Source organism: Maylandia zebra, linkage group LG13, assembly GCF_041146795.1.
Source record: "Maylandia zebra isolate NMK-2024a linkage group LG13, Mzebra_GT3a, whole genome shotgun sequence".
NCBI lineage: Eukaryota > Metazoa > Chordata > Actinopteri > Cichliformes > Cichlidae > Maylandia > Maylandia zebra.
In genome coordinates, this window is record NC_135179.1 from 16,145,667 (window position 1) to 16,216,375 (window position 70,709).

Genomic DNA, 70,709 nt, shown 5'->3' on the forward strand with positions numbered 1-70,709 from the left:
AGTTCACCCTGATAGCTGGGTCTACTCTGTTGTGTATTTTAAGAAATTGTTGGTTTCCAAAAGTAAACTTACAACAATGTATGTCCTGTGACCCTGAATTAGATGTACAGACGGACAATAAAAACAAAGAGGAAACAAAACTGTAATGAATTTCATTTAGTTTGTTGTATTGTTTTATATTCCACTGTGTTTTCCTAGAGGCTATCATCATCCCTGTTATGACATGCTAATTCATTTTGCATTAAGCTTATTATTTTTTATCTATTTATTAGTGCTGTCAGCGTTAATCTCGTTATAATGACGTTAACGCCATAACCGCATTAATGTGGCAAATCTCCGTTAGTGAGTTAGCGCGGATCACCGTGTGCATGTGGCTGCAGATTAATGCTGACAGAACTACTATTTATTGATAGGAACCAGAATGTCAAGTTAAAAAATTTCAGAGAATATGTTGTACTTGTACTTTCATAAAATATAACGTCTGTGATTTAGATGATTTATCTTACTACATATGCTTAGAATTCAATACAAAAGAAGTTTAAACTCTGTTTTGATTTCCATTTCACCTCTCTCATGTTTTTTCTTTGCTTCCCAGAGGTCATTTGCAAACTGTGATGAGAATGTGACATACAGCTCTGTGGTTTTGTAATTCAAACACACACACACACAAGCTATGTTTAAAGAACTCCACATGGTTTCTCACACAGCGAAGTGTTGCTCCTTTTACACATTTTCACCACATGAACAGTACAACTCAATGGACAGCAATGTTGGTGTGTTTGCTGTTGGGAAAACTGGTGGGGGCACTGGGAAGCTACGGGCACTGATTTCTGGTGAGTCATTCATCCCCAGTAAGATTTCTGAGTCTACATGAATCAAACTATTGAAATAAAGTGTGTAGAGAAAGGATGGATTAAGGCGCCATTTTGTGTTGGGTTCTGTAATTGCCTGTTTAATGTAAGAGAAATAAGAACGATAATCACTAATTATGACTGAGTGGATTGATGTATCTGTTTCATGTTGTTTGTGGAAGTGGAAAAATGTGTTTATTCTCTATATGAAGGGATGTTATTTCTCCAACTGTTGCTAACTCAGTATTGTAAATATTGCTTTATTATTTGAGTGCCAGATTATTCAACTTCCAGAAGACTTTGAACGCTAAACTATATGGGACTGATGCAGTTCTGAAGCCAGTACTAAAGGCAATAATATTATTTGTTAAGTTACATAATAATGAAGAGAAATCATGGAGAAATGAAAATCACTGCTGAAGCTGCAGATCTTGACCAGCATGAATGTTATATAGTTTTAGAATAATTGAATAATTCAACAATTAAAAATACAATATATGAAATATATATTGTACATGACAGAAAGTTCACACTACAAGGTCAAAACTGTTCAAGGGCTCTCTTGGCTCTTCCTATGCATCTGGAAGTGGCAATCTCCTCCAGAGAGGGCAGAGAGCATCTGATGATCTTCTGTGATGTGTGTATGACCCTCTGCAGTAAGTAATGACACTCTCGATTGTGGCACGGTAGAAGGACACAAGCAGCTTCTGGTTCAGTCTGTTTTTACTGAAGATTTGCAGGAAGTAAAGACACTGTATCATCTTCACTGCCATCACTCGTGTATTCTCCGACTGTGACGGATCATTTGAGATCATTATCAGAAGGAGGCCATCGTCTCTACCCAGTCTCCGTTTATGTAGAGAGGGGTATAATCCTCTGCAGTCTTACAGAAGTCTAAGATGACCTCCTTGGTTTTTGTGGTGTTTAGAAGCAGATTGTTAGCAGCACACCACTCTGTCAGCAGCCACAGCCCCTCTCTGTAACCAGCCTCTTCCCCCTTTGTGATGATGTGTAAGTTCAATAAGGAAGATCTTCAGTTACACATCTGTGTGCTTCCCAAGTACTGGCAGCTAATCTAAGCTTTAGATCATTTCCACTTTCCCATGTCATCAAGCTGGCTGTGACATCACTGGTCTAGTCCAATCATCTTTCTGCTGGCTTTCTTGAGGCCAGTCAGCCTTCACATATACTTCAAATGTCACTGCATATCTGTCATTCTTCCTTGCAGACACCATCATGCAACTAGTACTAGTATAAATACAGCATGAGGAACTAGCAGTAAACCACATAACTGGTTTGTGTGGTTTAAGTCTATTCACTCACAGGCATGGCTGCTCATCTCATCATGTTTCTCCTCTTCATTGTACTTAAAGGTCAGTCATAGAAATAATTTAATTGCCTCGTGTTTCAACAGCAAATGATAAAATTAATGAATAGTTTTTTTATTGGCACTTTCATACTTGCCAATGTTCAAATGTTAGTAGATGTATAATAGAGAAATCACATGAAGGAATAATATTTTAATTAAAGATAACCAGTTTAAGTAAATATAATCATTAAAGTACTTTATTTGTTCTTGTTGCAGGAGATCACAGCTTAACTACAGTCAGTCAAGTATCAGTGAAAGCTGGAGAATCTATCTCCATCCCATGTCTTTATGACTCCCAGTACGAAAATTATCTTAAATATCTGTGTAAAGGATACTATTATCGAGAATGCACATATGCAGTAAAAACAAACCAGCCAGGCCAGTCAGGAAAATATTCAATCTCTGATGACAAAAAACAAAGAATCTTCACTGTGACTATTAAAAAATTAAACGCAGATCAGGACAGTCATTACTGGTGTGCTGTGGAGATTCCTGGGATATGGAAAGATGTGAAAGTCTATTTTCATCTGTCTGTCACCAGGGGTAAGAATCCATAAGTACATTCAAGTACATTTCAAATAAGCCAAAATATTAGGAAAGACTTGGTTGTAATATTAGAATCATTATGTGAGTCATGATAAACATGTTTTTAAAAAATGCTCAAGAAGCTATAAATGTAAAGTAGAAGACTAGTAACAACTTACTACTTGTTCTCCATCAAGGTCCACCCAGTTTCTATGTGGATCATCAGGATATTACAGGTTTTAATGGAGGAAACATCACCATCAAGTTTTACAGTACACAAACTGGGAAAATAAAGTGGTGCAAGTTGGGCAGCGAGTGTGTAACACAGCCAACTGGATCAATAGATGGAACAAGAGTGAGCATTAATGAAAGTGCCCACAATGTTTTCACTGTCACCATGAGTCGAGTGACCACAAAGAGCAGCGGATGGTACTTATGTTATAAAGGAGACCTCCAGGTGCCAGTGCATTTAACTGTGAATGAAACTTTCACACCCAGTAAGTACAACAACTCTGAACCTGAAATATGTTTGTATGAATATTCCACATGCATCATGATATTAGATGTGATATTAGAAAATATTATTCAGTTTGTTCTTGCTCGTAGCCTCAGTCATTCCTCACTGAATCTCACAGGTTTTTTTGTTTATTGATTCATTGTCTTTCCCAGATAAAACAAGTACTAAAGATCAGGATGAGCAATCAAGGTCAAAAGGACTGCACTGACATGCACTAGCTATACAACTGTGGTTACACGCTATGTATTTATTGCCATTATGTGAAAACTTTGACCTATGGAAATGATAATTGTTTGTTTTTATTCCACAGTGGTTCCCTAACAGTTCTCATCATCTCTTTGACTTTGTTGATCTTCTTTGTAACAGTGAGCTTGGTCATTTGGTTTTTGCTCAAAGGATCCAGTAAGTTTGCGCTCACCGTTGATGAAACCAGTTCGTTCTTCTTACATAATTTAACGTTAAATGTTGACGACACTGCAGTCGCGCTTTGAGAGTAAGTTCTTGTTTCTCTTTCAGAATGGACCAAAAGAGAATCATCAGGGACGGCACTGGTATGTGATGCTAATTCATTATGAATTCATTTTTTTCTAATTAATTTTTCATTATTTAAGAACAAGAATAATCTGGTAAGAAAAACCAAGTACTCTTTGTAGATGCAGTAGTGCAATACAGCTGCAGCACATGAATAAATGGTAATCATATCATGTAAATAACTTCCTTAATAATGGATATCTGTTGCATTACGGTTTCTCTTTTGGACACAGGCTCACGGGGAAGTGTATACGTCTGTTACACATAGAAAACAAATTTGGTTCCCTAGTTACAAAAAATGAACACTTACAGAGTGAGGAGAATCCCATTTACAGCAGCAGATGCAGAAGTGAAACATAAATGTGACAAACATAGAGGAAAGGACTATATCCAATCCTGCTGCAATAAAGATCTGTGGTTAACGGTTGTTACTGGCACTGTAAAGCGAAGTGGGAAATCATATTTTTCATGTGTTTCACACCAGCTAGAGTATGGAGTGTAAATTTAAAAATAACATTACACTTTACTGTTGCTCTGCTTCCATGTGTGATATACTTACTAATAACATTAAAGAAACTTGTATGTTCTGTTTGGAGATTTTGTCCAATAATTATTAAAGATCATAGGACTGATAAATATTCACAGATGTTGCCCCTTGAAAAAGGATATACAAAGAAAACACATCTAATAGCTGTATTGGGTAAAACACATTTTATATTCCATTTTTTAAAAGAATACATATCTTCCATCAAATTTATGTATATTTAATATTTGAATGTGATAGGAAGTCTTAAAGTGCTAATAAACTTTAAGGAGAAAACATCTTATCTCATACTCTAACTTCTTAGTCCACATATTCCCCTTGAATGGGAACTATTCATGTGAAGTGTCTCAACCTTAGTAAATTGCCACATTTGGTCTAGTGCACACTGTTAAAAAAAGTTCCTCTTTAAAATGTTATATTGATATCAGTTATCAGAGGGACTAAGATACAGTGAACAGTGTATGTAAGAAAAGTTCAGAAGTGACAGCCATAAACATTCACAAACATAATGTTACACGCAAGTAATTTATTTTACTACACGTGCTTGTAATTGGATAAAAAAAGGTTTAAAGTCTGTTTTGATCTGTTTCATATCTGTCTCTTCTTTCTTTCTCAGAGTTTCACTGCTAAATGCGATGTGGATGTGACATACAGCTCTGTGTTTACTATGACTCAACAAACCACACAAAGGGTGCGTTATAAGAGCTCCGTATCACAATGTTTCTCAGACATTAAAACTTATGTTCTTTTTTTACATCGTCACCACACAAACAGCATGGCTCAGTCTTAGTGTGTCTGGTGGCTAGACCACTGCTTTAATTCAGACCAAATACTGTAAATATTAGCAACACGTTCAACTCTAAATCTTCAGTGCTATATCAGTAGCACTACTGTGAAAAGGATCAAAGCTTAAAGAATGCAGACACTCGCTTGTTTATCAGTTGCACTAAAAGTCATTCATAAGCAAGTGTTATTGTTGTTTGTTTAGACTGAAATATTAAATAGTTAGATGACTGAATACTTTTCTCTGTAGCCTAAAAGGTAATAATTCCTCTTTTCATCTAGATCAGATTAAACCTTTTTAGTAATTTGTGATCAGGGCTGGCAAAAGCATTTGCATTGCCATCAGCTGTTTAGTGTTAACAAATGCTGGCATGTATGAATGCTGAATTTAGATGGTAAATAAAGTGACCATAACATATAAACACTGTATAGTTCTCTCTTTAGCTTAAGCATCACATGCTTACTTAAGCATGCATTCCAAGAGCTGATGTTGCAGTATCCTCTGGTCTAGCTCATCTTTACTCATTCTGCCTAACTCTCATCTTTGCTTCTGTTCTCCCACAGACTGAAAGAGGCGCAGAAGATGTTACATACAGCACTTTGGCTGACTACCAAGCTCAAGGCATCTAATTATTGGATGGTTTAAAATGAGTTATAATAATTTGTCAGTTTGTGCTTTGTTTGCTAACTACAGCCCAGTTGACGTGTTTCAGGCATCAGATTTTTTTTTTTTTTTACCATATTTCTCAGTTCAGGTCACATTCCCTGATCAGAGACTAATAACTAGGTAACTACAGAACAAACGTCTGTGCAAACATGCAGGAAACCAGTTATTTATTCTACTCGGGATGATCTGTGCTTCCCTCACACTGAGGCATGCAGCAGCGCTTGTATGAAAATAATAATAATAAATTTGCCCAGAGGCAAGTCAAATATCTGGGTTATCTCAAAATTTCAAGTCACTGGCTCAAACTTCTGAGCAAGCCAAATTTTTGAGACAGCCTGGAAATGTAACTTATGGATAACATTTTTTTTTACTGGTGGAAACAAGCTTCTATAGGAATTGGACACAAAAACTGAGATTTTAAAAGCTCAATAGTAACTCAGTGGTTAGTAGCCATACTCAGGAAATTATTTTTTTTTAAAAATCTATGTATTTCTCTTTTGTATCTGACACAGCACTTACCAACCATTTACTAGTGCTATTGTAATCATAGATAGGCTGAATTAGTGATATATATGTCATATATATTTTTATATATTATATACAAGTGCTTTTCAGAAGCTTTTTATTTTTTGTACAGTATAGGTCAATTGATTTTTTTCTTTACTTTTAAGTGATACTGTTACAATCTAAAAATAAAATATATTTCATTTCCCATAATTTGTTTGTTTTAGATGTAGTCCATAATATTAGGACGATACAATTGCATGTTAATTATTGTCATCATTACAGTATGTCATCAGCATTCATTAACTTCTGTGTTCATTGTAGCTTCATCTTTATTGTATTACAAAATGTGCCAATTTTTAAGTAAAACAACCTTCATGCCACATAGTGATTCTGGCTTTTGTTTGATTTCCATCCACCCTTCTTCTACTGCCCCTATGGGTTTTTTTTTTTTTTCCAGTAAAAAGACCAGAACAGCTCTCCTGGGACACATCCAGGAAGCATCTTTTCACAGAGGAGCTGAGCCTTTTACAAATTGCACAACTCCTCACCCCATCTCAAAGTGTGAGCCCCACTACATGCAACAAGACAAGAGAAAACTACAGGACTCAGAAACTATTTACAGCTTTGGAAGGTGGAACAAGGAGGATAAACACAACATTAGGCAACTGGTTTATTTTGGTGGCTAAACAGTCAATACTATTCACAAAAATCTGCATACGCCCTTTCAATGTGGCAGAACAGAAAAATTACACTATTATGGTGGGCAGACATGAACTGCTTCACCCATGAGTATCCAATTCAGTTCCTGAGTTATGGAGTTGAAAAGTAGCAAGAAAAAGGGCGTGATGTCAGAACTTCCTCAGAAAATTCTCCTGTGTGAAAACAGTCACTGAAAATGTGAGCAAGCATTAAAACTAACACATTTTAACTAATGCTTCAAAGCACAATCTCCATTCCTTCAAAATTCTCACTATGAAAATCTGTTTTGTTTTTTTTTACTTTAGACATCTACAGGATAAAATAATACGGGGGGGGGGGATACCTGAAACCAAGTTACACAATGTTTATCCCGTCTCAGCACAGGACACGTTTCAATCATAAATCAGTGTAGAAGTGTTTTAAAAAAAAAAAAAAAAAAAAAAAAGGACAGAAAATGAGTGACTATAACGATTATTGGGTAATTTGTTTATGTTGGACAAACATTTGGAAATGCATTAATCCACCAGCTACACACATATATATATATTTCTTCAAGTCTGTACATTAAAAGTAAATACAAAAAAAAAAAAAAAAAAAGGAGAAATAAAACCTGTTTCAAGCTGGAACAGCTTAAAATGAGTGTGAGTATGCTTGTACCATCACACTCATTTGTTACTGGCTGCTGGTTCTCCACAAAAAAAAAAAAAAAAAAAAAAAAAAAAAAAAAAAAAAAAAATTTAAAAAAAATGGCATCTCATCCGATTGTAAAATAGTTTCAATTTTTGCAGCTACTGCATCAGGGGACGTTCAGTCAGAGTCGCACTCAAGCTGTTCTCTGTGTTTCATCTCCAAAAACTTTGCCATGTGCTCCAGTCGTGACGAACCTCGGTATATCCACTCCTTATGTTCACTCTCCTATGAGAAAAAGACTTAATTAATAAAGCAACTAAGTAAGTAATTAAAGGAAAAGAACCAGCAGCTGCTCATGCTACACATCAGATCCTAGTAGATGCAACTATGCTATCAATTTCAAAATCCTACTTCGCCTTATTTTCAAGTCATCTAATTCATGTGATTTTCTGAAAACTTCACCTCCGCCCTTTAGCTAGTGGTCACTAAGATTCTTATTTGTCACTTATTTTTAGCAGATGCACCTATGGCATCAATTTTAAGTTTCTATGTATATAAGAAATTGAAATAGCAATACAAGTATAGCCTACAGCAGTGATGAATTCTTTTATTTCTGCCTTAAAAAAAGCATATTGATGCAGATGTTTGTAAGAATGTGCCAACCATCTACAAGCAGATGCCACAAATATCAAATATTTTTCCACTAAGACACTAACTATTTTCAACAAATTCTCTTAAACTTGAACTTTTGCTTTGAAAGAGAACACAGACCCAGTTTTTCCCATGTTTGAATAGTTGGACAGTGTTTGCATCTTCCATGCAAACTACTGGCGACTACAGCATCTTTGCAAATCCAAGGATAGGGTGACCAATTTCATCTAGCAACCTCCAGAAACCATTCACCAACCAGCTGCAGAATACACATCTCTCTTTAGCGAATCAAAGAACAGTTTCTAAGCCTGCAAGATCAGAGTTAAAGCAATCGATTTCACAGCCTGCCAGCAACCATCTGCCAACTGGTTGGGGAATACATGCTTTTTCCTAGCGATCAGCGGTTGCTAAATCATCGACCGATCTCTAGGCCTGTGTGACTGGAGCCACTCAGTCTCCATAAAGCAGTGTCAGTGTCTCAACTTTATCTATTATATCTCGTATAAAACTTAAAATTTACCTTAAAAAAAATTACCTGTGAATGCTTTGTGTTAGTATTGTTCTAGATTCATAAATGTTATAAAATTCAGCTGAAAATCAAATATAAAATTTTTTAAACTAAAAGATAAATGAAATACTGACCTGAAAGATAACCTGCATTAAGCTGCAGTCAATAATCTGCACTTCACACTTTTGCAGGACTCCGTTCAATTCAGCATTAAGGGTCTGTCCAAGCCTGTACTGGGTTAACTGAGGGTACGGCCACTTATTCAGGTAATGTTCTATGAAGTCTTTGTGAGGGCCCTCTGGAATGTCATCTGCAACGTTTTCCACTTTGAAACAAAATTAAAAAGAAGAAAGAAAAAGTTGGTTACTCGTTTTATGTGTCTAAGAGCTGTACAGTCAGTAAATAAAAACACTTGACAGGATTTCTGAGTATATGAATATGAACCCCCCCAAAGTATAAAAACAATTCAACTTACAAGGTTTCCAAACCAAATGAATTAAAGGTAACCCAACATAGACCGGCGTGTGATCATCCAAAAAGATCAAGAACCTGGAATTGTAAAATGTGTTAGCATCAAGTCAAACTTCCAGCGTTAGCAGTTCCTAACAGAAAATCTTGGCTAAACAGTCAAATCTGATTGCACAGCACGCTATAAATTCATTGGGTTAACCATGGCCAAAAGGGTACACAAGTTTTCTAGCAATTTTAATCATAAAATTAAAATAAACACCTTAGGCGGTTCTTTCTGCTGGGGAGCTCGCCTACGACACCAGGCTGGAACCGGTACTTGTTATCTTGACACTGAATCACCACACGGGCACCAACATACAGCTGCTCCACCTTTGCTGTGGTGTCAAAAGCAACATGGTGTCCAGATACTAGACTCTTCCCTTTTTCTTCAAAACTGACTTTGTATTTTAACCGTCCGTCTTCTGCAAAAAGAGGGGAAAAAAAGAGACCAATTTTCACTTCAGTTTTATCAATTTATTTTCTCTCTCTTAAAAAAATATTTTCAGAAAAGCAAAACTTTGAAATTTCTTTCTGCACTCAGCTCACTGTGCCTACCTTGCTTCACCTGGCATCTAATCTCATCATGTCACATGTTTTTAAAATCAGTCAAATGACAGCAAATGCACTTTACTTTTCCTATTTAAGGACAGGCAAACAAATTTCAGGTGCACTGCTTCTGGGCGATAGAACGATAACGATATGTATCGCGATATAACTTTTACTCGATAGAGAAATTAAGCTATCGCGATAGACCTCGCCGCTCTTGTCCTCTTAAAAAAATAAAAAATAAAATAAAATAAAGGTCAGCCAATCCAAATTCAGTAGCGCAGAGCCGAACCAATCACAGCCGCAGCGTCACGTCGCGTGACTTGTTACGTACAGCACAAGTGCCAAGCCGCACGTGTGTTTGTTTGGGAAGCAGCCAGCGGGTAATGGAGCCAGCGCGTAATGGAGGAAATGAGTGTGCCGACTAGAAAAATCAACCGAGCGTGACCGAAGAGAAAACAGATGATGGTTCCAATGCCGGAGAGATTGTCGAACGGAAGAGCCATAGAAGTTCCGTAGTGTGAAGGTATTTCGGCTATTTCAAGTCTGACAAAAAACAGTGCGTAAATTGTGCCGAAAGCAAGTCTGGAAATACAATAAACTGGTGCATGCGTCACACTGTGCGCCACGTTATTGTTTCAGTGAAATGAATTTCTACAATACTGTTAATTCTACTCTCTGCAGTGTTTAAATGCTTACATATACACACAGTTACTGTCCCTCCACACATATGACTCGGTTCTGCTTCTATGCCCCAGCTTTGTTTACTTTTTCCCACCGAGGCTTCTAGACTTCTGATTGGCCAACATTTCTGCACGGTTAGGAATCTAGCGCCACCTGCTGCTTTGGCATGTTCATAGCAGCGTTTTCCTTCATTTCTCCCTTTATGTGTGGACGGGATTATTTTTTAAAACGAAAACGGAAAATCTCCGTTTTCAAAAATACCCGTGTACGTGTGGACGTAGCCTCAGTCTCTGACTGGAAGCGCTAATTCATCATTCGGCTTTTGTCAGACTAAAGTAAATGTTAAAACTGTTTTAAAAGCTAAGCTATACAACAAGGAGAGATTGAGAATTTCCTTTTAGTTCTCAGTTTATTTGATATTGACAAAAGTTAGTCAGTTTTGTCTGTTCTTCTGTAAAACAAACTAAGATTTATTTTTAGAATTAATATTTTGTTTCTAAGTGGAATTGACAATTTAGTCTGTTTTGTTTGTTCTATTTTGAAACTTAAACGCTTTAGCGGCTGCCTTTTGTGTAGTTTGCAATATTTGCCTTTATTTATCTGAAAAAGTCTCATGTTCCTTAAGTACATCTACCCTGTTGAACTTATTATGGGAAATAAATATTTAAAAACAAGCTGCTGATTATTTCACATTTTACTTGTGAGCAACGGCACATTTAAATCTTACAAATAGTTATTTGGCTTATATCGTGATAGATATCGTTATCGCCTGAAATGAAAAAAACATATCGTGATATGAAAAAATCTCATATCGCCCAGCTCTACTTACATATACCCAGCCACCAGAAAAACAAAATATACAAAAGTTGTCTTTTCCAAACTCATTCACTGCCATTAATGTGCAGTGTTGTTCTTATGTCTAAGGAAAATGACGCTGTGACAAGGAAAAAAAAAAAAGCTTTCAATTTCTACTGAGCATAAGATGAATCGCATTTTTGCTGGTCCTAGAGTAAAAACCTCAAAAGCATTCACAAAAACAGAGGAGAGAGAAAAGAACAAAACACATCAGAAGATATTTCAAATCTCTAGATCATCTGAAACTAAATACAATTAACAGTTATCAATTACTTTCAGCCTTTTCTAATGCAGGATTTTGAATCAACTTTTTTCAATGCATGAATTCTTTCAAACATTACTGTAATATCTGGCAGAATTTTCTCTTACCCCTTGTAACTATCTCGACTATTTTCCCCCGTTGCCACCTCATAGGTCTTCTCCTAGCCAGAACTACCATGTTCAATTTGAGTTCATCCTTCTGTGCCTCAGGTCGGACAGTTATTATTTCCTTGGAGGAATGGCCAAACACTGATGATATTATAACAGGAGCCACATCTGCCGCTTTGGGGGGGGGGGGGACACACACAAATGTTTAAAATTCTTTAAACCACTGCTGTTCATCTGTAAAGAGAAGTTACGCTAATTTTATGGCGTCTGTGACCTTACCATTGGTGCTGGTGCTCGGAGGTGAAGCAGGTGGTGGTGTTCTGTCGCTCTCACTGCATTTGTTCATTCTTGCAGGTTTCCGTGTATTGTTGGAGGGTGAAAAATCTGAATCACTGGAATCAACTTCTGGCTCCCACTGCATATCAGAATCAGAGCTGCTGAGAGACTCATCTTCACTGTAGAACTGCTGAGGCGTTGGTGGTCGCAGAGACCTCACCTTATATTCAGGAAGTCTAGTCAACACTACCACTGGCTTTTTAAATGGTCTGGGACAGTCCAAGCCGTTTTGGCATAGTTTCCTCTTTCTGGCAGTTTCATTTACACAGCAAACTGAGTCATTTGGAGACTCAAACATATGTTCTGCAAAGAAAAACACAAGTGTAAAATGTGATGTGCAATTAAGACAAAAATAAAAATACAAAAGCAAAACTAAACTAAAACAAACATTATGTTTATGTTGCAGTCTAATTAGATGTTAAATTAATAAGAAACTTTTGATAACTTATTTTTTAAATACTCATTTTATTGTTCAATAAAAAGCTTAAGATACCATGTGGACATGGATGAGATTTTTGGTCACTAGTACAATACATGGGCCATTTCATCTCCAATCCAGTTACTAAGAATTTCATGTCACAATACATTTTGTGTGTTTTATTTTGCATTACCATTAAATACAACTACATACAATATACACTTTTGATGCCTCTGTCCCAATTTACAGATCCTGATTCGTTTTATGATAAGAGACATTAAAGACAATTTCAGGTGTTTATCTTTAACAGGTTTTTTTTTTTTAGATATTCATATTTAAACATTGTCTCAGACTTTGAAGGGCAAGCAAACATGCTGGATGGAAGTCGAAAGAACATTTTTCAGATCTACAGCTTGAAAATTACTTGATATATGAAACTAAAATTTTAAAGCAATGATTTTGTACAGTGATGTGAAAAAGCGTTTGCATCTTTCCTGATTTCCTTTTTTTTTGGGCATGTTCATCATACTACATGCACTACACCTCGCCTCGGTGTAGTTCTTTCCAAATATATTTTAGTATTTTAGCTTGTGACTACATTTGCAAATCGAGAGTTTTGATTTACTCTCATGGGACTGGTGAGGGACCAGACAAAGAGAGAGTCAAAAGACCCTTATGAGTGAATAATCTAGGGAATAGTTCAGGGGAGGTGTGTGCCTGGTGGTCGGGCCTTGACCCATTAGGTCTGGCCGGGAGCAGTCCGAAGCAGGGATAAGTCCAAACTCTGGACTATGAATTTTTTTTGGCAAATGGTCAAGTGGAAGGCTCAAAGTGATATAACAACAACATACTTACTTTCATCCTCACATTCATAATCCAACAGGTTTTCTTCTGTCTTCAAGGACTCCTCACATTCATAATCCAACAGGTTTTCTTCTGTCTTCAAGGACTCCTGAAGTAACAATGTTTTCGTCTCCAACTGATCCACAGTCATAATCATAGCCATGGCCACTATAACAAAAATCAAACATTGGAGCTTTCAGTCATTTATTAAAGCTTCTGTACAAAGATAAGTGTAAGCAGACGAGTTGCTGCCCCAAGGGGAGAAGTTTAAATATTTTGGGGTCTTATTGACAAGTAGGGTAACTTCTGCAGTGTTGCGGATTCTGTATTGGCGTGGTGAAGAGAGAGCACAGCATAGACGCAAAGCTGTCAATTCACTATCTATGACCATACCTTCACCTATGGTCACGAGATGCGAGTAGTGAACTTTGATATCCCCAAAGGTCAGCTGGACTTTCCCTTTGCAAACGACTGAACTCCTCATCCTTTCAACAGGGACAGTAGGGCCACTACTCCTTCGCACCAAAAGGCACCAGTTAAAGTGGTTCAGGCATCTAACCAGTTCCCCTCTGGGCACATCCAACCAGGAAGTGCCCTCGAAGGTAGACCCACAAGCTCCTAATTACATCTCTAGCCTGACCCGGTATTGCCCCAAGTGACCTGAAGGAGGTGGTGTAGTAAATGTGGTCGGTCTGGGCCCAGGACCCAGGACTGAATAAACGACAAAATAAATAGACTATCTGACACAAGAGTTTATTATGAGCACCTTGGGGTTCTCTTGTATGGTTTTCTAGTAACACGAAAAAAAATAACTACGCCACTTTATAAAAGAAAAAAAAAAAACACACACACACAGCTTAACCGGGGAAAAATACTACACGTACTGTAGAAAATAAAGACATGAATGCAGGAAAAAATGAGTCAGTTAACACGGCCGTTTAATAAAGGCGTTCACGTGTGTTTTGACTTCTTTCTGTTAGCTTTTCTTTAGTACAACAAATGCCGTTAGCTTAACTGTTCCTTTTTACGGCTGAAAGTTAACCTAACGATCACGATTGTTCTTATAACCAAGAACACAGACATACCTGTTGTTGTATCCCGAATATCCACCTCAAAAATCACAAAGGTCTGGTCCTTTTTGTGAGCAGAAGCAATTAAAAGCTAAAAATCGGTCGCTCGAGCTAGCTAACTTCCTTTAGCACTGACAGGCTACGTACAAAAGGAAACAAAGAAACATACCGTTAAACTTCCTTTCAGATTTTGCATCGCAAAAGTATTTAAATTACACAAAACAACTCGCACTACGATTCTTTTTTGCTACTTAGACGTGTACGAAAATAGGAACCATTCCAAAATTTGCTTTCATACTTTGTGGCAACTAGGCCCCAAAACAAGTAGGTTGCCCGCGAGAATGACGCAAGTTTGATTTTACCCAGGCATCCTTGTGGCTGCCTGGGGTCCTGAGCTACGACGTGATAGGTCAGGATTTGGTTGCCGTAAGTCTCCTTCAGCTCGCCCTCCAACCGGTGACGCCTTCCTCGGTTTTGCGTTGTGAGGAATATTTGTAATAAAAGCCACTTTCCTACGCCGCTAGCATCATCTTCCACTGGTAAGAGACTCCTTAATTTAGGCTTACGATGTTATTCTTCTTCACAGCACGGATTAATCAGTTGTGAAGCGCTTGACACACCGGCACTCTCCAGGCTAGCAAAGTTAGCTGCTAGCTTTAGCTGCGCCTGACACATGTCGCGTGGAATACTGGCCAGTTTTGCTGTTATGCGCTTAATGCTGCTAAAATGTAAGATGTGTGGCTTAAAAGCACTTTAGGAAAACATTCACAACTTTAACATTAGCTATGCTTTGGTTATCCACTACGTAGAATGGTTGGTTATCCATGCTACTAGAGGACTCCTTGAGCGAACGATCATTTTAAGTAACACCTCTCCCTAATAGGAGCAGGCATGTACCTCGCCACGCCTAGCTGTGACTGTCAGTTAATGCGGAGGCGTAGTTTAATTAGAGCCAGGCCCGCTGCCTCTTATCAGCCAGATAGGCTGCTTTCACCATAGAGTTGTAGACTGTATTCTGACGAGTACAGTAGTACAAGTTTGACTTTGCTGCAGTGTACATTGCTCATCAGGTCATCAGCGGGATGGTGAAATGGTTATAACTCCTCAATGCAAGGCTTAGTTTTCATTACAGATGTCAAAACTTTAGAAAGAGTAGATTATTATGCTGAAGATGTCCTCCAGACTCTGACAGTATTTCACACTTCGATGGGATAAAATGTGAAAGCAACGTCTACCTATTATATTCATGTGCAGTTTCCATTCACATCATGAACAGACACAAGTACAGCTACCCACTGTGACCACTTGTGAAAAAGCAAGCAGAAAGGAGCTTCTTTTATTAAAAATTAAGATAATTGTACCACAGTATGTTAATTCTGTTCACAGATACAATGGCTGTGCCTCCTTCATATGCTGACCTGGGCAAGTCTGCCAAGGACATCTTCAACAAAGGCTATGGTATGATTTGATTTTTGAAGGTTTGGCCAATGTGTTAAAATTGTAGGAAAGCTTTAAAATAATTTGAAAAAAAAAATCAATGTGTCTTTCCTTAAGGATTTGGCCAGGTGAAGCTTGATGTCAAGACAAAGTCAGCCAGCGGAGTGGTAAGATTTCTTTCGTCATTTTATTTGTGAGGCAAAAACTGCAATAAGAGCGCAGCCTTATGGTAATTTGATGCCAAAGCAATTTGTCCTTATGCTTGTTGTTGGCATTTTTTCTAAAATTGCCTCTTACAGGAATTCAAAACATCTGGTTCCTCCAACACTGATACCAGCAAAGTCGTGGGAAGTCTGGAAACTAAATACAAGCGGTCAGAATATGGCCTGACCTTCACTGAGAAGTGGAATACCGACAACACCTTGGGAACAGAAATCACCGTTGAAGATCAGGTTAGGAATGTATTCGTTTGCTGTTATTTAACAACATGTCACAGAAAAGCGCATATATATATATATATATATATATATATATATATATACACACACACACACTCTAAAGATGACCACACAGCATTCATTAGTGATTTATTATTGTTTCTTACAGATTGCCAAAGGACTAAAGTTGACTTTTGACACAACCTTCTCACCAAACACTGGGTAAGATGAATCAAATGAAAATTTCTGTGATTTCTTATTGAAATCTTAATGAATGAATCTTGTTATGACCATCGTTTCTTTAGACTAGTAATTATAGGAGCCAGATCTTTGCTCCATGTCCTTCTGAGAGTTGTTGTTGCTGGCCATGTGACCTTAATCAGAGTATGGAGGTAGTCTTTTTAAAAAGCCATTACAGAGACTGGCTCTCAGTCATTCCTATTTAGTTATTTTTACTTTACTTTTTACTTAAATGTGCTTTAGCAGTTAGTTGAACTTCATTAGAAGAAATATGTTGGACTTTACTATGCTGCTCATATGGTGAGGCAACAACAAGTAAGCTTTCTTTCTGGAGTATATAAATCACATGAGGAAAGGGAACATGGCCCAGAGGAAGCGTGTCATCTTTCATAGTGAGGGTGGAGTTACGTGGCTACATGGAGATGGCATGTTTACAGCTACAGTGTCATGCTAAAACTAAACACCACTGCTGAGACAAATGGGTTTTTATTATTATACTATGAGAAATGTAACCTCTCAGCTGGACTTGATTTAAAAGTTTTTATTTGAGTTTTAGAAAACTGACTTTTTTTCTCATCAACAGCAAGAAGAGCGGCAAAGTTAAGGCTGCCTACAAGCGTGAGTACGTCAACTTGGGCTGCGATGTTGACTTTGACTTTGCTGGCCCCACCATCCACGGAGCTGCTGTCATTGGATACGAGGGATGGCTCGCTGGTTACCAGATGAGCTTTGACACCGCCAAATCAAAAATGGCGCGCAACAACTTTGCCATTGGCTACAAGACTGGAGACTTCCAACTGCATACCAATGTGTAAGTAGAGATCATGTTTTACTCATTTGGATTTTAATTTTAAAATGTTTTCCCCAAATTTATAATAAATAATTTCAAAATAGTTCCAAAACCGCTGCCTAACTCTGAGAAATTGGAAGCATATGAGTTATAGTCAATTGACACTTTCTTAAGAAATCCCATATTTGGATTCTTGTTGCCTAAAATCTGTGTTATGATCTTTAAAGCAATGACGGTGCTGAGTTTGGTGGCTCCATCTACCAGAAGGTGAGCGACAATCTGGAGACTGCAGTCAACCTGGCATGGACTGCTGGCAGCAACAGCACACGCTTTGGTATTGCAGCCAAATACCAGCTGGACAACGATGCCTCCATCAGTGTAAGTAGTTGAGCACAGGGTTTCAGAATAACGTGGAAAAGGAAAAGTGATTGTCTTACACTGACTCTTAAATACTTTTTTTCCCTCCCCCACCCTTTAGGCTAAAGTGAACAACAATAGTCTTGTTGGTGTTGGGTACACCCAAACCCTTAGACCAGGTGAGTTGCTTTTCTACAGGTTCATCAACTGCTGAAAAGTTAATTAACATCTATTCTTACGACACGTATTAATCTTGTATCCTTTAATCTAACGCTGTTCCACACAGAAGTTTAGACTTGTTGATCTATATATAAATAAATGAACTGACCTAGGGCTGTTCGATATAACGATATATATATCTGATGAGGATCTAAAGACGTCTATCGTTTCATTTTACGCTATCGTTTGTTTCGTGGTGTCGCAAAATAAACAGTTTACGGTAATATTTTTTCATTGTTTTGATGGTCACTGTAGTGGCTATATTAATTTCTTAAAGTTCTCTCTTTCTCTTATATTTAATATAACCACACTACGGACGGACAAGCGCCTGTTTTTATGCGTCGTCGTTAGCAACAACGACGGTAACGCCATCGCGTGTCCGCTTGTTTATGTTCCACATAAACCTTTCACAATAAAGCTCAAGATCCTGTTAAAAGAGAAGTAAAAAGAGCCGCCAGGTGCTAAAAAATAAACCTTAGACTCAAACGTTAGAACAGGCTTTTCCCCGCAGCACACCGTGTAATAAATACTCACAAAGAAAACAGCGGCTGTTACAACTTATGTCTAAAAATGTATAGTTTCATGCATCTGTTAAAACACTCGACTCCAGCTACATGACGCGCAGCTGGAAACACTTCCCACAAGTCGAGCTGCCCGAGATTCACAGAATTTACAGAAAATGTTACATTTTTGTGAATTATATCGTTATCAGGACGATAGAATTCTTATATCGGGATATGAGATTTTGGTCATATCGCACAGCCCTAAACTGACCTATAACAGAGACATTTATAGAAACACTTAACCGCCTACGTTTTTCTCACAAGTATCAGAATGTGATTTAAGCAAGGAATGTTGTAACGGTTAATGTGAGTTCATCTTGTGTGCAGGTGTGAAACTCACCCTTTCTGGTATGGTCGACGGAAAGAACATCAACGCAGGAGGCCACAAGCTGGGTCTTGGCTTGGAATTGGAAGCCTAAGCTTTCCTCATACTGGAAGGACTAGGGAATATCAGAAGAACCTGGCCTTAAATGTCATGTCCAACTCAAGCCAGCAAGGGGATATCTTGGAGAGAATGGTTCAAAGGCTACTGCAACAAACTCTTGAGTACCACTTCAAGTTGGTGCTTCTGTCAGTGGTACATTTTATCTTTTGTTGCTTTTTACTTTGTAGTCACATCTGTTCAAGAGACAGTTCTTGGCATAATATTTATAAATCATGTCATTGTTCCTGTCCAGCACTGCCATAATAATCCGATAAATACAATCACTTTGTCATCAATTCTGTGTGGCTTTATTGTGATAATCCAAGACACTCCTCTTTATTTTTTTTAATGTGTAAACATCAATACATTGATCTTTGGGGAGCATTGTCATACTTGCTCTGAATTCACACTCATGACCATCTGATATTCCTTTGTCATCCAGTTATTTGCAACCTTGTTAAGTACACTAGTACACTACTTTTTTTTTTTTTTTTTTCTGCTAATATTTAAATGTGGTCGAAACCTACCTGTCGATGCACACAAGGACAAAATAAATCCCTGTGATGTTTTGTTTTGCTTTGTCCATTGCAGTTTTTCATGTTCTGTTAAAGCTGCACATGTTACCTTCCCTAAAACTTGATAGTTTGGGGGGTTGCTTAAAGTTGGAACTGCAAGTTTGAAAGACACCTGTGTACAAGGCCAAACAAACGGGAACAAGCTTTTGTTTCTGTACTAACAGATCTGGGAGACGCATCATTGATGTTCTTAGTAATGCCAAACTGTCAATCTCTAGAACAAGAGTTCTCACTTGAAGTTGCACGTGTACACCCTCAAAAGTGCTTCCCTACTCAGAGCAAAGAGCCCACTGGAAGGTCCTTCTGTGTGTGTATTAATTTTCAATAAAGTCTTTGAACTCCACAAACGTACTCTAGTATTCGATGGTAGATTACCACTAACCATACCATATTTATTAACTGGTTAATATTAAACTTTGAAAGAGGATCAGGGTCTCTTAGCTCAGTCAAATTTGCTTGCTTATCTGACTTGTGAATACCTCTTAAATGAGGCAAAATATTTTAAGAAACTTAAACTGTTAAGCCTCTGTCAAATTAAAGTTGTTCTGACAGAGCAGGAAAAAATAGTTCAAATATATTGCAAGAAAGGTAATTTAGTAATTCTGTAATCAGACTGTCAGCGTTTTTGCAGCACAGACAGCAGTCTCAACTTCCTTGAGTCTTCTGTGTGCTTTGAACACCAAAATTAAAGCACTTTATGCCATTCACCCTTCAGCCATCTAAGGTTGTCAGATTTAATGAGGACCATCAACTGCTTCAAGTCTTGCGAAGGTGATTGAAGTTGGAGCTAGCATGCCACTTGAGGGCTTTTTTTGTGTGTGTATGTGTGTTGCTTAGTTATTCAGAGTCTTTTAAGTGATATTTTGGGAAGGATGATAGATGATTTTACTGTCAAACCCACATTCATCTGATATATTTAGTAGACGGAAACGGGGGGAAAGTTCTGGAAATATCAAGTCCAGTAGAGAATGATATGGTATAAAATATCAAAAACAGATGTTGAGCACAGAGTGGACACCGTTGAACAATCAATAAACTAACGAACAAGCAACAGCACGACATGAGAGAATCAATCCTCATGGAAGCCTACAACTCCTTTCCTTTCCAAAAAAGTTGGGATTTTGTGTAAAATGCAAAAAATAAATACAAACTTATTTTTAATCATTTAAAAAGAAAGGTTTTGAAATGAAAATACAGCTGATTTCATGTGATATGTCTCCTAATTGTACTAGCAGGTTTAATTCTTTAGGTATAGGCTTAAAAGGAATGTCACATTTATGCATTCAAAATCAAAGTGAGTGAAGTAGCTTTATTAGAAGCGTTTAATATGTTTAGAGCATCACAGTATCAGTGTAAACAGTATGTATGTTACGAGCTAGCTGTTTCATAAATATAACAGCTCCATTCACAGTAAGAATCAGGATCTTTTAATCTCACATTTATTTGTCAGCACATACCAAAGCAGATAATGATGGACAAAAAACAATTAAAGGCAGCTTTCATTTTACATTCATACATGTTTTGTCGTGATTCAAAGGGATTTTTTGATACATCACAAGCTGATTTAAGGTTCAGAGGCAAGACTCCAGCAAACATTAGAGAAATTGTGTTCTCTGTGTTGGAAAAGAAGTTGCAGCCTTGAGATTTGTTCTCTTTGCTTGACTCTGCTTCATGCTTGAATTAGATAAGCCATTCTCTTTTTGTTTGCCTGATATTTGCCTGTTTAAACTGCTGTCTCATTAAATGGAAGCATTCTTCACATCTTCCATAACCCTGTTTTGGTTTTATTGCCCTTGTGTTTCTCTGACTTTACACTGTCCACCTTCCGGATCATTTACGATCGGAGTCATCAGACCCCTTTGGTTGCTGTGCTTGGTTTCTGTCTGCTGCCCCCTGATGAAACTCATTGATTTCTGCAGTTAAGGTTGTTTTTTCCTTTGGCACTGCAGATTGAACCGTTTGAATTCTATCCCCAGCATTTGCTTGTAGACTTTCCACTTTAGGAAGACTTTTTACATTAGATGTAAGAGATGATTCTTTCTCTTGGTCTTTATTGCTATCATTACTTGTATCTTGAATGCTTTTTGCTACTTTGTGCTCAGCTGCAGCATCAGATTTGCTGCTTTCCTTTGGCTCTGTATCAGCATGTTCCTTTCTCTCATTCACAAGTGCTGTATGTGAATTTGATTGAGCAGTCAAACCTGTGGCCTTCTCATCTGTTTCAGAATTAAGATTAACCTTATCCTGAACCTGAATAGCGTTGCCTAGCTCTTGAGTTTTTTCTGATTGTTCAGACTCATGAACAGAGATTTCGCCAACAGACTTATTTGCAAGAGCTGAGGTCAAACTTATTTGCTCACCATGTCCTTGATCACATGCCTCAGATTTGTTCTCAGTATTAACTTGGAGTTTATCATGAAGTTTAACAGAAAGCTCTGTCTGAGCCTTTTCCACTGTAACTGTTGTCATATCCATCTTTTCTGTGCTTTCAGCTTTTTCTTGATGCTCAAGCTCTTCAACAACAAAGCTTTCACCCAATAAATCTTCCTTTTGTGCAACTTTATCTATGCTGTTCTCTTCGTCATTCTCAGCCACTTCAGTCTCCTGTGACCCTTCTTTATTTTTATAACCCTTTTCACTACCTTCATCCTGATCAGGACTCTCTTTACCCCCACCATCACGTCCATTCTCTTCATTTACCACTGATACTTGATTCTGCTGACTGTCAGATATCTGGTCACCTTCTCTCTCTCTCGTATCGTTGCTATCATTCTCTTTCTTACCGCTCCCTCTCTCACTTTTGGAACATCCCTGCTCATTATTTCCCTCTTCTGAGCCTGTATCCTCAAATTCTGACATCTCAATTTCCCTGGTGGTCTCTGTTATGATTTCCTCTACAAACTTGTAGTGGGGCTCTGCTCGCCTGCGTGGGCCTCCCGGTCGGTTATGGCAAGGAAGCGTGTAAATAGGGGACTGATGGTAGATATAGGGCAAAGAGATGTGTGTGTCTGACTCTGTGGACAGCCGAGCCTCCTCACCACAGAGAAGTTTCCTGCAGGACAAGAAAGACAAATCTTATGTTAAGTGTTGGTTGTCTTTTAAATGTCATCAAACACCTGACATTTCACCTAAAGTTTACCAAAGGCTGACCTCATACATGACATAGACACTGTAATGTAATGTTCTCCATCTAGACCCTTAAAAGAACTGTTCTCATTACATTACCAACTGACTGTTGCAGTAACATCATTTCCACAGCACTGCACTGTCATTGATTTCCCGGGACAATGAAGTTAGCTTCAGTCTAGATAAATGCAGGGCTCTTAGTGCCTGATCAAAGCACTATGAGCTGCTTTAATCTAAGAGTCTGAAAAGTGGGATCTATGTGAAAGTCTATGGAGTACATAAATAATCTCTTTCCCATAGAAGACAAAAGTTAGCCACCGTGATAATAATACCTGTAAGACAGTATCTCCACATCCAAAGCCATCTTCACGTTCAACAGATCCTGATATTCCCGCAGATAACCAGACATGTCGAATTTGCAACTAATGAGCTCATTTTCAAGTTCTTTGATTGTGTTCTAGGGCAGAAAAGATAACATTTGTTAAGTGAGCATATAAACAATGCGCACGGCTTAATTATAACATGAAAACCACTTTACCTGATAGTGAATAATTTCCTCCATGTGGCGATCCTCGACGTCATGAAGTTGCTTCTCCAACGCTTCTCTGGTACCTTTAGCGCAATCCAACTCGATGTTTTTGGCCTGCAAGCTCTTCCTGTACTGCTGAATCTCTTGCTGGCTCGCTTTTAAAGCCTTTCTCTTGGTGTCAACTGCCTCCGTTAATCTTGCAATCTGAGATCGGAAAGTTTCTCCTATCTGCTGAATGTCGGACGCGCTGTGACCTTCCAGCTGTGCCCTGATGTCTCGGAGTGCCGCAGTGACGCCAGGGTGTCCAAATTCGTGGTCTTTCATAGTTACTTGCGCTCCCTGGATTTGGTCCAATATCTCTGCCACCTGGGCCTCATGGTTGTTCTTCAGGAAGTGGATTTCATCTACGAGGGACTGCGCTTTCTTGTCCAGGTGTAGTTTAGCCTGATACGCGTCGCTGACGTCCTTCTTCAGGACCATGATTTTACTCTCAGTATCGGATCTGCTACGAACCTCTTGTTCACATTGCCGTCTCAAGGTGGAAAGCTCTTCCTCTAAATTCTGATGCTCAATATCAATCTGATGCTTCTGATGTGCAATTTCCTGAACCAGCTGTCTCATCTTCCTGACTTCTTCTCCATACTCCTCCTCTAAACAAGATGCGGGCTTTGCTTTGCCTCGTATCTCTTCAATTTCTCTCTCCAGCTCGTGGTTCTTGTGTTCCAGCTGGTGCACCTTCTCTATGAATCCCGCCAGCCGATCATTCAAGCCCTGCATCACTTCTTTGTCATTAAACTTTGCATGTACATTTACCGGGTTGGTCCAGTTCGTCCCCCTGATGGCGACACCGCTATCCGGTCGCAAATGTCTAGCTTTTTGTTGTGAATCGAGCTCTTTTGCGATTCTGTGTGCGTTGCAGAGTCTGTTATCCATGCTGTGAATCGTGTCGGCGCTGTAAAGGTGCAGTAAAGAGAGGCTCCACGAGGGTTTTTATAACCGTCGCCATATGCTAGGTATGCAGAATGGAGCTGTCCACGGTGCTGAGAGGGTGTAGCATCAGCTAATACCTGATCAGCGCTTACACCACATTTTAAGCATGTGACGCCGGTAACATGACCATTCAACATCATCATCATCATCATCATCATCATCATCATCATCATCATCATCATCATCATCATCATCAACAACAACAACATCATAACAATCTGTACAGCGTCGTTGTATGTACCTATTCTCCTATTTTCATAAAGTAATTGGACAGATTCAGATTGGCGTAATTAATTAGTATGAATTTTAGGAATATTTTTAATATTTCCAGCAATTAACTACATAACTACATGTACCTTTCTCCCTACCCTCCACCCTCAAATTCTGTTTTATCTTTTGAGAGGCTTTAGCAGCTGCCTTCTGCTGCCTTCAGCTGCTGATTGTTTGTCTTCAAAGAGTGAGAGACATGTTCGTTTGCACTGAGGTCAGGTAACTAATTCAGCCATTCGACAACATTTCATTTCTTTGCCAGGTAACACCCTTGGATTGCTTTCTCAGTATGTTTTGGGTCATTAGCCATTTGTACTGTGAAGCACTATCCCATTTGGTTTTCATCATTTGACTGAATCTCAGGAGAAAGTGAAGTCTTGCATGCTTCAGAATTCATCCTGTGACGTCTGTCAGCAGTTACATCATGAATAAAGGCCAGTGATGCAGGTCAAGGTTCAAAGTTCTTTATTGTCATCCATCATGGAGAAATAAGACAGGATGAGATGAAGTTACTGAGGTCTCAGTGCTCATAATGATTAGAATAAGTAACGACCTAATTAAAATATAATAAAAGTAATGTCAAGCTAAAAATATATATATAAATGTAATTAAAGAATAATACTAACATAAATAAAACACTTTTAAATGAATAAATGACCTATTAATTCCATTAAAAGTTTATTAAGTCCATTAAAAATACAGAATGCAAATTGTGTGTATTCAGAGGCGTGGCGGTTGGGTACTGTTCAGCAGTCTCACAGCATCTGGGAACAAAAGCTGTTCATCACCCTGGTGGACCTCGACTTGATGCTGCGCAGTGCCTGCTTCTCTGCCACAGTGCAGCTGCAGTTCCACACAGAGATGCAGGCAGTCAGTGTGTTCTCCACAACACACCTGTAGCAGGAACTGAGGGTGTTGGAGTTCAGCCCCACTGCCTAGGGCTTCCTCAAGAAATACAGCAGTCGATGATGTTGTGTTCACGCCAGGTAAGGGTGTTGTTGAGGTGTATTCCCAGGTATTTGAAGCTGGAAACTCCATAACCGCCCCACTGATGTAGAGATAGTTTAATATCTCTCGAATTTAGCAATCATCCCTTAGTTTAGTTGATGTTTAAAATTAGGTTGTTCTCCTTACACCACAGCCCAAGTCTGTCTACCTTCTGCCTGTGGTGATGACGAGCACCAACACTGCTGTGTCACCTGTGAACTTCACTATGAGGTTATTGCCATAGTAAGCTCTGCGGTCATGTTCAGCTGTTGGTAGTGATACCCGACTAAGCCCCAGATGATGAGGTTTTATTTATGAGCCATTTTTTTCCTTCTCCCTGTTCTGCATTGCTTCAGTAAATGTTGATCTCAGTTTCATATGTCAACAGAATCTGGTTACCTCTGACCTTTTGCTCACCAGTCTATGCATTCTTTAGAAGAACACACCAAAGTGTTGTTCTGGAAACTTAAATGTTCTGATTGCTGACTGAACTCTGATTGAGCTCTGTTCCCTTTTTTCTGCTTCACTTTCACCAGCTGCATATCAGACTGCAATGAGACATCATTCCATGAAAATGGAATCAATTGCAGACCTATTCTCACCTAGTTTCCTATCTCTGCACTTCAATCACGTGATGATTGCTGCTTTTGAAATCCAATGTGGTGCTATACAAAGGCAAAATTGCAATACTTGATACCAGTGCACTCTACTCTGTATAGTCAAATTTAAAAAAAACAAAAAACTTATGCAACTAAAAGCACAAAACAATTATCAATGACGTAGTTTTCGTCTTTCCACTGGAAATTAATGTTGAAATGTCAGCACCATAACGTGGGCATTTTATCTTATAAAACACATGGAGACAGTAAAGACTGAAAAAATATAACACTCAATTTGATGTTAAATACACCAACAAAAGACTCAATATAAAGAATTTATGTGCTTTTATTTGATATCAGAACTGATGCACTGAAAAAATATGTCTGACCTATAACTAGAGATGTTAGCGTTTAATAGCAATAGTCAGACCATCCCCCACAGTGAGCATGCTCAGTTCAATCCTCTGGTCCTTGTGTAGCTTCTTATTGAGCGCATCTAGACCTTGTGAGGTCAAGTCACTGGGAGCAGGATTCACAACCTTTCCATTCCACAGCACCTTCAAATACAACAACAACAGAGCTGTAAAAACATGCTGCACACCTCCCCATTGTCAACACTGCAGCATGACTTCCCTAACAGAGTTTAATTGTGCTTCTGTGAAGTGGACTTACATTGTCAATTGCAATAATGCCCCCTTTTCGTATCAGCTCTAGAGACTTTTCATAGTATCTGTCATAGTTAAATTTATCAGCATCGATGAACACAAAGTCAAATGTCCCAGCTTCTCCAGCTGCTATCAGTTCATCTGGTGAAACAGAGATATAAATATATGTATTTATGGTTTAATTGCTTGTTTTTAAAGAAAGAAACAGACACAGATTTATGAAAGTGTTTACCCAGTGTCTTCATAGCGATTTGATGCCGAACATCTATCTTGTTTTCGACTCCCGCCTATGGAAAACGTTAAATAGCAGTAATTGAGAAAATCTGCAGGGATTTTTAAAGTGAGTGTTTGCAAAAGCTAAAAAAGGTATTGATTTTCCTGCTCAGCCGTGCCTTCTAATGTGACACACTTTCCTGAACAGACACCTTTTTACTGTCCAGACCACGGTGTTTTGTGAAGATGTACTGACAGTCTGAATGTACAGCATGCTGTCTTCTGCACAATTTAGCTCTGACAGAAGCAACAATCAGTTTTACTTAACTTGCAAAATGCCAAATTGTGGTGTTGTGCAAGTGTCTTGTGCTGTTCTTACCTCTTTAAAAAAGGGTTTGGCAATGTCTATGTAGGTGCTTTCTATTTCACAGGCAACCACACGTCCACTTTCTGGCATGGCCAAAGCCATATTCAGTGCATTGTACCCAGTGTACATCCCTGCATAATAATTTGAAGGAGAATCACTTTAGACTTGGATCTTCAGCATAACATGGATAACAGATAATACACCATCGAGGACCTGAATCTACAAACAGTTCAATATCTGTCAAATGTAACTTTGCTGCCTTTTAAAAAGACTGAATTTGTAACATTTGATTTCCTCTGGTTAAAATTCCCAGTCACTGATTTAAATTTACAAAGTCTGAAAAACCCCAAACAAATCACTATATTCAAGATGATCAAAATAAGTAAATCTTTATTTAGTCAAAAGATGTGATTTAGTTGTGCGACTAAGCTGGTTGAAAAAAATCGGACAGCAAAGTTCAAGACAAAAAAATCATTTTCAGACAAAAAAAATCAAGCAAGCATTAAATTATAATAAGTTGGAAGAATACTTAGAATGTCTTTATTATTATATTAATAATATTAATAATATTATTATTATTATGGGATCAGCACTTTGATACTAATTAGTACATTCAGCATTGGTATAATTATGAAATAGTTTAATTCCACAGTAGTTTTTGTTGCCTTTTAAAATGGCCTTTCTTTTTCTTTTTGGTCTCACTCACCGATTTCAATAGCTTTAGTGGCATTAATCAGCCTAATGAGATTTGCCATCAGTTGGGCTTGATCACTGGCAACCATCATTGTACTCCACTGGTCTTCAAGGGTTCTCTGAATTGAAAATATAAAGCAATTTAATATCCAGGTGACTAACCAGAAGAAGAAAAAACATAAAGTTTCAATACTTGACATTTATCATCAGTTTTTGGAACTTTACTAGAAGGATGAAAGTCAGTTCTTCCTAAATATATTGCTTCATTTGCTGTTTAAAAAAAAAAAAAGAAAAGAAAAAGATAACAGCAGAGTGTGCTTTCGAGCACAACTGTCCAAAGACACCAAATGTCAATCCAGCCGAACAACTGTGACATAACTGAAAAATATCTGATGGCTATAGCGCATGTTTCAGTTCATTCAAACAATCCATTCAGTAGATCTTCATACATCAATTTGAGCATTATCATTGCGGAAGAGAGCATACCATAAGGGCTGAAATGTTTCATAACTGGATAAAGGTGGTAACTTCAGACAGCTTCATGTTGGCTTTGTCTCTGAGATAGTATACCCAGGCTCCATCAGCACACTACCACACATATAATGGTTTAGCTTTTCCTTTCATGCGTTACCTGTCTGTATATAATGTCTGACTAACATAATAGACAACACGCTCATTGTGTTGTTAAACTGCATGAAACTAAGGTTGCATGCAGTTTGGTAAGGTTTTGTTGCACTATGCTGCCCTCTAGTGGTCAAAGCTATTACTGCTTCAATCCTGTGTTAATTATCTTCTTTGTCTTCCTCCACTTGTATTGCCCTTGTTTAAATATAAGTATTAATAGATAAAAAGTTGACTCAAACAGAAACTACACTAAAGCAGGAAATACATTTTATTCTAAGCAGGTACTTTTAAAAAAATATTCTGTTGTTGAATCAGATGGCAGTGAGACCTAAAGTTTGGGTGCCCCAACTTCAAAGACACAATCATCTTTAGTTTTTTAGCCTGGAGCATAAAATGACCACCCGCCCTACACCTGACCTAAATAACCTGCTGGTGGCCTCAGCATGTAAATTAATGCTGGCAAAGCACGACTGCGCATGTTAAGTGAAAGGTGTTCAAGAGAATCCTGATCAATCCATTTGCCATATCCATTTATTTATCCTCGAGGGTGACACTGGGTGAGAGGCCGGGCCAAACCAGGACAGGTCGTAAAGAGACAGGCAGCCATAGACATTCACAAACACACATATGGGAAATTTAGAGTCACCACCTGATCTACTATTTATGCTTTTAAACTCTGGAAACAAAATTGCATTAACTGCAATTTAAAAACAACACGGTGAAGGTAACAAGAGAGGTTTTGGTTGGTTTCATCTTACTGAAAAAAGTCACGTATTTCTTGCTAAGATAAGTGGCAAATGTTACAGTAGAAACATCATGAAATTAGTGATGAAGTTATCATCCAGTCTTTATGCTCGTCTGGTTACCTTACCAGTCTGAGTTTGGTGAGGACCGGGTGCTCCCTCAGTGAGTTGTTAGCTACATACTGAAGCACGGGATCAACATTCTCTATACCATGGATTTTCCCAGTAAAGGCAGATTTTCCCACACCTGACCAACAAAATATGAAACAGATGGAGATAACAGAGATATCCAAGAAACTGCAACCACACATCCTTACTTAAGTCATCGCATACCTGTTAGTATGAGAGCGAGTCCAACACAGAAAAGCACTTTAATCTCTGCAGCCATTATCTTACTGCTGTGGGCTCTCGTAAAGAAACACAGGGCAGCTTCTTTGTTTGAATCTACCAGTTCTCACTGTGTCAGGCCTTTTTGTGCCAGCCTGTATTTGTTTTGGTTAACCTTTAAGAGGGTTTCGCTCAACGTATTGATTTGTAATGATATTGCAAAAGATAGCACAAGGTTGATGCATTTAGGAAAACACACGATGGAATGAAACTCAGAAAACAAAGCATAAGATGGACAACTATCTTTTAAATATATTTTTTAATAACTTGCATTTATTTATTTATTTTATTTAGTTATTTAACAAATCTTTCTTAATGATTTTGAGATTTACCCGTGGTTGACAGCGAGTCCTCTAAAAATAGTACAGAAAGACTGTTGTATTTATAGTTTCCATCTATTAATCTGCACTTTATTACTGTGTAATAAACAATGCGAACAACTATTCGAAACTTGAATCTTTAATTCCCCCTTATCCCCCTGTGTTAATTTATGTGCTAAAACAATTGAATAAAAACAACTAGCGGCCACCGTAAGAGGAAGAGTAACATCCTATGTTTTGCCACTTTAACAAAACGGCTTTATTCCCAAGCAAGATGCAGATTTGCAAAGCTGTAATATATGTAAGGTATCAAAATCACGACTTTCAGTTTCATATAGCCATCAAAAATCAGCCATTTCATTTATTTCTGACAGCTATCTCTAAGATTTCATATCCGTTTATTGGGAAGATATGTGATCTGACACTTAATAATCCTTCATTGAGATTCAAGCGCATTTTCTTATTGTTTTCTAGCCTGCATTGCTGCCTCCTAGTGGTAGGCTGGCTAAAGAGGCTTTCTTTTTTGTTTTCGTTTGTAGTGTACTGAATGCATGTACTGGTACTGCCCTGCTTAATCCGACAGGCATTTGGGTATGTTGAGCACCACAACAGAGACATTAACAAAAATAATGAGAAAGTTAAGACCAAATGTTAAAGTTATTGTGATGTGGGGAAAAAATGTGGCTCCTCTGAAACTTGATCTATATTCTAACCTTGTTGAAAGGTATGCATGAGCTGAACCTTATCGAACCACAGAAATTCCACTTTTACTGTCCTGTTAAATTTAAGTCCTAATATTTTTATATCTTGGAAGATATCATGGAAGAAGTGCAGTTTAAAGGGTGGCTGAGCAAGTCAGCAATTATGGCTACAGTATTTCAGCTGAGGTCATCCAGACCATCTGCAGTGTTTATTCAAGGGCAGTTGTCCAACAAAACCAAGCCAGTATGTGCAACCCAGGGGCAAGAAGTCAAAAAGTGGTGAAATAAATAAAGAATGAAGTTAGGGCGAAAACCTATTTATGTAACTTTGGACAGCAGAATCAACACTTTTATCGTTTTAAAAATGACTCATAAGTGAAGTACATTCAGGAGTTTAGCAGTTTTACTTTCACAGGCTCACTTGTTCTCATGTTACCAGTGGGTTATTTGTAAATTTGTTAATGTTGGTGTATTTTAGATAGATATTATAATTGATATTAATTGACATTAGCTGTCTTTGTCTCCTCAGCATGTACTGTGTACACATCACTACTAATTTAGTTACACAGCTACATAGAGAGTGATCATTATAGGTTAAAAAAAAACCCACACACATCAGTAACAGTGACAAAGCCCAGGAGAGGATGCTCTAGTTATAAAAAAAAAAAAAAATCAATGGTGAAATTGGAACCTAAGCAAAGTCTAGCAAATCATCAAACCCATGTTCAGTCAAGGCTGAGCTCACATATAGCACTGAGGAAATAGCCAACACAGGGCCACACGCTCAGTATGATATTGTCAAATTACAATCAGAAACACCGAAGACTTATTTAGGCAACAGTAACAGTAATGACAGAGTTGCATGTGCATATTTCCTCTGGGACATTTGATAAAAGGTTGGTACTGACAGTAGTCAACAATTTTGTGGCGGATACAAGCAAGTTGTAGAGTCATCTGGGTCACTTTCACACCTCCACTTTCCTGATCTCTCCTGTCCAAATACTCCAATTTTAGGATGATGACAGATGCCTGGCATCCTTGGCAGAGATTTCAATGAACCAATCTTGACAAGTGACTCCATACCTTTGCTATGCTGCTATTGATGTAGGCTGCTGGGAAGTTTTACAATCCGGAGCAGTACCTATACACAATGACGACTCTCCAGAAGTCCAAAAAGAGCAAATTTTAACCTTGTCACAAAAAATCCAAACAATACATGACGTGGTCTTCTGCTGCTGTAGGCCATCTGCCTCAAGCTTTAACATGCTGTGCATCAAGAGATGCTCTTCTGGTTACTTTGGGTGTAATGAGTGGTTATTTGAGTTGCTGTTGCCTTCCTATCAATAGAATAGGCCTAAAACTATTCTGATAAAGCTTGCAGTTAAAGCTGAATGCGAACCATCTCTTTCATAAGCTTCTACAGGGAGAGGTGCCCGGGAGACCTCCAGTGATGAGCTGATGGCCCTTTCATCTACTCTTCTCTCTTTAATTCCCAGTACATTTGCTGTATACGTCAATATTGCATGCCATTAACTTTTTCTCTTCTTACTCATGCAGTTTGTGCTTTTTCTTATGTTCTCTTGTTCTGTGTGCTTTTGTGCTTTTGTGCAGGTACCTCTGGATTTGAAACTGCATGTTTTCTTCTTTGGTTGCAGGCCTCGCCAACCTGTCCAGTGTTTATTGTTTACTTGCTGTTTGCTGCTCCACCTTTTGTTCTCCACTCATTCTTTGAATTGAACCGCTGAATGCACAGTAGCTCAGAAAGCACAGCAGAACTGACTGCAGAAAAATATCATTCATTTTGTCATTTGGGACTATTACATTAAGACGGACTTGAAAAAAGAAAAACTGAACCTACAAGCTTTGCAGGGAGTTTATTCTTTTTAATGTTTTGCATCTTTGTTGAGCTTATCTGTAAAGCAGGTAAAGTTTAACGAGCAGTGTTTCATAGAGCAAGTGCGACGGAGCGTGTTCAGAAAACACGCTTTCAGATCGTCTCGTCTTACAACTTCAAAACAGGAACAGGGAAGACAGTAGCCAGGAATGTTCAAAAAGGAATTTTGGGGATGTGAGTGGGATGCAAGGTCTCTCCAAGGACACAGAGCTTCCTCTGTCTATTCCCTAATTAAGAATGCACAGATACAAACAAAAACATGCCGCAGACAAGAACGCATCACTTAAATGAGCCATGACACAAACTGTCTCTGAAAAATGTTTGAGTTGTGATGGGGAAAGGAAGAGGATGTCTCAGAGTGTGCGCACAGCTCTGCTAAAGTCCTCTTGGTGAAAATGAGATGCCGTGTTTTTCCACCATCCTCTCCCGCTCCCTCTCTCCCGCTGCTTCAGGCCTCTGCTTATGTGACGCTAATTGTTTCTGCTACTTGTGCCAAGTACCTACTCTTCCTCAGCACATTCTACAGACAGGTCCTGGTCCCTTAGCTGCTTTTTGTGTCTGTTTAAGGAATGAAAAAATGTGTGCTGCCATCTGCAGCGTGCACACCACTGTTCCTCCTCCCGGCCGTGACTGTCATGGTGCCACAATGGTACACATTCACATACTCTCTCAGAGGTAGGAAAAAATATGTGGTAAAGAAGCAAGAAAACAAAACTGACACGTACAACTGCTAATATGAAACAAAATAATTCAAGAGGTTCCTGTTTTGATGCATTTAGCGTTCGGGAAGGAAGATGCCGTGTGCCGCGTGAAAAGCCTTTTAAATTTTGCAGACCATGCAGAGAAGATATAGTAGATTTACAAACCGTCCCATATATGTGCTACTCACTACTATAGATTTTAACAGAAGCCTGCACAAAAATCTATGCCAATTTTAGGACTGTGACCCCATATGAGTTCACTCTAACTAGATAATCGAGTTAGAGTACTTTAAAGTTCAGTACTTTAAAACAGCCAGCAAGTGGCAATGTTGTTTAGCTTATCCACATTTTTGTCTGTGCACAAGCTAAAAACAAGCTTACCACACAAAGAGGCAGGCCTTCAGTCCTCTGTATGGGAAGGATATCACTTTCCTCTTGTTGAATTGACCTGTGACACCATCAGAGAGTGCAAGGACGCCACATATTGACACTCTTGTAAAGCCACATGGGTGTTATGTCATTCGTGTGTTTATCTCAGGAAGACTGCTTCACTGATGCACTCAAGCAGCCGGAGTCAGTTTGGCACCATCTCAGCAGTCAGATAAGTGCGCATGAATATTAAGTGATGCTAATCACAATGGAGAGACCAACGTCTAGACGACTGACAGACATTTCTCAGCATTCAACCGGCGTGCTCAGATTTGTCCCGTGTTTGACAGCAGCATCGCCCAACATGACAAGTCTGTTTAAAGCTTCCAGAAGAGGCTCACACACGTGCCCGTGCACCAGCACGCACGATTAGAGACGCATTGACACTGATTTTACTCAAACTGGGCCAATGTGTGTGCAAGACCTTAGGTAGTGTTTCTCGGCACACGTGCACACAAAGAGCGTCAGTTTATATAGGCCACTCAAGGGGATTGCAGAATGTAGATGAGGATGTTGGAAAATATTCTCAAGACCTGCTTTTCCATCATGGAAATATTTATTTGTCGTTTCTGTATTAAAATACGGTGTATTTTACAGCGAGAATGTTGAGGATAAGCCATCCAGTTCATTATCATCCTCTCTTTGTGCATTCGAGCTATACAGAACAAAACAGTGGATCTGCTTCTGTGAAAAAAAAAAAAAAAGGGGGGGGGGGGGGGGGGGGGGACAGAAATGAATAGCAGGTGTGGTTGTTTGACTTTCAAATCATCTAGGCATCTATTCTATTAACCTGCCGTGTAAATAAATGCAGAATTCAATTTCCATGGAGTCACGCATTAACTTGACAGTCCTCAAGAAGATCAAACAGGCTGCTTGGGGGCACGTGAGCCACAGTGAAGAAAATCTTGGGTATACGAAAGGTGTTGACACCTTGAGCAAGCCACAAAAAGAGACAAATGTCATATTCTTGGTTACAATTACCGGATGAACTTCTGGTTTTAAGCCAGCAGGTATTCTAGCTATCCTGTATACAGTGGAGCTCCTTCTGCAACACCTCACTGTGGCTGTCAGTCTGCAGTGTCAGAGGACACTTGCTCTTTTTAGCTCTTCTGAATACTAATATTTTAAAGGCCCATTTTCTCTTTCATAATATACTTCCTCCAACATTATGTGTGTCAACAAAGACAAACTGTGTCCATGCCTTTGCTTCCTGTTCTTCACTACATCCTCCCTTCCTATTAGTCTCACGCTCATCTGACTGCCCTGTCCCATTGTGACTGCACTTGAGGCGCTAATGATAATGTTATAACCCAGACCAATTTTCCATGGCGATCATACTCAGTTAATTGAGCTGATTATAAGCTCTCTGTCTGAGATGACCCCTCCAGACTTGGAAAAACTGAACAGAGAGAGAAGTGCAGATGGAGGGATGAAAGGTTTCTTCAGGCATTCCATCACAGCGCAATAGACACATGGGATATGACTGTTTGGAGGCATGAGCTGAGGCATATGTGAGTGTGTGTGTCTCTGTGCGTGTATCCATTAAAAAAATCCTTGTGTGGGGGGTGTTGGGAGATGGCATGCAGGGAGAGCAAGCCTTCAGGGAGGTGTAAAGGAGGAGAGGAGTGGGACAGTGACTGAGGAAGAGGGTTGTGGGGGGGGGACTGGGCTCGAGGTTCGAAATCACAACACAGCCTGTGTAATAGACACGGACACACACCACATCTGAAGTTAATCCAATCAGGGAAAAGCACAGCGCTCCCATACGCCTAAGACACACAAACATAAGGTCAAGAGCAACTTGTATTAACGCAGCGATGTCAGGGAGAAGTGGTGTAGATAATTGACTTTCAGCAATGTTTAAAAGGGTTAGAGAGAGACGGAGAAATTAAGTAATGCAGTGGTTTTTTTAGGTAGAGTCAAGCAGATGTGAAAGGAAGGCCATATTAGTCATTATTTTATCAGCAGGTTGATGAGAAAAATTCCCAATTTGACTATTTTTCCATTTAGCTGTTATAGGTTTGCAAAAGTAGTGCTTCATTTTCTCTTCATTAGTGATTAATACATCCCAATTTCCAGCTGAAAGTTATTAGTATTTAGTCCTCTGACTCTTTGGAAAAGGCACAAACAGCATCTAATGTCAGATTTCATAAACTTAATGTCCAAAAATGTCAGATTATTTTGTTTGAATTCTTGTGGCTTTTGTCCAGTTGAGTTTGTGTTTTAACATTTGAAACTCTTGATTTTTATTTTTTTGTATTTTTGGAATTTATAAAAACGGGGAGTTAGTTTTAAATGAAAAAAGATCATCAGAGTTATATGAAAAAAAAGAAATGTTACCTTCTTGTGATATAATATAAGTAGTATAAATGCAGTAAATTTATGGTGTAATTTTTACACACACACGATAAAAAATTAACTTTGTAAAACAAATACTATTTTAAAGACCATGAGCTCGCAGTCATTGTTTTGAAAAATTTACAGCTGAATGTCTGCATCTTTCTTTACGTTAGTAAAAATAGTTAAATTAGCATTATTCAGCATTTGAGTGGGTTCAATTATCCATGCTGTTTTTGGCTGAAGATCTTTTGGTTCATCCAGTGCTGCAGTCTATAAGTATAATCTACTTGCCTCTGTATAACTCTGCTGCATTACATACAGTGCTGCTTTGTGTATACAAACCATGTGTGTAAATGCTTGCTTGGAATATAACAATAAGGGACAAGCATGCAGGGCTCTGCTGAGAATCGTACTGTTTTATTTACAGTAAAACAGGACACACTAATAAAAGACACAGAGCACGGTGCTGTAATATCTGGGGATGAAAAGCAAATGTGCTTTTGAGCGCCAAGTATACTGGTCCTTTTCATAGGCGACTTGGTTCCACCCATGATCGAATGCAACATTCTAAAAGGACTATTTACTCTTTTCATTTCCTCTTGTGTATAACAGACGAAGGAGCGTGTGGCTTGCTGTATGAAAACAGGACCTGGCCTAATGTTGCATGAAGACCATGGTGAATTCATATTGATGGGAAAGCAGCCTCTGAAGCCCAGCAGCCATGATTTTTTCATAAGCCACCGGGAACAAGAAGTCAGTCAGCTGACAGGTGCTAACTCCACCAATTGTGCCGTGGATAAGAGATGGGACATGGAGAAAAGGGGGAGAGAAAGAGAGAAAGCAAAGGCAACAACTGGCTCCTCTTTTCTAAAGCACTTTTGTGTGCAGAATGTGTACGTGCTGCGTTGTGTGTGCTCCGTGCACCCTGTTCCCTTCTATAGCTGGAGAGGATTTTACGGAGGAGACTGTGTAAACACCAGAATGCATGTCAAATATGATGAGTCTTGATAGCTGTAAAACATACCCAAGGACTGCTCCTCACTTATTATCTACAACCAGAGCCCTGGAGCTATGTCTGCATCCTTCTGCCTTCCCTCCACGCATGTCGCGCCACAAGTCCCTCTCTGGAAAGCATTGATTATTTTGGCATGAGCCAGGGAGAAAGAGAGGTGTGATTTCTTTTGTGTTTCCTCAAGAAAAAAAATCAGCAAAAATAAATATTTTTGTGAGCATGGTGCAGCCACAAGAAAAATATGAGCACATTGGGGAAGAAATAAAGATGATGGATTTGCTAGCTGACGTGAGCAGCATGCTTCTGTGTGTGTGTGTGTGTGCGTGTGTGTTTGAGCGCCGCAGAGTTTTGGCTGCTACAGTCAGTGCATTGTTTTCATTCGTGTGCATGTCGTTTTTGAACTGTACATCCAGAATAGTATTATCTGTATGTAATTGTGCGCCTCTGTTTGCAATGTCTCTGCTCTATGTGTGTGTGTGTGTAAAAAGAGGCAGAAAGACTGCTTGCTGAAGAGAGCGACCAAAGCTGCAGGCACTGTGAGGCTCCAGGGAACCACTTGAGATTGCAGGCAGAGGGACTGATAAGGCAGCTAGCCATTCATCAGGCCAAATGAAGGCAGTAAAGTTGACTGGAGGGACCCAGGCATCGCCCCAGGATGGCTGTCGGGCCTCATAGTAGAGACCTGTGACTAACACATGAAAGCAGGCATGCATGCATGTACATACGCACACAAGTAGCCCAAGAATGGTGAAGGAAGGCAGGATGAATGGACTGGGAGGAGGAATAGGATCCTGGACTCAGGAGAGGAAGGGGGTAGAAGTATAATAAACCTCCAGGAGCAGAAGCCCCATCTCCGCAGAGCTACACCCAGCAACTGCAGCTCCTGTTTGGGGCATGCGTGGCCCTTTCCACTCAGAAAACATCTATCAGACTGATATTACTGTAATCCAGAGGTGATACATTAGCTCGGGTGCTAGGGGGGCAGTGTGTGCTGGTGATGGATACCTCTGGAGTTCCCTGGTGTTGTCACAGGGGCCTCTAAGACAGAGCTCTGCTGCGGCAGCTCAGCTCAACACAGCTAATGCTTTCCTGCTTTATGTCATAGTTTGAATTTATTCCACTGTAATAGTCTTTGTATTTTATTCTTAATCACACCACCCAGAGGATGGAGACATATTTCCACAATAGGAAGTACTGCAAAGTTGCACACTTATGAAAGCAATACATTACTTAAGCACTTAGGCCAGCCAAAGAAGCTACTTTAGAGTGTTGCTGGTGTGTTTATAAGACTATATTAGTGTCTCACTGGTGCTTTGATAGAGCTTGTACCATCAATTTGCACAAAGACTCTATCTTTGCTTACATAAATCCCACCTCAGGGTTATTATGAATCTGATTTATTTGCTCCTCTTATGTTTATTATTGTGCTTTATAGTTTATATTCTGTGTTAAACACCATCAATAGGACTGCAGAGCATGTGTGTCTCATCCTGCAAGGGATAAAAATGGTTTATGGAGCAGTGAGTGCCAATAAACAGCCAGCCACAGCCTTTTGGATGTACATCTTTAATGTTTTATCCATGATGAATTCAATAGCTTAGCGCAGGTTCAAGGCCAAATGGTAAGCGTTGACAGGACTTCCCAAAGGCAGCTACGCTCTGCAGCAAGAGGAGATTGAGCTGTTTGCATGAGCAGGGATCTGGTTGTATTTTTTGTTTCTCCTGGCTGCGTATGCACCTGCCAAATGGCCAGAGTAAAGCAACTCAAGGGCCAAGCTGAACATACATGGTTGGAAGGTGAACCGGCCACCTTCCCGTCTGTATTTTGTGTTCTGATCTGGTGGTCTGGACACAGTCATTCTGATGTTATCTTGGACCAATGGAGAGGTGTGGTGTGCAAAGTGAAGGCCGCATACAAGATCTGTCTCAGACAAAATGAAAAACAGACAGTTCACCAAGGACAGAGAACACATTGCTGTTATCACCAGTATAGTTACAGACCTTACAGCATTCTCTGACAGCCAATAATAGGAAAATAGAGGCAACTAGTGAGTTTTCTTTTAATAAATCACCGCCAATTCTATCACAATATCAAGCACTGGAAATGTATGACTGGACTGTTTTCCTTAAATATGTGCCTCACTAAATGCTGTTGAAACCAGTCTAACACATAATTATAGTTCCAGATTACAATAAATAGTGAAATTACAGTGTAGAGAGTGCAAGCGCAATCGCGTGAATCATAAAAAACACAAAAAAGCAATCTGAGTCAAAATCTCTTTTCAGCCGTTTACCACACTGCACTATCCGGCCTGCCTTTTCACTTCAGCGTGTTTATTGCTTCAAGGCCAGGTGAGAACGATCAGCTCCGTTCTAATTCACAGACCCACATTTCACAAAGTTTTTATGCCAGGTGTAAATGAGAGAATGTGTGGATTTCCTCGTGTTTCCACCCTGGCGCCTGTCTCTGCTGTGAGTGAGTCTTTGATAGCTGTTGCACTGTGAGACAGACAGGCCTGTGCCAAGACGATGGCATCAAAAAGCTGACGATTGACAGCTACTGACAGCCATCTTCCTCCTAAACACACTTCAGGTCCCCTGCGCTTCCTCTCTCTCCCCCCCTTTCTCTCCTCTCTCTGTCTGTCTTTTTTCTTTCTGTCGGGGGAAATTGAGGAGACGCAGAGATAAAGAGAGCGATGTCGTAAACTGGCACCTGTCATCATGTTTTGTTTTGGTCAGGGCACTGAGAACATTCGTAAAGTTTTAAAAGACATTTTGAAGGATTTAGCACTTCCACAGTTACCATTTGAATCTCCAGGTGATGGTTTATATGTATTTTTTTTTTCTTTTTAAGATAAGCTCAAGCATAAGTGACGTTAAAACAAAAATATATGTGTGTCTGCAAATTCTAATGAGCTCAAAGGCTGACAATTATCCACGTGAACAATCAGACAGAAATTAATTTTTGACATTAACTTGGCTAAATATGCTAAGACAAAGTATTTACTGCAGATACTTAACCCTCTTAGTTTTGTTTTCCGAGACGTGCCGCATCAATGTGAAATGCTGTCACGGAGACCGAGATGCCTGACATGAAACACAAAGAACGTGAGATATTTGCCAGGCAGATATGAGCACGCGTGCACACACTCGCACACAAAAGCGAGGCGTTCATGCAAGCAGCGCGCATTTAAATGAATGCCTGTATCATGCACGCACCTGAATTTCTCAGGTTGTTGCTGTGTTTCATCAGCTTCAGTTTGAGCCAGTGTTTCTTCGCCATGTTCAACCAGCGGAGGCATTATCTCCTGACACACGTATCCTCCTCTAAATGATTTATCTTCATCTTCTGCAAGTCACCTAATCAAAACTGAAAGAAGAGAGCTTAATGCCATTCAGAGATCCCAATGCTTTCAACTGCATTTACTGTCATTATGAAAATGAATGGCGGCAGCTGAGAACTCAGATGTTCTTTCACGTCATGACGAAGGATCTCTTAATGGGTCTTATGATCTTTGCCTTTGCTGCCTTTGACTGAAGGCCTTGGCTGGGGACTCGACTAATCACGTTACACATCTCACACATTACATTCGGTATCTGTATCAACACTGCGCCTTCTTTTCTCGCCCGCTGTATGTGTCACCAGCATATGTGTTGCTCATCGAGATCATTAGTGCATACTGAAAAGAGAAAAGACAGAAGGGACATATAAAGTTTCACCTGACTTGAAGTCGGTGGTCTCTTTGTGCAGTGACAGAACATTGGCTCTGAGGAGTCTAACAAGACGGGAACTGTCAAATTTCTCATTGGACAAAGGGTCTTTCTGCTCTGGAAATCTGGCACAGATGCTCACAAATGTTGCTGTGTTGTTATATGTCAGCACTGCACAAACAACAAAGTGGCAAAGAAAAGTGGAGGGACCAACTTTTTTCAAGTTATTTGCGAGAATTATCTTCAAGATGCTTGCTTTGTCTGCAAAATAAGTACAGCAAAGCAAGAAAAATTATTTCTGTATGAGCTCAGTGTGACACATAATTAGCTTTTGAGGTCGTCATGTGTTTGTTGAGGGGAGGTGTTGATGTTCTTTTGCACAACTTGTCTTTGGGTTGTCACCGCTGTAGTAACTCCTGCGCAGTGGAACTTTATTTAGAGACTTTTTTTTATTTTTTTTTTTTGAAAGAACCTATCACCAGCTGTATTTTTCAGAGTTATCTTCCAGATGTGCCATTATAAGCATGGGATGACATCTCCATCTCACCCCTAATCCACAGCCTTCTGCTGGGCGTGTTTGCTTAGGTTTTATACATGTTTACAGAGAATGTAATTACCTCTCTTAGACATGCAGCTGTTAGAAAAACTGATTTTTATGGATCACGGTCATTGCCAAAAAATGTAAGCTCCCTCAGCTTAATCTGTCAATTATTAAATCATAATTACATTTTCTTTAAAGCCATTAGTTAAAGAGGTTTAACAATCCCTTTGTGTCAGGCCAATAACTTTTCTGATGCTCTTTTTTTAACAAAAAAAAAAAAAAAAAGAAATCATCATTTAAATCTTAATGATGTGTCTGAATTCTTCCCCCAATTTAGCTAACACAGTGCAGAGATGATTCATGGCAGATGAAGGCATGATTTATAATTAGATTATAGCTTGATGGAGTAGAATTTATTAATGATGATGAAGACACATACACAAAGCCTTTAATGCATTTTCCTCCACAGTGTCCCCTTTCCCTCGGACTTCATTGGCACATTGCTCACTCATCTATAGTCAGATGCTCGGTCCTGTTACCAATTTGTGGTAACACATTCTTACAAGAAATTATGCACAAGCACGGAGAGGCCAGCCTTTAAGTGATAGCCACAATACGCATTTGCCTTTAAAACTTAAAGGGGGAGTTTAATTTATTGAGGGTGTCACATGGCAGGAATGAGTAATTATTCCCAACACCCCTGTGGACCCCAGTGGTTAATGTATTCCAGGGCCCTAAGGGGAGCTGTCAGCAAGAGGACGTCATCTCAGCTGCTTTACTCGCTGACCATGTTGGAAGGTTCAGGATTTGAGATTCACTCTGTACAACCACAAATCATTCTCTGAGGGTATGATTTTTTCCCCCGTGATCCTCGTCCCTTGGTCTTAGTTTCTGCAGCTCTGCAAATATGCTTGCTAAAGTTTCTTAGATATACTATTCAAACTTTCTTGAGAGGAACAAAAATTGCTACATGGTTTCACGCCCCCAGTGTTAAAGAGAGGCAACTGGAGAAGTCATAGCAGTTTTGCTTTTAAGCACCTGCTTTTCCAGAAAAGGAAACTGTTATGGATTTGTTGCTGGTTTTGAAGTCTGAACCATCAAACATTTGTCTTTATCACTTGAGAAGACTATTGTTGTGTTGACTTCCTGTATACTGTTTAGTGTGACGTTCTGGCAAGTAGTCATTTCTTGTCTCAGCAGCTGTTGACAATAACTTATCAAAAAGCAGAATACAAAGTCTCCCTTTGATCTCAGCATTGTTCGGGGACATGGTCAGTAACTGGGTCAAAGTGTGTTCACAAATAGGTCTGCTTTTCTTGTAACCCACTTCGTGGACTTTAAGGGTGCACTTCAGTGCAAATGTTCAGTAGTTATTTGTAGTTGCTTTTGTTGGTTGTGGTTTGGCCACTCCAAAGAAATAATAGTTTAAATAAAAAGTCATTTAGCACATGCTGCCAAAGCAGCTTCAGCACACCCGGGTATAGATCCTCCAAATCTTTGGACTCTTCAGGTGAGATGTAACACCATTCTTCCAAAAGAGAATCCCTCTGATGATGGTGAACACATGTTGGTATTTATGGTCTGTGACCATTTGCACTCTGCTGCCATCTACAAAACTACTTTGCAGCATCAAGACAGACTCTGCTACTATCAGTCTGCTGTCATTTTGCCATTGAATAGGATCAAGTTGGCAATTACGCATAATTTTCTTTGTAATATTCCAGCAATTAACTGTGATAAATTTGCCAAAATTGCAAATCTGTTGAAAGTCTACATACATAGACTTTCACATTTAAGAAAAGTTCTCATATATACTGCTTATGTCCAGCCAGAACACAGTAGAAACATAAATTCAGAAATTACTCCACAAATAGTGGTGTAGTTGCTGCAGGATGGCAATTTAGCTGCAAAATGAAACGGGATGTCAGCAACCTTGTTTCTGTATAGGAATATAACCAGAACCCAACCTGCTTGCAACCAGTTGAGTCGAGTCACCTATTGCAAAGAGATGTGTGGGCGATGAGTTGGCTCATTAGCACAGACTGATTGATGGCAGCGTATGAGAAATATGCCTGCATTTATAAATTAGATGCCAATTATTTGCAAATCTTCGCCAATCTGTCTGACAGTGACTGCAGTCAATCCAAGTCTGGCTGTAATTGTTTCCCACCAAGTGATCTGTGCAATCGTCTGAGAGTGTTGTACACTCTGGGCGTCCATTGCAACTACATGCAATCAGAAAAAAAAATGCAATCACTGAGCAACCATCAATTTTTCTTAGTAGCAAGGAGGTTGCTATCCTACTTTTACTCTAGCTACGTTTCTTCATAATGTCCTAAACAGCAAAACACAGCCTGTTTTCCCTTTAATTTCTGAATTATCTGTATATTTGTAAATTATCAGTAGAAATACCTGACAGACAAAAGTACATATTTTAGGTACAGAGTCAGGTGTACAGACATGTCTTTAAAATGTATTCTTCATCTGCACAAGAAACAAATCATCTGTTACCCATGGCCACAACCCTAATTTAAGTGAAACTACTTGAAACAGTCGTAAATTGACACAAAAAACCCCCATAATGAGTAAAGGTAAGGACTAGTACAATAAATACATTTCTGTAGATCGCCTTCCGTCATGGGCTGCTTTTATTTCTATTCACACGGTTTGAGCATGGTTTCTGTTATTATCTTTTGGATCCTCAAGCCATCATGAGTTGACACAATTCGGAAAGTGTCTGGGGCATTTGTTCCTGAACACTATAAAACAGCTTTCATAGGGTTCAAGCAAAGTGTGACTTTTATTTCTAGCTTTCACAATACCCATGAGTTTAGCTCAAAGACAAATAAGAGGCCTTGCTCTTTTAAATAGCACTGATAACAACTTTGCCTTTTGCATCCATGACAAATGCAAAAGGCTATTGATTCCGTCTCACCCTGCGTTTTGGTGACTTACGCCTCCCTCTAATTCCCATTACCAGAACACTGTACCCTTATCAAGGGAAACAATAAGCCACTTGTCAGCTCTGCAAGAAAATATGAGGAAGCATCTGCCTGGACCAGAGGAACTCATGACTCAGTGGTGAAAAAGTGCTCCACCTCCCTCCTTCTGTCTGCCCTCTCTCCCTATAGTCCTCCCTATGACCTCTAGAAAGGTATTTTGGCAGCGATGTTTTGGACGAAACTGAAGAGCAGAGTAAATCCGATCATCCAGGGATAAGTCGGAAATTGAATTTCACTCCTTCCACAGGGGGCAGCCTTTTCATGTGCTGCAGTTTGGGAATAAATGTGTTGTGTGTGTTCGGGATACACAGGTGGGTGTTCAGGGAGGGATAGTCAGCTGGAGAGGGACACCCCCAAATAGAAGCTCTGTTCCTGAGCCGTAAACCTGTCACAGAGATATGTCTCTGTCGATGATGGCATCCGACTTTTTTCCCATCTGCCCCTGCGCAGGGCTGTTATCTCCTTCCTCCCTGCTATGTCTCCCTGCTCTTTAAGACAAAGGGTAATAAAGCTATAAATTGTGTGGTCTGCGGAAAGTATGGACATTCTGTCTGGGAGACGCTGTAAGACCTGCCATAAAGCACCCTCAAAGTCATAGCTAAAGATTTACAGTTATTTAACATCCTCCTCTTCCCCTAAATCACAGTGATAAGAGAATTAAGTGATGGCTATAGGTTCTTTGTCCTTACTCTATTGATTTTCTTCGCCCCTCAGAAGGATCCTGAACATTATAATTATTGAGTCCTGCAGTTTAATGTAGGTTTACAGAGTAGGAGAGGCGCCCTCAGTTCGATTCTAACACAGTTAAAACAAAAGACACCCGTTTTTCAATTCGGTAATGGGCTTCCAATTATGCTTCATTTACCTTGTTTGGCCAGAAAATGTTTTATCTGAGGCCTCTGTGCTATAAACAGCTTCTTTGTGCTGTTACAAAACCTCAGTAACAGCTCGATTTATCTTAAATGCAGGTCTGCTTCTTCAGCAATTATTCAGCCATGTGGATACGAGGATTATTTGTAACCCAGATTGTTCATTAACATTAACTTGGTCGCTTTTTCAGTGCAGTGGTATGTGATGTCTCAAAAGCATTTCTGTTAAAGATAAAAATCAAGATCAGCTGATGTGTGCCGCTGGCCGCCTCCGGATTATGAAAGCTTTATCCACCCTATAAACCACTGGTCTGAAAATACAACATGATCCTACTGCCAGTGTGTGCTTTCTGATGCTTTGTCACCAAATGTGTGGACTTTATTTTCCTGAAGAGTTCTTCTCTTTTTTTTTTTAAGGTTGCTCATCAAATAAGCGTTTGAGATCGTAGGCTATCAGTGTACATCATTAATGGCTTGGGTGATGCTGAAGAGAATTTAGTACATTTGGAGCTTTTGTTTATGAGCTGCGTGATCACATGCTGTATCTACAGATAACATTCATGTTATTTTGAGATTCTATGTGCCGTCCTACACCAAGCCTGAATTTATCTGCTTCATCTGAGAGCATAGACTTAACACAGACTCAATACGGGCTTCAGGCACTTCCACACTGGCTTCAGTTTTAGAACTGCTAGGTCCATCTTTTTCACTGTCTTTGCAACAGATGCCTAATTTTAAGATCTCTGAGTGCAAGTGAACACCTCTGAATATACAGGATGACTTTTAAACAAAGAACAACCTCATAAATGGAAAGTACCAAAAATTACAGTTTCTTGAATAGCCACTTATAGCTTGGGCCGCTATGACTGGCAGGGGGCTGCTAATTCATCTTGTTTGGCTTTTTGTTGTAATAAAAGACACCGTAAGGTATCAGCTGGCCAGTTTCCCCAGTATCTTATGTATTAGGTCTTAAATTAGCAAAAGTTAGCACTGCGAGAGTGAATTACCCATGCATCTTGCTAACGAACAAGCTAACAAGTGCTAGCATTAGCTGACTGGGCCGCTATTTTTTCCAGAAATGGTTCCATTCAAGTGGGTGTTGTGAAAATGCAAAACTCCAGGCTTAAAAACAAAACAAGATGCAACAAACGTTTTTTTTAATTGTATTTGTTCTTTAATAATGTTTTTTGTTAAATACATAAATGGTAGTAATGTTATCCACCACATCATAATACCTACACTGACAACTATTACAAAATGATCCGATCTTAGGTTTCCTGATCTGCCAGCCCTATGAAAACAGCTTAACTAATTTATATTTATGCTTCTATTTTTTTTATTTGTCAAAGACCATCTACAAAAACTTTAATCTCCTTAGAGTAGAGGCCCATTGTATTCGATATAGCTGCTAGCTTATTTTCATCCACACTCTCTGGGCATTTCTACATGAAAACAGACCAAATAGCAAGTTTAACACTAAAATGGGTGACTGTAATAATTTAAGAACTGTATTAAACTCAATGCTGGGATTTGGCTGGTTCTGTTCAGTGTTAATGTTCTGAATTATGAGGGTTTTGTTTCATACTCTGATAAACTGACAGCTGGCTTAGAATCAAACCGTAGGCATGTAAAATTAACAGCTACAATTAATAGCAGATAAAGAGCTGGTGAAGACTCAAATATGGTTAAAAAGGTGTATCTTGGCCTTAGAGAAATATGACTTTAGAAGATGAGATTTAGTATAGTCAGATGCTACTCAAAGTGGTACAGAACATGACACTTATTTTGCCTTAATATACTCATACGATTCTGCCAAATAACAGTATGACTATAAAAGCTTCCATTTACAGTAATTTGAGTGTTTTCAGTGGTGATTCAGATTCTTTTTAAATGTGCAAGTACTGTCGGAAGGTATAAACTGATGCACATTCTCCTTCTCTATTCCTTCCCTTTAAACGTAAAAAAGATACTGAAACACAAAATGCACACACACATACACACACACCCCTTAGGCGCCACAGAGTTACCACTGCCTGACAGTTGGCTTCTTAACAAAGACGCGGGGAATGTAATTAAATCATTTACCTTTGATACCCAGCCAGCATTGTAATTAATTAATTCACCCTGGTAGTGCAGGAATTATATCCACCGAGAGACATGAGAGGAAGAAAAAAAAGTTGTTCTGCATACTTTGGGGATAAAACCTGACACTGTGCCCTGCCTTTCTCTCTCCCTCATCTACCATCATCATGGCTACAGCAGTGTCCTCAGAGACGGGGAGTAAAGAAGTTAAGTGCTTCACTAGTTGAAATAATGACCCAGTGCTGATATTTAGGCCTCATCAGCCGGAGTGCCTGAGGCCAGATCAGACTGTTGAAGGAGGACTGGCCTTGCTTACACATCTCTCTCATTTGGTCTGACCTTTGCAGCAGCTGTGATATGGGAAGGTGATTGCTGTCAACATCATCAGTGTCACACAGCTCCAGAAATAGCCTCGGTGGTGATCAGCAGCAGCACCTTTGGGGGAACATGGCATAATGAATTCTTGTAGTGATATAGGTTATGATATAAAATTCAAACATAATGTCAAACAATAGTGATGTTGCCCTTATAGGCTCCTAAATGATTTAAACTGTCACTGTTGTTTTCTCTGTAGAAAATGTTTGAAGGGTATGCAAGTAGAACGTACTCGGTATGAATATATCTGGTTTTTGTTTTTGCTTCTTTTTTTTTGTACGTTGTACTGTCTGTTAGTTCTTTGCCTTGGGTGTGTGTTTTTTCCTGAAATGATTATCACATTTTTGCATTGGATCTGAGTCAGACCTCTGTAGCACTTTGCAAGATGCTCAGAAGGCAGCCCTAAGCAAATTCTTCAATGTCATCCTTCTGCCTTTCCAAGAACATCAAGCATTTGAATCAATGGGCTTTCATCAGCTATCTAATTTTTTACCCCTCCATATCACTTAGCTACTGCACTGCCAGTCAAGTAGAAGACATACAGCAGTGTTGTTTTCTTTTTTCCTTCGTTGGTAAATTACTGCCACAGCAAAGTTAAAAGCATCCGAAAACCACTTCTGTAAATTATTGTCAATAAATGGCCATGAATCATACCGATCTGCGAGACGTTTGATTTATAATTTTGGGCTGACTGCGTGGAGATATATTGCACTGAGACCTGCTGGGTGGATTTGGTAGGCTCTGTGGGCACATTCATCATTGTATACTGAAGCCATTTTTAATGTGTACCACTATTAGAGCTTGTACTGTTCTATCTGTAATAGGCTGTGCTGTGGTCCGAGTGTCAGTGTTTTAGTGGGTTTTGTTGTCTATAGTGTCTGTTTTATTTATTTATTTTGCACATATCATATCTCTCAGGGTTGTGTACATTCTTTTCCTGTTGTTTCTTGTGAACTGAAATATTTGCTGTTATTATCGCTATTTGAGACAGGGTATAAATTACCATAACAACATTAATATTACTGCCTGTTTTAATATAATTATAAACACCTCTGGTAATATACACTCACTGAGCATTTTATTAGGTACACCTTGCTAACTCCAGGTTGGACCTCTTTTACCTTTAGCACTGTCTTAATTGTTCATGGCATAGATTTAGCAAGGTGCTGGAAACATTCAAAAACATTTTGGTCCATGTTGACATGATAGTGTCAAACATGCCTGTGAAGGTTCTCAGTCATCCAGGTCATCGTAGTCTAAGGAGCTTGGAAAGAAAAAAGGCATCTGGACTTCTTTAAGTCTCCTTGAAGACGTTTCACCTCTCATCTGAGAAGCTTCTTCAGTTCTAGGAGCAACCTGTGGAGAGTCCCAGATTTTAAGCCCTATGGGAGTGTCCCCATGAGGGTCACAGACCCTCTATTGATCCTCTACCTAATCACATGAGTGAAGGTGTGAAAACGGATGTGGGTCACAATCAGCCAAGGTTTCGGGTGAACCCACTGTGAATCCTAGCCCCACCCTATCATGGGATTTACTCAGGTCAAATGGCCCAGGATGTAAGTGGGCATTATGGCGTTTGGGAAGGGATCTCAAAAGAGAGAGGACGAAGGGTTCTTAAAAGAGAGATCCCTGATCCTTTAAAATCTGGGACTCTCCACCAGTTACTCTTAGAACTGAAGAAGCATCTTGGATGAGAGGTGAAACATCTTCAAGGAAACTTATAGTGTCACACAGTTGTTGCAGATTTGTCAGTTGCACATCCACGATGTGAATTTCCAGTTCCACTTCTTAAAGGCGTATTTTGATCTGGTGACTGTGGAGGACATGTGAGTAAAGTGAACTGATTGCCGTGTTCAAAAACCAGTCTGAGATTATTAGACCTTTGTGATATGATGTGTTATCTTATTGGAAGGTGCCATCACAAGCTGGATACGCTGTGGTCATAAATGGTCAGCAAAATTGTGAGCAACAATTCTCAAGAATACTCAAGGCTGTAGTGTGCTGTATTTGAACTGTAAATCAATTTTTACCATTTTTATTTCATTCAAGTTCAACTTAATCTGACCTGTCCAAACATCAGTTTTTCTCCAAACTGTGCAGGCTCTTGTAGATGTCTTCTGGGAAAGTTTGATCTTGCCTTCCTGTTTTTGAATGTAACCATTGGTTTGCACTTCGTTGTAAAAGTATTTACATTCATGAAAGCATCTCTTGATTGTATACTTGGACATTGATTGTTGTTTTGGCCACTCCAGGTTTTATTTGACATCTTTCTGAAGGGTTTATTGAGGCTTTTTAGCCTATTGATGACCTGATAAACTTGCATCAGCATCTCTCTGGACCTCATATTAAGAATTGAAATGGTTAGTTATCAAAGTTCAACACCTATAATAAACTATTATTCGGAAAAAAGAGGGAACAGACTACATGAAGCTGTTTTTCAGTTAATTGTTAAATTGCTTTTGGGCATCTGCAAATCCGGAACTACGTATGCAAATAGTTGCGATTCCTAAATAGTTATTGAATTAAAGCTGAAAGTCTTCACTTTGATCACATCTGGATAAAATTAAAAACATTGTGTCATTGTCCTAAACTTTCATTACTGCAAAGCTCACTTCTGATGCTCCCAAGTCATTATAGGTCAATAAGAGTACTTACTGTATTACAGTGTAAGATCCACTCTGTATTGACACTTTCCTCACATCAGCAACTTATTTATTAGTAACTATTTGAATATTTTCCAGCATTTGAGATGATTGACTGGTTGAGATGATCAGTGTTATACGTTCCATCTGCGAGCAATTAAATTATTGACTCATCTGTGATTTCCACAGCTTATCATTTGTTGATAAAATTAGATATTGAAAAATTTATGTTCTTGTAAATGACCGGAGCGGAGAAAAATATAGTATTTTCCTATGACATTTAGTATAAGTGTGTAGTAGTGTAAAATAGATATATTCAAGGAGTTCAAGTACCTGTGGGCAGTGCTTGACCGACCATTAAGTAAAGTAACAATCTTTAATTCTAACCACTCATGAATAATTAGTGCTAATCATGTCACACCCTCCATATCATCAATCAGCTTTAGAATTTAACTGAACATGCTGTTTTAAGAACTCTGGCTTTATATTTATTAATTTTCTTGCAGCAATAGCTATAAACATTTATCTCTTAGAAAAGCTCAACCTACAGGTCAATATAATAGATATATCAAATGATAAAGACTGAGTGCTTCCATGTCCTGAGGCTGAGGGCAGTCATGTGGTTACAATGTTTACATCCCTCCAAGATCTAAAGAGTATTTACCCAAAACCATATGCTGCCTTCATAATGGTTAGTGATATTTGTATGAATTAACGAGGGAGAAATGGGGCTGGCGTTAACCTCTGGGTATTACTTAGATGTTAACACCCCTCTCCCTGAACCTCAGCTCTCCCTCTTCCTCCCCTTGTCCCTGCTCCCCCTATCTAACTCTCTCCATCTTCTCATCCCCCACCTCCATGCCTCTCCTTCCTTGGGGTACAGTGGAAGTGATTTATCTTAGCGTGAAAAGACTTGTGATGACGCTGAGACAGGAGGCCTCAGGCTCTTGGCATTGAATGCATCGATGGCGTTTGCATGAAGTTCACGGCCCCGGAGCCATGATAAATGTCAAGTGCAACAAACGTCCTGTAAATAAGATAGAGCACTGCCAAAGCCACAGTCTACTTATTGGTTGCCCAAGCAGAAGGCAGTGTCTGTGCACTTGTGCGTGTGTGTTTGCGTGCGTGCGTGCGTGTGTGTGTGTGTGTGTGTGGCTAAGCTCAACTTTATCCTCTCTCAGAATAAAAAGCAACAAATCTTGGATTTCATAGACACAGTCTATACTCTCACAGCAGTTATGAGCCTTCCTCTGCTCAGGTTTTATTTGACAGCTATGTAAAAATGTTGAAGGTGAAGACTGTTATAAATGTGTCATTAAAAGACTTTGTCCTGCACACTGTTCAACACAAAATCTGCCTTGCTTCAGTGTACATCTACAGGGCACCGTTATATTGTATAACATACGACAGAGAACTGCTGTTTTCTCCTTTTTTTAGGGCTAGCCAGTGGTTACTTAAAGTCTAAATTTCTTCCCTTTCACACTTTATTTTTGAAAACAATAGGATTCTTTCCATAAGACGTTTTATTAAAAGCACCTCTAAATATAGGCCATTCTCAGTGCTGCCATCCAATGGATCCAAATTGGATTAAATGTATCTGAGTACATGAGGAAAAATAGAGGATATAAATAAAGAAGACTATGAGAATTCTAATTCACAGCTAAGTGTAAATACAAGAGGATCTGCTTCAATATAGTAAAGGAAACAGATACTTCTGTAACCTTTCTGCACAAACAGTTGTAGCCTTAGACCTTAGACACATCCTGGGCTTGGCTAACACATACTATGGTTGTTCCTTTATTAGCAACACACTCGGATTACATTAGTTCATGTGTATAAGCAGCACACCTATAAATTATAAAGCTGTGGCACAGAAAATATTTAAAAATTGTTCTTTAAAAGACGACACCAACCACAGATAGAGGCCGCCTCCTGTTTTCTTCTACTGAAATGACAAGGTGCTTTTATTTAATTCTGGAATGTCATTTAAGGACTTGGCGAAGTCATGGCAGGATTCAACCGCACACTTCAAAGTATCATTTGATCAACCTCTCCTACTTCAGGGATGTCCCTGCTGGTTGAAAACGGGGGAACAGAGCAGCAACGGGGCTTATTTATGTTATTAGAGTTATCTGGGGAAGTACAGTCCTGCATATATCACCTCTGCTGGTGTCATCCCCAGTTGATAAACTGCATTTCCTGTCAGTGGAGGACGCTGAAGGTTACAGCTGAGATTAAAAAGAACAAAACAACCTCCCCCCGGTGAAGTGGTGACACATCCTACCTGCAGGAATGTTCCTAATCATTTTGATAATTTGAAATGTAGGAAACTTTGATGACTCCTCCAGTGGTCCTCAAATGTGAGTATGATGACATCTTTTAACATGTTATAGACTTTCCACATGAGAGAGATCATCCAGGCATGGGGATATGCATGCCTTGACTTAAAACATGCAGCATTATGCAAACATTTGCCTACATGCACTCAGCTGATTAAACAAGCACATAAATTACTGCTCCCTGTCATTTTTTTTTTTTTTTTTGATATAACGGCACTGGGTTGTCCCTCCCTTTATTGAAATGACTCACAAACAACACCAGCAGCACTCAGAGTTGGTTCTACCCAAGGAGCGTGGCCTGTTGTATATCCAACCCAGCAGTGACCATAAGCTGCGTTTGTTCACCAGCTCCAGACACACTGAGGCAATTTATGAGCCTCTGGCTGCAAGCTGATTAGAGCAGTGCTTGTAAAATGTATTTTGGCGTGTATGCAGGGTTTTACTGGAGCTCTCCCTGTCACACATTAGCCATACATCAGCACTAAAAGTGAGGGGTGAAACAAGAGCAGCGGAGGGGGGTGGTGTCAGTGTCGAGAGAGGGCATTGTTTAATCCTCAAGAGCCTCCATTTTGGAAATGTTTTCCATCAAATTGTCAGCACCTCTTTTTTTTTTCACCATACACATTAGATGAAGTTCAGTAAATATTAACTACCTTTACTATTCTTCATGGTTAGTCTTAAATACTGTCACGTGTAGATGCTCTAAAATGAGTCACTTAAAATGTCCCAGATTCCTTGATAGCTCTGCACAAAATCATATTTTTCAAACAAATTCCATTTTAAAATTGCCTGTTTTGCTCAAGTAACCCGCAGCACTCGATTTTCAGCCACACAGCAGTATATGCAGCCAATCCTTGGCCTGTGTCCAAAACATGTCACAGCTTTTCAGGAAGTATCCATGAGCTCTGCTACCTGTCACCTAACTTTCAGCATGATTTGCGATAGCACCATCTGACTAGCACAATTGCATTTACAAGCACCAGAAGGACCAGCCTGTCAGGTTTTGCTGATACCGTGCGAGATCTTTATTAAACTGCAATTATAAGACGACAAATCCTCTCTTTGTTTCACCTTGTGGACTGTGTTTGGACACGTGCCACCATTAAACGAACTCAGGGTGAGTCATTTCTCCACAATGGGGCCTCTAACGTCTCATCCTCCATAATGACAATAAGCTGTGACAAATAGAAATTAAGTACGCACAATGAGAACAATAAATTTATTCTCGACAAATCCAGCAACAGAGTCGTTTTGTGCGCTATACATCTTCATCTGGGAGACTTTTATATCATGCCACATTCACCAACCAGTTGGATAAACTTGATCTTAGCGCTGCAGACATTTTAGCTAGGTGTGTTTAATTTAGGTGAAATCAACTTTGTTATAAATGCTCTGCTATTATTGGATGCCTTAATGGGAACAGCAATTATTAGCAATATCTGTGCTTCACCTAAGGGAGTCAATACGTTTACTGTGAAAATTCTAAGCTGATCAACAATGAGTTAAAATAAATGGGCATTTGCTACCTAATTTTTCATGATTGTAGCCAGCAGATCAGTCCATTACCGTAAGCACTGCAAACAATATAAATATTTATTGGTTTGACAATTCTGTACAATCTTGAGACTTACCTTTTTCTACCTAAAAATAAATTGAATGAATTACATTATATTAAATTTGGGATTGACATAGTCACACAAGGCAATGGTGTATCCTTTTAGACGGACATGACTTTGTGTGGGTGATACCAGATCAAGTGCTGCAAATATAAATTGTGCCTCTCCAGATCTTGCAAGGACTTAGGTTGCAGGCAAATAAGACTGAAGACCAAATCTATAAATATTTCTTGCAAACTTTACTTTAAAGAAGCTAGTAACCTTGCTGGCTTTCAAATAATTAATATCGTGTTTAAAGTTTCAATATACCCCATGTATTAGTACCGGATCTATCTCCTTGATTTGGTTTTTAAATATGAATTCAAGTCAATACACGTATAAAAATTGATTTGTTTTAAAAACACATCAACTGAGGTAAATACCTGTGAAACGCTGCATACAAGCATGAGTAGGGCAAACGTGCAAAGTAGAAGTTCTCAGGCATTTTCTGAGAATCCATTCAACTTCAAGCTAAATATAAAAGTGTTCATTAACTAAATTGTGCAGCAAGTCCACTAGCAAGCAATTAAACAATTACTCTGACCAATGCACCTTGGTGCATTAGCATTATTTATGACTCTTGTGTAAAAATAAATTGAGGTGAGTAGGAAATGAAGTCCTCTTTAGGATGTCATTCAAGTCATGCTGACAAGCAGTAATTCTCAAATGCCAAAAAACAATGTGGTCTGCATATGATAATGCTTCCGGTGGATAAAATATGCCTGATACTTGGCATGTGTGCGGACTGAGGCAATCACATATGCAGAGAAGCAGCAAGCACTCCGGAAGGATCAATAACGTGCATAGGATTTGGGGATTTACGATGACATCCTATCGATCAATTAGGAGCTGACTGTTTGAGGCACTCAGAGATGCCAATGTGTATTAAAACTAAATCAGAGGTTAGACAGAATTACTGTATAACCAAAGATAAACTACCACATTTCACTTTGACTTATTGTCACACCTTTTCAGAGGCTGGTAGGCAAGTGTAGGCAAATACAAAGTGAGTGTGATTCAGCACCGTCTGCTAATGAACAAAGTAATCTGAACTCATCTCTTATTTAAAAGTCAAACATTGCAGTTAAAGTGCTATAAGAGGCAAATGGTGCATAACATACATGCTTTGATTTTTTCTTGGCAAGACTTTTGGCCTAATCATTTCCTCTCATGTGAGAGAGCATACCTGCAAAAATCTGAGAGACGGCCAAAATGAGATAGAAAAAAAAAAAAACCTCCTGTAACTTCTCTGGGGGAATGGAGTCATTTAGTTGATTTCTCTCCATGTGCCTATCACTCAAACCAAGCTGCTCTTACCACAGAGCTGATAATCATACATATTCTATGCATCGGAGCAACATAAATCTCCGTCCCTGTTTCATACCTCAGTCATTCATCAATCACACAGAGAGCAGGATGAAACACTGCCTGCTTGAAAATATATCATATTAGTACCTGGGATGTTTACCAAGATAATGTGAGACAACAGCAGAGGGTGAAATATAGCACCACTGCATTGCTTAAATTAAAACCCCTCCTTCTCCCCTTCAGACCACCCTCAGCTTTGGGAGTCTGAGTTTTATGTCTGCAAGGATTCCTGTAGACTGTACCCATGTGCCCTTACCCTCCTCTCACCTTGATGCATAACTAACTATGAAAGGAAACAAGACACTAAAACATCTGAAGCATCTAGTGTTGTTTAACCCTGTCATACATGAATTATGACAACTTCAATCAGGACTTTTTCTTAAGTATTTTTATTCATCTTTAGGCATGAAAAGCTGAATAAAGTGCTTAAGAAAAAATCCTGATTGAGTTTGTCATAATTCATGTATGACAGGGTTAAATAACAATAATTACAATGGCACACGTCATACATCTATAGTAACATTAAACAACCAGTGTGTGGCAGGGTATGGAGTGACACACCAGTGTCCAATGTAGTGGTTTATGTGCAAGTATACCATCAACACTGACACAAATAAAGGAAAACAGCCATTAAATAGCTGTCCACTGTAGTGACTACTATGCGTGATAGGGTTAATGTTAAAACAGACATTCCCAATATAGTCAACAAATAGTTTGCAGGGGTTAAAGTGGGCAAAGGGTACAACCCTAAGATTGGGTGTACAGTAGCAGTGCAGGAAAAATGACTTAACAATAAGTCACATAACAATTTGTTTTGTGAAAATTAAGCCGATTTTTGTTTGTGTACCGACCTGTGCTGCCACTCGAGCATTCACTGCTTCTGTGAATGAAAGCCAACTCAACTAGACAAGATTTGGAGATAAATTATCTGAATTTTAGGAGGCAGTGCCAAGCCTCCAAACACGTCCCTTCTGGGTCTTATCTATATATGACCCCCCCCCCCCCCAGTTCTACAGGCTGTTTGTTCTCGTTTTTTGTGCCCCACCCTCCGTCCCCTTTTTTCAAACCTTTCACTTCCTCACTTCTCATTAGAACATGGGGATCTGCCAGTCCCCAGTCCCCCCTCCCTAGACCACTGCTCAATTCTTGATTAAACCATTTGCCTTTATCTACTAAAAAACACTGCCAAACCTAAAAGGAGGACGTGGGTCTAGCTAGTGACATAGGCAGACATTACTGGAGCACTGGGGCTGATTTCCAACCCCTAGTCACTATAAATCTAGTATATTATTGTACAGAAATCATTTCTTTATATTTTGCTATTGAGATATGAGCATACATACATGGAAATACAGTAAATAAGGAAAAAACAGAGTTTGTAGAAGTCTAATGAGCATAAAGGTCAATATTAGGTATTACCACCTTTATGGTTCAATATAGCTTGAACCCACTCTTGTCATTTCTTTATGTAGACTTAGTCTGTTTCTTTTCCATATGAGCTATATCAGCTATCAGAGTACTGTTTTTTTCTTCACATTTAATAAATAAGTGTAATTTTTTTTAATAATGATTTCAGACTTTCAGTAAAGACTCGTAATAAGTTCTCTCAATATTTCCATCTACATGCACCATTTCAGGAATAGTGTACCCTGTTTGCAAATAAGTCAATGAAACTTACATTACGCTGTATCTTCTCACATTAACAACACTTTACTATTGAATTTCCATTTCCTTCCATATACTGATGGTAAGTATCATTCCGAAAATCATTAGCAGCAATTACGTTGGAGTAATATCTCAATAGTGGTGAAAAAGATGGAGTCCTACTGTATTGGCACTGCGCGTTTGGGTGAATATTTTAAGTATCCACACTGACAGCAAGTTTCAATTCTGTCAACAATTTTTTTTTTTAATTTTATAATGATTACCTTTTAATATGCGGTGTTGCTCCTTTTCATTCTTCATGGACAGATTTAGATTTTTGCATAGGTTTATCTACCAGTACCCAGGACAGTAAGCTACAGGCTGTGTTAGTACTCCACTCACAACGGAGGTGCTTTCCCTCTCTACTATATCCCCCTTTAGATTAGAAATGTAATTTGAGGAGATGAATGTATTCTATTCCAGTTTGCTGTGATCAGGAGTACTGCTGTGCGGAAAACAGCATTGCTTCACGATTATTGAATTTTTATGGCCAGGTAATTAATTGCAGATTCCCTGTTTTGTTCTATTTCTTCCTCTCTGACATTTTAATTTCGACAAAAAGCCACGGTCTCCACACAGCCCTTCTCTGGAGATCCTAATAGCCCATAAAACACGATGACTTATAGATATGGCGAGACTTCACTTCGCCAATGATTGTTTGAAACCTTGCTGATCACACAGAATTTAGTCCCCCTCTTGCTTCCTCCCTACCGCCATATCATCCCTGCCTTTCCTTTCCAACCTCCTGAATTCATTTCTTGTCAATTAAACTGCAGCTACAGTGTCCCATCTGAAGAATAGGAATCTATCAACTTGTCATCGACTGGGAATTCATTATTGGATGCGGCCTGGTAACTTTTCAAAAGCGGCGTTCGGGCCATTATTCCTTAAAGACGATTGTCATTACTTGACCAGGCAGGAGGGTGTCCTTGGCGTGCATTGCAAGCACTGCATTTAAGGGCAGGGGGGAATCAATCGTAGCGAAGGGTGACAGATGCCATATCTCAAGGCAGACAGGTCTGAATGCTTATATCAAATCAGATTCCTTTGCTAGCACAAGGAACATTAGTTACCCCAGTGTCAGGAGCACATGTAGGCCACAGTAAGCCATCCAGAAGGAGAAAGGGGATGGGGGAAGGCAGTGTGTTATTTTATGCAGCTTGGCTAAAATGTCCTGAGAAATTGATGAGAAGCATAATACTATTTTTGCATAGTAAAAGCATATTTAATGCCTTGGCTTTTGCAATTTGTGTTTTATTCATTTATTTTTACATTTGGTAGCTAGAATAGGCTTGCAAATTGAAAAATCTTTCATAATAAATTGGCAAAATACTGCATGCTATAATGCAAATTCAGCAAGCTTACACTAAGACTATGGCTCATTACATTAGGCTCTGAACAGACTGTATTAGCATATAACAAAAATCTCCCTTTAAAAGTAAGATGCAGAAGAAAGGTTGATATGAATAAGTCTAGTGCTCGACTGAAACACTAATCTTCTCTGTGTTCCCCTCTACTTTAATATACTGTATGTCCACAGGATATCTATCCAGCAGTGTTTATTTATCATCTCTCCTTTACTTCCTTTCTTCTTTCTGCTGTCCCCCTGTCATGGTGCTTCTTTCTGCTGTGTAAGCACAAGTCTGCACAACATATCACTCGTGAAGCATACCCCCTCCTAACCTTCAAGAGTTCTCTCTGTACAGTCTCCACGGCTCTGTAATGGCTGATGCAGTTACCATATTTCAGTCCTAATTGGGTCGAAGCTACAGAGCCAATTTGGGATGGTAGTTTGGAAGAGAGTTCCTCTGCGACATTGTTAGGCATTGGGATGTCTTCTGTGTTGCCAGGTGTAGAGTGTAATTGCCACTGAATGAAAAGAGCACCTCAGAAGTGGAGGGCCGCTGTGGTTTGTTGAAGGTATGACGGTACTTTATCCACAACAGTGTTTTCCTCTGTTTTTGCTCAATAAGTCAATACAGAGAAGATGGGATTGGGTGACTTGTCTTGTTTACATCTTTTAGGTTTGTTTTTGAGGAGATCTGTTGCCCTGAGCGAACATTGTGTGTTGCGTGAACTCATCGACGTGACGTATTGCTTACCAAGCGCCCACTGTATTTCCTGCCTTCATCTTATTTTCTTCCGTGAAGCAAATGCGCCATCTCGTCCGTGAAGCATTGCTCTGAGATGAAGACGTGTCTCACTGTCTGACCTTACATGCCGCTGCTCAGAGCCAGGATCTATGGCAGCCATTTTCTCTCTAGTCGGTCATGAAGAAGCAAGAGATGTAAATGTCAGTCTGTGTCTCCTTAACACTCAATAAAGGGCTGGGATTGGCCCCTCCGCTCCGCCAGTCGATTGGCCATCTAATGAGGAGAGGCCTTACCATAACTCTAAAAGATTCACTACTGTTTGTGTTTCACCAGAGGCCCTAGCACAGTAATAATTCCAAGTGGATAAATGTTTTCCCGATAACAAGCTGAAATAACCTGTCGGACTGAAGTTGATGTAGACAAGAAGAATCACACAATTAGCGATCAGTGGGGATTTATCCTAGAAGCAGGAGACAGAAGGCAGAAGGAGCTTAGTCCTTTTCTCTGTCTGGCAAATATCAAGGCTACCTCGATCAGATGCGCTTCTTCTTCCGTATTTCCGCGGCCCGAGCGTCATCAGTCACCGGCTCTACCTTTGTAACGGCGCTCTGTGTTTTTACCTCTAAATGCCCCCTCACACTAGCATTTAGCTTGTTAATGTAATTGAAGTCACTCCGAGGGAAGGTGTTATGGATGACGCTCTTGCAATGAGACAATGCTCTCTAATCTCCGTTTATCTAGAGGCTACTTCCCACCTTGAAAAACAGAGGGAGCGAGGAAATCCATTTAGATTTGTTGAAAAGATAATAGTAAAGAAGGTTTTTAAATTAAAGACATCCGTTATTTCAATTTATGTTAATGACTCCACAAGCACATTTTGAACTGCAAAACGCTCTGCTGTGTATCCGTGTATTATAAAATTTGATTTTGTTTGTTAATTGGCACTTTCTCTGCTATAATTTCAAATAAAGGGCTTATTTAAGTATCCTAAAAAAGACGGGGATTACATTATGTCAGACTATTATGCCTCTCTTCTTCTTATAATGTTGTACGGGACTTTAAGGTTGATTAATAACAAGCAATTTTGCCATAAAGAGGTAGGACTACTGTAGCTATTGTAATTAACCTTTAAGTGTGATGGACTTTACCGTATATTTCCCATTTCTATTACTGACCCACATATATCACGCAGGAACATGCAGCTCTTCCTTGCGTGCACGGCCTCTCAGGAGCCTCGGCACACACTTTGTGCCCGATGACATCATATCCCCACGGGTATGTGAATTATCTTGTTTTCGCCAGGTCTTTTATATGTATTTTCTCTGCTGTTCTCGCACAAATGTATCATTTAAACCATTAGCAGCACCTAGCTCTTTCATTAGAATGAACTATATCATCCCCTCCCCAGAGGGACCCGCAAGCCATCGGACTGTGAGAATACATTTTACTGAGTAGGAATATTGAAGGCAGCAACATGCCTAGGTAAAGTATTACTTAATTTATACTGCTAATGTATAACATTGATTCTCTGTGGGGAAAATAAAGGACAACATATTTTCAGAGCCCACATCATTAAGGTTTAATAATTTAGACCCAGTTAGCGTGATAATAAATATACTGGGGGAACTTAAGTGAGGGTTTTGGTGATGAATACAATTAGAAAACGTTGCACTTACATAGAAGAGTAATATGAATGGGGTGTAGAAATTAATTGGAGTAGGAGCAATGGTGTGGCCTGCGGTGTTTCACAGGAGGGATAAAAAACAGCCTATTTTTCCAGGAGCCCTTTCCAGAATACTAACTATCTGCTGCACGCTGGGTTTCCTTATCGATATCTACATACCTAACAAATGCCTGGCTTAAAAAAAGGAAGCTGCTTCTTTTCTTTTTCAAATGCTGGTTTGCACTTTGAAATGAAAAGACAGATATAATGTGCATTTGGAGAACCTCATTTTGTTGTTGTTTTGACATATGGCTTTACATCAGGTTCCAGTACATCATTAGCTGGGGGATAACAGGATAACAGCTACTGCTTTGTATACAGACATGGTATTAATTCATACAGTATGTATTAGCAGGACTGCGGTAGGTCTTTAGAGTAGTGAAGATTAAGGTGAAATATCACATTTAAACATGTGTTTTTTGAAAAATTGTCAACACTATCCCAGACAGTCAACATCTGGACGCAAAATGTTTTGTCACTTATTCAAGAAAAGAAATGTTTACCACACTAAAAACACTATGTCCAAATGAACAGATTCAACTTTCTGGGATTTCCTTAACTGGATGATTGAGCTTACATCAAGACTCTATTCCTGTGTCTTTTAAGAGGTTCTGATTAAATGATTTATTGTAAAGATCTTTTTGTGTGTGTCTATTTTTAGCTCATCCAGCTGAAGGAATGATGAGCTCATGCAATGCCAAGGTGTCTGTCATCCATCAGTCCATCCACAATTGACAAGAATGTCTTCCTGCAGTATTGGGATCTTTATCTAGATTGGTGCTCAAGGTCAAAGTCATTCTGTGGGTACTTTAAAATTTTCACAGTCACACTCTTTACAGTTTAGCCAAATACTTGCTCCTGATATACTAAAAAAAAATCATGAAATTTGAAATGATGTGATAGCGTCACGTGTAGCATACCACTTTTCCCATGTTAGATGGACATGATCACGATATGGTTCTCTTTGTTGATATCCACAAAGGTATGCTAACTTTAGTGATATGATTGATCCTGTGAAATGCTGATGCATTCAGATACTCCTGAACTGATCTTGTAGTCATAGTACTACCGAACATTTTAATTTGGTAGTATACAAGCTGGATTTGTACTGGATATAAGGTCTCGGTGGATTTCACTTCTCATTACTTTGTGCAGTACCGTCATCCAAAGACAAGAAAACTTATCACTTTGTTCTTGTACCTTAGGCATTAGTATAACCTGTGAATTATGAAAAACTGTGATCCTGAAGAGCTACTGCGTCACTCATGTACATTTATTCATTTATTCCTTTTTGCAAAATTTCATATTCACACTCACAACATATAATGGTGGGAAAGGAAGATGTGAAGTGACATCTAAAACACCTTTGTATGTGCAGTTATTATCTTAATTGGAGCTTACCTCTGCTTTACTGTGGCTCATTTACCAACTGGGTCACAGGCTCACTTTGTTATATGTATATAATATTAGTAATTAGGTGTCTTTAAAATATATATCTGAAATCAGAATATCTCGTATGATTTCCCAGCCATTCATTTCTTGCACTAGCAATTTTTTTTTTTTCATAATAAGTATATCTGATGATTGCTTTCTTTAATACCTGGTTGAGGACAGTGGTGCTTTGGTTAGAACTGTATTGGTCCTGGGTGTGAGGGTCTGGGTACTCCAGCTTCCTCCTACAGTCCAAGGACATGAATGGTTAAGGGTTATAGGCTATAGGTATGAATGTTTGTGATAAACTGCCATCCACCTCTGCACCCCACAACCCTAAGTAGAAGAAAATGGATGGATGGAATAACTAATTATTATTTAGTGGATACTATGTCACAGAATAGCAGAAAGGTCGTATGATTGTTTCCTGTGGCTCACGTTAGCATATTCAGATGTGAGGTTTGGGTTTTTGTTTTTGGTTTTTTGGTTTTTTGTCTAGTCATGTCAAAGTATGTTGATCTTTTTCTTCTAAAAATGATCTGAAACAAGGCATATTGCCAAATTTACTGGGCAACTGATCATTGTAGCTATAGAGCACATTCTTAGCTGTGGAGCGTGGCAGACAGACACAGTTGGTGACTAACTAGTGAAAAATCTGACAGCTTAAAAGGAGCAATTGTATTGGAGAGCTGGTAGAGAGCAAAAACTGTGTTTAAAATTGGAGTTACATTTGCTTGGAAACATGACTGCTTTATAGAAATGTCACATTTGTGTTTACGCTGTCTCCATGTGCCTTGGGAAAAAGTCATTGCATGTTTAAAATGGTATGTAAAAAGTTGAATAATATTGGAAATGTTATTTTTTTTAATGCAAAAAACTGAAAAAACAAGGACTGGACATGGATTGCTTATTTTACAGTATGCACTTACATAGCAATGCTAATGTACATGAACTTTAGTGGTTCCTAATAAGGAATTTAAAAAATTAATATAAAGTAAACTTTTTGACAGAAACTTTTAATGTCTTTTTTTCCTTTTTTGTGACCTCAAATATGTGAGGTACTGTTACACCACAAGTGAAAAAGTCATGTCACACATCCAACTATGTCCATCTTCTGTGAGAGGTTTAAGTTCTAGATATAAAATGTTGAACTGCCTTTATGTTATCCAAGCCACTATTAACCTTAGTATTTAAAACAAAGACGATTAGTGCTTACTATAAAATGATATATTCAGTTTGACTTTAACAGGTGCCTAAGGCTGCATAGCTGCCGCTGAAATTATTAGTTTACACACTGTCTTGGCAAATAAGCCTTTCCAAGGAGACTGAGCTCTGAGATGTATGCATTTTGTAACATTGATAATGCCCCAGCCAAAGACCTTGCTGTTCTGAAAAAAAGATGGAGAGCTTGCAGGTTTTCTGAAAAGCTTTTCCACATCTAGTTTTTACACCCCACCGAAAGATTAATAGTATGCCGCCCTTGAAAAATGAAAATCAAAGGTATCAAAAAGCTCCTAGGGATTACAGCCAGGGAGTCTGATATCAAGCCCAGTTTACGCTTTATGATGTCATTTTCTTTTTATGAAGGAGGCAGGGGGTGAAAGCTCAAGACAGATATGGGTTCCAGGTTTGGGGGTAATCTCCCATATACCACAGTGCATAAATCTGCTCCATTGATCTCTGGAATCATGCTTCTATTGACAAGAGCTAGTCTCTCTTTTTGAAAAGTGATAACTGTGCAGGGCAGTCCCACTAAACATTTATGGATGTCATTCCTGCCTTGGTCTGGGCCCCTGCTCTGTAATAGCTTTTAGTGTCATGTAACACTCTTACGTGTGAGTGAATGCACAAATGTGTCTGAGACCCTGCTGAGTAAGTTTACGCTTGCCGTTAATCATTGTCCGAGCCAGCTGGCTTTAGCCGCTGGGCAGGTGGGCCTGTCAGGTTGGCAGCCTCAATCATGCATTACTGAAACCGGAGCCCAAAGGGATGGCCATGCCCCTGGTGTCTCTCAAGCCCTGTGTCAACTGGTGCTTTCCACGCGCTATTTTGACTGATATTTTAGATAACAGTAGAGTTTGTTGAACTTGCTCAAGAGCGGTAATTAAATCCTAATAAACTGACAGATAAAATCAAAATGGAAGACCTAATGTTTTTACTTTGTCTCTGGTTACGTAACAGTGAAACATTACATTAGTTGGATTAACTCTATAGCTCATGGAAGCAGATATGGTGTTTGAATGGCCTTGAATCTCTGAGTGCTGTTATTCCAAGCTATAGTCTATGATTTTTTTTCTATGATTTTATTTTATTATCATCAGTCGTCAAGAAAAGATTTTACTTTAAAAAAAAAAAAGGAGTTTGAGCAAAGGTAAACAAAGAACAGGACAACAGTGAACTCCCAGAGCCGGTGCAGCAAACTGCATAGCACAGCGACCTGCTGTCTACTGCAGGTTTGTTGCATGCATTTAATTTAATTTAGCTGAATGACTGGTGTTTCTGTAGTTACAAAGAGTAAAGGACAATGAGCACAGTGTAGTAAAGTGTATGTTGACTGACTTAAAATGTATTATTATTATTATTAATATCATTAATCTTCTCTGGTATGCTTGTAAGCGGTGTCATTTTATTAGAAATCAAATGGCTCATCTGGCTTTCTGCCATTAAGTCTGTGAGTAGTGCCAGCTGCCAGGACTTTTATCTGCTCATCTCCTACTAGCGTCGTGTCTTCTTTAAATGACTGAACGTCTTCATGCTGACCTGTCTGCCACACTGGATTTGATTCGATGAAGCAGATTAACGGAGCTGCTGAAAGCATGAAAAATGTGACGACACTCTTAAATGATTTTTTTTTGACACTTTGGGAGGTACGCTCATTTGTTTCCATGTTGAGAGTGAAATTAGAAGATTGATTGAACGGATATGAGAGATATTCTCATCTCACCATCTAATCTTCTCAGCAAGAAAGCAAATTAGCATCTTTCCCCAAAAAAATATTGAGCTGTTTTCTTTTTCTTAAACCAAGCGATCACTTTGCAAACTTGCATCCGCTGCTTCACTTTTAGGCGTAGTTGTGCGCATAGCTTACTGCAACATTAAAACCTCATCATTGCGTTTTTGTGAGCACTTGTGAAATTAGTAATTAAAGTCAGCTGTGAATTAGCAGCTCGACTGTACTGAGTGCTTGGTAGTTTATAAACAGCTTGAAAACAAACTAGCTTGGCCTTTCTTGAGTTTCACACGGCCATCAAACTGTCAAGGCTGGGATCAGGCATCTACCCTTAAGTGTCTCTTCTTCACCCCTTGCTGTGCCAGTAAATTCTCTAAAGAGCAAAGGCTTCTTTGCTGTAATCTTTTAGCATTACAATGACAGCTATCATCACTCTCCCCTTTCTCTCAGCTTACATGCATGTATTAGCTGCTCTTGCAAATCTTTAGGATCTTTAAGCCATATATATTAAACAGTTAGGGGTGATGTGTCACTTGAGGGGAAATTATGGTTCTGCTGAGGCAGCTTGTTGGTGGTCTGTTGGCATCTACAGACGGACAGCCTACTTGCAGAGAACGTCTGTTGTCAGATGGGGGCAGTGTCAAAAATACAACTAGTCTGTGAGCTGCTCTTGCTTCTGTGCTTGTTGGTCCATCAGCCAGCCACAACTGCAATCCTGTATTTTAAGCATTACCTATTCTGTAATGATGCACGTCGGAGAACAGTATGAATACATACTAGTGGACCACCTATTTCTCGGGCCTGAGAAATAGGTCTTCCTTCATCCTTAGTTCAACATACTGCTTTATAATTCATAAGAATGATAACTCCCCATGTTCTTCTTGAATGTTATCCCCTGTGCCCAGTTTCTCTGAGAAACTTGCAGTGAAACTTGTGATCCTGTGTAACGAGAGTTGAGGGTGCCACAAGAAATGGCCGTCATAAAATAAGGTGCTGTAGATTATATTGACAGCAAACACACATGCACTTTGCACACATGCTGTATTCACTTCACTCACAGCTCTGTTTCCAGTCTTCTCTTTAGAGCCGCATTCCTGCGGGCAAGATTTATAAAAACACCAGTGACAACACATCCTGCTTGGTCTTTAAGAGCTACATAAGTGGTGCTGTGCTGAGGCCAGCTGGGTATTAATAGCTGGCATGGGAAAATTTAAATCATTGCGCTCTTACCAAAAATGTCATTCAATCCCTACCTCCACTTGTCAAGCTTGTCTTGAACTGTTCCGTAAATCAAGCCATATGATCTACCCCAGGAAATAGTCCAAATCCAAAGGCTCAGCAATTGCCAAATCAACTTATCAATCACACTCCATGACTATCAATGTGAGTTGGAGAGTAATTGGCTTTCTAAAAGACCCTGTGTCCTCCATGCTGTCCTCTATTTTGTAACTGGCATATACTGTACAATGTCCAGAGGTTTAATAAATGCCCTTTGTGTCAAAGTCATTCATTAGCTGCCATGTCCTGCTGTCCAGCTGGTCACAACTTGAGTGTTAAAAGAGACGTTAAGACCTATTTTGAGGATGACCTGAGGGTCAGTTGAGAGAAAGGGCAAAGCGTGAAGGAAAGGACTGGCATTGTGCAAACATGGTATCGCCATGCAACTAGCATGGCCTTAGCTGTAATTTATACAGCTGACGGTCATCCTGATACACCAAAGATATGGAAATTGAACGTGTATTCAGCATAAATCTGCAAGTTTGCATGATTTTATGACTCTAAACTGTGATGAGTCTATTTTAAGTAGAGCGGGAGATAGTTAGCAAGCTATCAAGTTATCGAGTTACTTTGGTTAATAAATACAGCCGCTGAGAGATGTAGCCCATAAATATATTTTCTTTCTCTTTTTACTTCTTGTAATCTTTGTTATGACTTATGCTGTAGACTTTATGTGTTTTTAATGTCACAGTTATGGTCTTGCTGTAGGTGAATGAATGCTTAGGTCATTCAAACAGGGGTTGAAGAGGTAAGTTCTTGGGTTTTTGTTGTTTTTTTTTGTCCCAAATGTGACGGGGTCTGTGGAAAATGAGAGGTCATTTAAAATGCAGTTAGCACTGATGACACCCACAGGAATTGTTTACCTAAATATGATTTAGTGATAAATGAACTCAAATTTGTCGTCATCCACCGCTCCATGTGTAAATCCTCTTGGCATCGCTACTGAAGCGGTCATGAGCATAGGAACGAATTCCCTTGCTGCCGTGTGAACATCTGCCGGGCCATTTAGTCAGCTAATAGATCCGACTGGAACGAGAGAGAGAGAGGAAAAGAGAGAGAGGAGGAGATGTGCAGGTGTTCCCAGCCAGAGCCAGAAGACATCAAACCGAAAGCCCAGGCCAAATCCACCAGAGCTCAAGCTGAATGACTCACAGCCTCTCGCAGATAATAAAACAAGCATAAAGTTTGCTTATGGTACAGGTGGGGGTATTGTGCACCATACTCAAGAGAGACCCGATAGAGGGAAAAAAGGTAATTGGGTGCATATGGGAGGAGGTAAATGAAAGAATTTTGAGACTATCTCCGTGGAATACCTAATGGGGACAGGACAGAAAAGGAAATTAAAAATTATTCGAAGCAGATGGACTGTTCTTTGAGTTTTTCTGGGAAATTTATTAGTGCTGTGAAAGAAATGTGTCTGTTTATTTTGTGCTGCCACGAAATGAATGGCCTGCTGAGTTGTGCTTGTGTTAGTTTATGACTGCCTGGCCATTACTCATAATTTAGAATGCATTTGTTATCGATTCATGATTTACTGTGATTTATTGGTGCTTGTCAGTTTTCATTCACAACCCCACCACTTTTATTTCAGCGGCAGGCCCAGAGTTTATGAAAAATATAAACAAAGTTGGGTGATATGCGGATACTGTTTCATTTGTACCTTATTACATAACAGCCTTGGCTCGATTCAAATAGTGCCTCACTGTAATTCATTTGTTCCTGTTACTTCCTGATTGCCAACAACAATAAAGTAAAAAGTTGTACGATACAGTATCAGTCAAGAAACACTTAGTAATGGAAATGTTGATGTGAAAATGTCAAAACGCCTCCAAGTTCAGACGCTGTTTAAAGTTCAGTGTGGTCAGGTAGGAACATAATATTAACAGTTGATCAGGAACAGCAGTAAAGTATTATGCATATGTCCCAGGAGGATTTGTTAGGAAGCTGTTTTGCTCCTCTAGCAAGCATCATTAAACCTACTGGCTCTGGACTTCTGGGAACATAAAGGTTGGCACTAGTATTAACTCAACATATGGTTCAGATTTGGAAGAAATATCTCAAGATTAAAAGTCTCCAAATATGTACAAGAAGGTCAGCTCAATCTGTTGCACCTGCATACGTTTTGTTGTAAATTTCGGCCTACTTATAGGTTAACCTTTAATTTCACAAACATGGATGTTGGAACAGGATTTCCATCATATTGACTGCCGTCTCAGTTCTGATTTGTTCCCCGTGAAGAACAAACACTGCCATTGATACAAAGCAGCTGATACCAGGCTCAGCCAGTATCATCAATCACCGGCAGAGCCAGCAGTTTCATACTTACAGTTTATAGAAAGGTAAATTGTAGATAAATGTGTGCCAAAGTTTGCCATCTGCAGACAAGGAAAATAATAAATGCTCCAAATGTGGCACTTGCACCATTTTTCTTTAGTGGGGTTTTTTTTTTTTTTTTTTCGTTTCTGTAGGTCTTTTGGTTTGTATATTTTACATTTCAAGCTTGAAAAATATTTTGTTAACTGACTCATACAGCCTGCTTATACAATTTTCAGAGGGCTGTGCACCTAATAAAAGCTTGCTGTTTCATACTGTTTACGTCAAAGAAGTCAAGTAAGATGAATTATTATAAATGTTGATTTTGTCATTTTGCAAATTCTGAGTTTTTGTTTTTGGATTTAAATGCCTTTAACACAAGTAGTCATTTGATACTTACTTGCAGTGGGTTATTCTTTGCCATTTTTTCCTAAATGAGTGAAGTTGCTTGGCAGTCATGATAATAGTTGATTGAATTCCCTAAATTCTGCTAAGCAAAGGTCTATCAGTGCTTCCTCTCCTGTGTTCTTATTTATAGGACACAGTGGAGTATTTGCCAAAGGAAACATGAACTATACTATATTTGTACAATAACAGTAACATGTTTTGAACATTGAACTGAAGGCATGGAAGCTATGAATATTATTCTAATGATATAAAATCTGCTTTTTTTGATGATGTGTCGCCTTGTGTAGCACTTTCTACAGGGATTAGAAAAGTGTTCTGTAAGTGGAGGTTAATAGTTATTCTAACTGTAGAGAGAAACTTTAATGTTACTATTAATTAGTTTTACTTAAGTCATAGATGATAAAGACCTTTAAAGAAGACCAGGTTTTAAATAAGAAGAGAAAATATGAATGGGAAGCAGTCTGAGTAATCATTTTCAGTGTGACCGTCAGTTCTACTTTCACGTTTAATTCTAGCATTGTTAGTGAATCAGTGTTTTTGGTGGCTTTGTCCATGTTTTACCACCTGCATCATCGTCTCTCAGCACCATGGTTATCCATGTGCCTTCGATTATCCTTCACCTCTTTTGTTAACCTTTGTGACAAGTATTCAGCTGCAACCTTTGCTAGGCACAATAATACAACTTATTAGTTCAGGAAGTTTGGTGGCACCTCTAAATTTCAGCCTGGCCAAAGCTGTTATAAAACAGAATAATTCAAAACCGTCACACAGGTGCGCACAACTTTTAAAAGCCGCAAAACGATTAAGAGACATTAGCTTTATTTTTTAGCTAGCAGGTGATATAGCTCTGAAATATAGAGACCTACAAAACATATTGTAGAGAATATTGAAAACCAAACCTACATGACAGCAGTTTGAAGTTTAACCCCACAGATATTCAGGAAGTGGTTTCCTCACATTCTGCCTCTAATGCACCCACTGGAGTAGACATGCCCACTCAGTATAATAGTTGCAGCAAATTTCAAAAACCATCCCAGAAGTGGCTCTCTGCTAGGTCTGTTTTTTCCTGCAAACTGCACAGAACAGATGATTATGTCAGGAAGTCAGACACAGAATCCAGCCTGTGTTCAAAAGAAATCTGGTGCAGATTAAACACCACTTGGCTTGTAGTCTTGAGTGCT

At 39.2% G+C, this 70,709-nt stretch overlaps 5 protein-coding genes across 7 annotated transcripts; 2 read left to right on the plus strand and 3 right to left on the minus strand.

The window, feature by feature from the left end:
• Positions 1-2,140: 2,140 nt before the first annotated feature.
• LOC111500869 (polymeric immunoglobulin receptor-like) lies at positions 2,141-6,655 on the plus strand. Its single transcript, XM_076891634.1, has 8 exons — positions 2,141-2,224; positions 2,437-2,763; positions 2,943-3,242; positions 3,415-3,451; positions 3,573-3,664; positions 3,779-3,813; positions 4,954-5,028; positions 5,685-6,655. Exons 1-8 carry the CDS (start codon positions 2,179-2,181, stop codon positions 5,748-5,750), a joined length of 978 nt encoding a protein of 325 aa, XP_076747749.1. The 5' UTR covers positions 2,141-2,178; the 3' UTR covers positions 5,751-6,655.
• Positions 6,656-6,951: 296 nt separating this feature from the next.
• LOC101472336 (histone-lysine N-methyltransferase SETDB1-B) lies at positions 6,952-14,914 on the minus strand. Of its 3 annotated transcripts, none has more exons than XM_024804650.2 (9): positions 14,776-14,914; positions 14,429-14,552; positions 13,356-13,511; positions 12,026-12,385; positions 11,747-11,920; positions 9,513-9,714; positions 9,258-9,331; positions 8,917-9,107; positions 6,952-7,908 (listed from the first exon to the last, which is right to left on the minus strand). In XM_024804650.2, the coding sequence occupies exons 3-9, from the start codon at positions 13,504-13,506 to the stop codon at positions 7,801-7,803; spliced, it is 1,260 nt and encodes a 419-aa protein (XP_024660418.2). In that variant the 5' UTR covers positions 13,507-13,511; positions 14,429-14,552; positions 14,776-14,914; the 3' UTR covers positions 6,952-7,800. The 3 variants fall into 3 exon arrangements, with proteins under 3 accessions (XP_024660418.2, XP_024660417.2, XP_024660419.2); XM_024804649.2 differs by having other exon boundaries at positions 14,712-14,829; XM_024804651.2 differs by lacking the exon at positions 14,776-14,914 and having other exon boundaries at positions 12,026-12,161; positions 12,243-12,385; positions 14,429-14,769.
• vdac2 (voltage-dependent anion channel 2) lies at positions 14,812-19,802 on the plus strand. Its single transcript, XM_004551596.6, has 9 exons — positions 14,812-14,952; positions 15,800-15,871; positions 15,968-16,017; positions 16,150-16,302; positions 16,457-16,509; positions 17,111-17,338; positions 17,545-17,695; positions 17,796-17,853; positions 18,784-19,802. The coding sequence occupies exons 2-9, from the start codon at positions 15,805-15,807 to the stop codon at positions 18,873-18,875; spliced, it is 852 nt and encodes a 283-aa protein (XP_004551653.1). The 5' UTR covers positions 14,812-14,952; positions 15,800-15,804; the 3' UTR covers positions 18,876-19,802.
• A 957-nt stretch (positions 19,803-20,759) lies between these two features.
• On the minus strand, positions 20,760-24,181 carry LOC101472925 (uncharacterized). Its single transcript, XM_004551597.3, has 3 exons — positions 23,120-24,181; positions 22,914-23,038; positions 20,760-22,507 (listed from the first exon to the last, which is right to left on the minus strand). Exons 1-3 carry the CDS (start codon positions 24,041-24,043, stop codon positions 21,286-21,288), a joined length of 2,271 nt encoding a protein of 756 aa, XP_004551654.3. The 5' UTR covers positions 24,044-24,181; the 3' UTR covers positions 20,760-21,285.
• A 2,103-nt stretch (positions 24,182-26,284) lies between these two features.
• comtd1 (catechol-O-methyltransferase domain containing 1) lies at positions 26,285-29,716 on the minus strand. Its single transcript, XM_004551599.4, has 7 exons — positions 29,595-29,716; positions 29,390-29,508; positions 27,908-28,013; positions 27,214-27,332; positions 26,854-26,908; positions 26,629-26,762; positions 26,285-26,513 (listed from the first exon to the last, which is right to left on the minus strand). The coding sequence occupies exons 1-7, from the start codon at positions 29,647-29,649 to the stop codon at positions 26,361-26,363; spliced, it is 741 nt and encodes a 246-aa protein (XP_004551656.2). The 5' UTR covers positions 29,650-29,716; the 3' UTR covers positions 26,285-26,360.
• Positions 29,717-70,709: the final 40,993 nt, after the last annotated feature.

What these genes read in the sequence shown, in the direction of transcription:
- LOC111500869 (XM_076891634.1), top strand. Translation starts at nt 2,179, where the DNA reads ATGGCTGCTCATCTCATCATGTTTCTCCTCTTCATTGTACTTAAAG. An exon ending in CCTCTTCATTGTACTTAAAG is followed by an intron (nt 2,225 to 2,436) that starts GTCAGTCATAGA and finishes TTCTTGTTGCAG; the next exon opens with GAGATCACAGCTTAACTACA. An exon ending in GATCAGGATGAGCAATCAAG is followed by an intron (nt 3,452 to 3,572) that starts GTCAAAAGGACT and finishes TTTATTCCACAG; the next exon opens with TGGTTCCCTAACAGTTCTCA.
- LOC101472336 (XM_024804650.2), bottom strand. Translation starts at nt 13,506, where the DNA reads ATGGCTATGATTATGACTGTGGATCAGTTGGAGACGAAAACATTGTTA. An exon ending in TCCGAGCACCAGCACCAATG is followed by an intron (nt 11,921 to 12,025) that starts GTAAGGTCACAG and finishes CCCCCCCCAAAG; the next exon opens with CGGCAGATGTGGCTCCTGTT. An exon ending in AGTCGAGATAGTTACAAGGG is followed by an intron (nt 9,715 to 11,746) that starts GTAAGAGAAAAT and finishes CTCTTTTTGCAG; the next exon opens with AAGACGGACGGTTAAAATAC.
- vdac2 (XM_004551596.6), top strand. Translation starts at nt 15,805, where the DNA reads ATGGCTGTGCCTCCTTCATATGCTGACCTGGGCAAGTCTGCCAAGGAC. An exon ending in CATCTTCAACAAAGGCTATG is followed by an intron (nt 15,872 to 15,967) that starts GTATGATTTGAT and finishes TCTTTCCTTAAG; the next exon opens with GATTTGGCCAGGTGAAGCTT. An exon ending in ACAACGATGCCTCCATCAGT is followed by an intron (nt 17,696 to 17,795) that starts GTAAGTAGTTGA and finishes CCCACCCTTTAG; the next exon opens with GCTAAAGTGAACAACAATAG.
- LOC101472925 (XM_004551597.3), bottom strand. Translation starts at nt 24,043, where the DNA reads ATGGATAACAGACTCTGCAACGCACACAGAATCGCAAAAGAGCTCGAT. An exon ending in AGGAAATTATTCACTATCAG is followed by an intron (nt 23,039 to 23,119) that starts GTAAAGTGGTTT and finishes TTTCTGCCCTAG; the next exon opens with AACACAATCAAAGAACTTGA. An exon ending in GTGGAGATACTGTCTTACAG is followed by an intron (nt 22,508 to 22,913) that starts GTATTATTATCA and finishes CTTGTCCTGCAG; the next exon opens with GAAACTTCTCTGTGGTGAGG.
- comtd1 (XM_004551599.4), bottom strand. Translation starts at nt 29,649, where the DNA reads ATGGCTGCAGAGATTAAAGTGCTTTTCTGTGTTGGACTCGCTCTCATA. An exon ending in TCCTCACCAAACTCAGACTG is followed by an intron (nt 28,014 to 29,389) that starts GTAAGGTAACCA and finishes TTTTCAATTCAG; the next exon opens with AGAACCCTTGAAGACCAGTG. An exon ending in AATCGCTATGAAGACACTGG is followed by an intron (nt 26,763 to 26,853) that starts GTAAACACTTTC and finishes CTGTTTCACCAG; the next exon opens with ATGAACTGATAGCAGCTGGA.